The sequence below is a fragment of the Lathyrus oleraceus genome, chromosome 3 (assembly GCF_024323335.1).
Source record: "Lathyrus oleraceus cultivar Zhongwan6 chromosome 3, CAAS_Psat_ZW6_1.0, whole genome shotgun sequence".
NCBI classification, from domain to species: domain Eukaryota; kingdom Viridiplantae; phylum Streptophyta; class Magnoliopsida; order Fabales; family Fabaceae; genus Lathyrus; species Lathyrus oleraceus.
Genome location: NC_066581.1, coordinates 219,670,622 through 219,742,710, shown reverse-complemented (window position 1 = coordinate 219,742,710; position 72,089 = coordinate 219,670,622).

The window sequence follows — 72,089 nt, the reverse complement described above, 5'->3', positions numbered from 1 at the left end:
TTGATGAATATCCCATTCTTTGTTTGTTTAATTTGCAACCCAAGAAAGTAGTTCAACTTACCCATCATGGATATTTCAAATTCTCCTTGCAAGATTGATGAGAATTCTTCATAGAAAGATTCATTTGTGGATCAAAATATGATGTTATATACATAAGTTTGCACTAAGATAGTATGATGGTTAATTCTTTTGATAAAGAGAGTATCAACTTTACCTTTTTCGAAACCATGTTCGCAAAGAAAATTACTTAACATATCATACCAAGCTCTTGGTGCTTGCTTCAATCCATACAAAGCTTTTTTGAGTTTGTACACATGATTAGGATATTTGAAATCTTCAAAACCTGGAGGTTGACTTAGATAAACTTCTTCTAGTATGTATCTGTTTAGGAATGAACTTCTGATATCCATTTAGTACAACTGAAAATTCAAAGAACAAACATATGCTAACAATAATCTAATTGCTTATAGTCTAGCAACAAGAGCAAATGTTTCCTCAAAATCTATACATTCCTCTTGATTATAGCCTTGGGCTACTAATCTTGCATTGTTCTTTATAATGATACCATGTTCATCTAGATTATTTTTAAAAATTCATTTAGTGCCAATAATATGTTTACCTTTTGGTCTAGGAACTAAATCCCAAATTTGATTTCTTTCAAATCGATTTAGTTCCTATTCGTGGATAGAATCCATTGTTCATCATCTAAGGCATCTTTGACTTTATAAGGTTCAATTTGAGAAATAAAAGCCATATTAAGACAAGAATATTTAAGATTTAAGAGATTAGATACTCCTTAATTTATATCTCCAATAACTTTGTCAATAGGATGATCTCTATGTGTTCTCCATTCTTGAGGATGATCCTTTTGATTTGACTCCTATTGGATTGATTCCTCTTTGCATTCCATATGATCATCTTTGTTAATTTTGGTAGTATCTTACATAGGAACTTCTAAAATATCATCATCATCATCATCACAAACGACTATATCTTCCTTAGATGTGTTAGATTCATCAAAGAAAATATGCATTAATTCGTCTATAGTTAAAGTTCTTTTGTTATAAATCATATATGCTTTACTAGTAAGAGAATAGCCAAGAAAATTACCTTCTTTGGAATTCTCGTCAAACTTACCGAGATTGTCTTTGTCATTTTTTAGGACAAAGCACTTGCATCCAAATATATGAAAGTGAGCAATGTTTGACTTTCTTCCCTTGAAGAGTTCATATGGAGTATTTTTTAAAATTGGTCTTATAATAACTTGATTAATTATATAGCATGTCGTGCTTACCGCGTCCACCCAAAAATATTTTGGTAGCTTTGAATCACTAAGCATCGTCCTTGCAAGTTCTACTAGAGACCGATTCTTTCTCTCCAACACTCCATTTTGTTTTGGACTCCTTGGTGCTAAAAAAATGTGAAAGATCTCATGTTCTTCACAAAACTCTTCAAAATGTGCATTTTGGAACTCTCCACCATGATCGCTTCTTATGGAGGCAATTTTTAGTGATTTCTCATTTTGAACTTGTTTTGCATACCTCTTGAACGCTTTTAATGCATCATTTTTCTGCACTAAAAAGAATGTCCAAGAACATCTAGAGAAATCATCAACAATAACTAAACCATATACATTACCTTTGAGGCTTCTCGTTCTTGATGAATCAAACAAGTCCATATGCATCAATTATAGTGGCCTTGATGTAGGTACGACATTCTTGGGTTTGAAAGTTAATTTGGTTTGTTTTCCATTTTAACAAGGATCACAAAATTTATCTTTGACAAACTTTATCTTAGGTAAACCAATGACAAGACCATCCTTGACTAGTTTGTTTAAATGTTCCATATGAATGTGAGCAACTCTTTTATGCCATAGCCATAAGATTTTTGTTGTTTACCATGAGACATTTTACTTTCAAAGATAAATCATCTAAGAAAATCATAAAAATATTATTAAATCCTTTATCTTTGAGTTTTACCTCATGAGTGGCTTCATCTTCAATCAAGCATTCATCCGGGGTATACTTGATCTTGAAGCCTTTGTCACAAAGTTGGCTTATACTTAGAAGATAATGTTTTAGTCCTCCAATATAAAGAACATCTTCAATGGATATGAAAGGTGGTACTCCCACTTTGCCTATGCTAAGAGTTTTTCATTTATTATTGTCTCCATAAGTGACATATCCCTTAGTCTTAAGCACTAGATTTGAATATTTGTTGATATCTCCCGTCATATGCTTAGAACAACCACTATCAAAATACCATAGATTTGTAGTGGTTTTCAAGCATACCTAAAAAACAAATTAGGTTTTGTTAGGTACCCAAATTTCCTCTGGTCCTTCATAATTAGTTCCTTTCTTGACCCACACATACTACCCACTTGCCACAATAAAGTTCCTTACATAGAAATCATTATGTGTGTGACCCCTTATACCACAATAGAAATAAGCAGGAAAAAAAAACATCTATATCTAGAAACATAATACTTTTTCTTAACAAATCTTTTTCTTTTAGGATAATGATGAACATATTTATTTTGTTCACTTTTTCTTTATTGGATTGATCACTAGCCTTTACAAAGATGGTTTTACTAGAACTTGGCTTATTAAATTTAGAATAATCAAGTCCATTTTTATCATTTGAATATCTTTGTTGACTAAGGACACCATCCAATCCAATTTTTCCTTTTTCATATCTTTCAAAAACTCTTTTTAGAATGACAATTTGGAAAGAAAGTGATTCACACTCTTTGCATACAAAGTTTTGTTTTTGTTCTTTAACAAAGTTTTGTTTTTTGATTTCAAAATATTTTTCCATGGTGTCAATCTTTTCTTCAAGAGATAAAATTTATTAGACACCGTTTTATACAAAATTTTGCATTGATTGAGAAGTTCATTTGTGGCACATTGTGCATCATTAACATAAATGGAAAAATTATTAATAACCTCTTCATCTTCATAATCAGAATGGTGTGAAGCCATCAAATCAAGATTTTCACATCGTCACTTTCCGAGATGGATGATGAACTTATTTCATCATTTTCCCATGTAATGTAGGCTCTTTTAGATTTTGACTCTTTTCTACTTTTGAAGTCGTTTTTCATGGTGAATTTTGGAAAATCCATCTTTATGTATCCTTACTTTCTATATTCATAACAAGTGACATTTGTTGTTGAAGTAGAAGCATCCTTTTTCCTATAAAACTTTTTTCTATTTGCATAATTCAAGGATTTTTCATTTTTACCAAATAACTTACCAAGTCTTTTTACAAGGAGCATGAAGTTTTCATCTTTTTCTAGAGCGTCATCTTCTTGTTCTTCTTTTGAGCCAACTTTCATAGCAATGCCTTTGGACTTCTTCTCTTGATTCTCATGCTTTTCAAGTCTTCCAAGTTAAATTCCATGCTATTGAAGTTTTCCGAACAAGGATGCGGATTTTATGGAAGAAAGATTTTTCTTTTCTGGTATTGATGTCACCTTTGGTTTCCATTCTCTAGTTAAAGACCTAAGAACTTTAAGATTAATATCATCATTAGTAAAAATCTTACAGAGAGCAATCAAGTGATTTGTCAAGTGTAGAAATCTATTTTTCAACACGATGATAGATTCTTTGGGCTATATTCTGAACATCCCGTAGTCTTGACTTAAAGTATTCAATCTAGATCTCTTTAATTCAGCGGTTCCTTCATGAGTTTCTACCAATGTATCCCATATTTTATTTGTTGTTGTACATTGAGAGACACGAAAGAATTCATCCATGCTAACTGCACTTTGAAGTATGTTAATTGTTTTCTTATTGTAAATGACTTTTTTTCTTATCATCATCATCCCATGAACTCTTAATCTTTGTTGTCCCAACCCCGTTGACAACACTTGTAGGTGAAAACATACCATTCTCCACATCATCCCGAATTTCTTCTCCTTGTGCTTTCAAATGAGCCTTCATGCAAATTTTCTAAAAATCGAAACATTCACCAGAAAATATGGGAGGTTTATTGCTACTGCCACTATCTTAGAAAACAGGGTTTGCACTTGCGGAAGCCATTATGGATCTTTAGGAACATGTCACCTATAACCTACTCTGATGCCAATTGTAAGTGTGTAAGTACACCTAAGAGGGGGGATGAATTAGGTATTTAAAAACTTATCTGGTTTTTGTATGGTGATCTTTCTTTTCTTGCTTGATGAGAAGTGACAAAAGCAGTAAATGCGAAAAATAAAGAACACTGAGAATTATCCGGGTTACCCTTGCAACCTGAGAGTACTCATGTCCCCTTACGCAATAAGAAATTTAAATAATGTCAAAAAAATTGTACAAGCCTAAGCTAGACTTCTATTGGGTTCTAACCTAATCACCAAGAACAATCTTCTTGTGATTCACAACTTAAGAAAAGAAAACAATTATTCATTTTCTTACACCCTTATTTCCAATAGTCCTGGATAACAAGTACCACAATCACACTATCTTATATCCAAAATCCTGGAAAAATAAGATACTGATACAATAATAATTTTAAGTAGAATAAGTCTGATATAGTAAATCCTGTAAGTAGGACTTCTTCTCTTTCAAATATGAAAGTTCAAGATCATAATCTCTCTAAGTGCTCAATGATGCTTTTAGAATGATATAAATTTTTTTCAAAAAACATCTAAGTCTGGAACACATGAATTGAAAATATGTAGAGAGTTTTTCTAAATATGATTGAAAGAGGTAACAGTAAAAATGAAATTTGAATCATATTTATAGAGTGAAAACAACTCTTGATAAATCATGGCAATGGTTGAAAAATATTTCTGAAGTATAATGGGTTTATAATTAGGAGATTCCATGAAAAGGAGTGACTCAAGTAGTGAACACGATTCAATATTTTTCAAAACTTGCTCAGGTGCAATCGATTGTGCAAGCCTGTCAATCGAATGCAATGGCTAAAATTTTGAAAAAGTGCACTGCTACAATTGATTGCAGGATCATGTTAATCGATTGCAAAAGCCTAAGTTTTGTTTTACATGATTTCAATCAATTGCACCACCATTTCAATCGATTGCTTGTTGAATTATTTTGAAAAAATTTCTATGTCCAAATACTTTATGCATGCACCAAAAATTTATTTTCAACTAATGTTACTAAAACATTACAAAATACTTTTAGCAAAGTATGGAATAAATATTTTCAGATGTATGATCAAATAAATTGAGTTTGTCTATGATAAGAATTTCCATATACCTTGATTGATCATAAGAAATTTTTCCTTCTTCTTTGATAATAATACTTGAGCTTTAAAACATTGTCTTCATCAAAATTGTTGAAAGCTTGTCTTCACATTATTTCTTATATTTAATATTTATTAACATATTTAAAAAGAAAAAAAATCACGAAAACACAAAATACAGTCACTAATACTTTCTTAACGCTGAAGGAAAAACATTGTTATATGCAAGCCAGAACCTAAATCGACCTCCACCTTCATCACCGTGGCACAAATGCTCTAACTTCCACTCCCTCATGCAAACTCTGACTTCCTCCTCCTCCTTCCCTATGAATTTTATTTCTTGCCTCTAACTCTTGATTTTGTCCGACAAACACTACAAGAAAACTAAGATTTTGTTGGTTCACCATTCGCTTACCGTTTGACCTCATTTTCGATCACTGTCCCAATTTCTATCTTTTCACCGTTTTGCCTTCAATTTGCTCACCTAAGAAGACGTATGAAATCATCATTCTACCCAACATTCATTTCTCTTTTATATTGAACGTGTAATTTTTTTTATTTCTCTTTTAATTCTATAATTTCTACTTTTTTATCTCATGCTTTCCGGTCTCTTTAAAGTTTGTCATTTCTTCTCTTTCATTTTTTGGATTTTATGTTTCTTTTCTGTAAAGGTTCAATTTTTTTATTATTAGAAAAATATGAAATCATAAAAGTATAATATGCATAATAAATCTATTTTAGACATTTAACATTTCGTTTGTTTATATATAGGTTTTAGATGCATGTTTTATAACAAATGTTTAATGTTCTACTTCAATAAGAAAAGTTCATTATACTTGTGGTTCATATTTAGTATTTTAGATGCACTTGTAATGGTCATGTGCCCTTCTCCTCATCTAACACAAGTTGAAGTTTAGTATTTTCAAGTTCACTTATATTTTAAAACCAAGTTCATTAAGCTTACAAAATTTGGTCTTTTGAAAGATTGTCTTGTGTTGTTATACATAAAAGTTGAAGAAAATTGCGTTAGAACCCATTAGAAACCATTGTGTAGTCAAACATTCAACAAATCACGAGGGGAAAGTATTCCCTTCCTTCTTGCAAATTCTAATTTCTAACTCAATATATATATATATATATATATATATATATATATATATATATATATATATATATATATATATATATATATATATATATATATATATATATATATATATAAGGGTGGCAAAACGGGCTCGGACCGTGGGGAATGTCCGTCTTGCCTGCACCTTTGTGCGGGGCGGGCCAAGGATTTAGGCCCTCACCCTCAAATGTGTCCGTCCCGTCCTGCCCCGTTTTTTTCGCGAACTTTTGCCTGCACGGGTAATTACATATATTTTTGCATTTTTAGGATTAAAGAGTACAGTGCCCGCGGGCTTTCCCCGCCCCGCCCTCACTTTTTTGCAGGGCGGGCCTAAACGAGACGGGCATACCCGTTTGCCACCCCTATATATATATATATATATATATATATATATATATATATATATATATATATATATATAAACCCTGCAGAAAGGCCGAAGGAGAAATTTCAAAAGATTCAATATGGTTTATAACAAATAAAAAATTGACTGTTTTGCATTCGTAACAACGTTTATGTGACTAATTCTTATCATGTTTTAGACTAAAAAATAAACATGCTTTTGTGGCCAAGAACTTTTTCTCCAACCCTTTTTTTCCGCAGTTCCTTCGGTTTCACATATATATATATATATATATATATATATATATATATATATATATATATATATATATATATATATATATATATATATATATATATATATATATATATATATATATATATAAACCCTGCAGAAAGGCCGAAGGAGAAATTTCAAAAGACTCAATATGGTTTATAACAAATAAAAAATTGACTGTTTTGCATTCGTAACAACGTTTATGTGACTAATTCTTATCATGTTTTAGACTAAAAAATAAACATGCTTTTGTGGCCAAGAACTTTTTCTCCAACCCTTTTTTTCCGCAGTTCCTTCGGTTTCACCACTTTCTGGATTAGAGCAAGCCATTAGCATTTTACCATTAGAACATACTTTCTCCTTTTGTTTGGATTTTGGATGTTAAAGATGAACCCTAACAAAATTGGAGAAAATTAAGAAAGAGAATTAAAGCTAATTAATAAAATAGAGATATTTTCATTGATTTAATAATCTTTCATTTCTTAGTGAGAGTATATATATAATATTACTAATGGATAGTAGAATAAAGGTTCAATAGCTAAAAAAGCCCAACTAAACCACAAAAATCCAATTTAGTTAAATTATACTTTTAACTTTAATAATTTCATGATCCTATCATTACTCACCCCTTCAAAAACAACATTGTCCTCAAAGTTGTAATAAAATAAACTTAAAAAAAAATAAAGCAATGTCATCTATCAAAATGAATTTCAATTGTTTCATCGTTCATAGGATAAAACATTTTTTCTTGGCTTTCTTCAATGTAGACATTACCTCAAAAATATTCCAATATCCAAGCTATCATCTATTCCATCTCTTCATGGCTAGTATAATCTGAAGTTAGCTGTAAATATACCCGAATGCGTCGCACGATTGAACATATAATAGAGTTGTCATCGAACTTTATTTATCCTAAAAGAGGAAAGGGAAAATATCGATAAAATCCAAGGGAAAAAGAAAAATGGATAAGGAAGTTGGTTATACAATGGGAAGGTATTAACACCCCTCACATCCATGGTACTCCATGGGAACCGTTTTTATTGTTCTTGCTTGGATGAGTGTTGTTATCTTCATGTACCTGTAAAATAAAAAATGGAGGGAAAAGAAAGAAAAGTGTTCGCCAAGGATTCACATCCTCTTGCCTACGTATCCTCATAGTAAAATGAGGAAGTCAGAGCTCCGTAGTTCGGATGACTAAGAATGAAAGAAAGATAGATGAGTGGTGTAACACCCTTCTAAAATACCCCAAATATTTAATTAAAATAATAAACATATATCAGAGTAATTATGCAGTTAAGGGTGTCACACAACCATTCACACCATGTTCCAAAATAACTGTCATGCCCTTTATTTAATCAATTAAATATTTGCATAAATCGCAGCGGATATAAATCAATTTAATCAAAACATGTAACATACTACATGTAAACTGGTTCAACAATCTTTAACAATATAATTAAAAAGGTTCCCTCCCGATGTTACATCTATCAGAGCATGACCCACTAAGGAGACTACACTAGACTCCAAGCATTCGCTTCTACTCAACTCATTTCTCGTTACCTGAAAAATAGTTGTAAGGGTGAGTTCCTCAATCGATATAATAAGCATTATAGAATATAATGTCATGTTAAGTAATTTAACACATTAATCACCCTAATCACAACATAAAATCAGTAACAGCACATCAGCTCAACATCATACTCACACCAACATAATTCACAAGTATAATCTCAAATCATACTCCATAACCACGCAAACACACGTATAATATTGGAATACATCCATTCATATTATACGCCAGACACACATTATGCAATGAGACTCCACACATGCAGTACCGACTATTCTTGAACATATAGTTCAAGCTCACCGATCAAATCCAGATACGGCTACTAAGCTCACTAGTCCCACTCATATGAGATCTAATGACTCACTCACTAATTCCTCACCATGGGAATTAGCTACAGCCCCGAAGGCTATGCTATGCACACTAACCATCTAGCATGCAAACATCAACAACAAATCCACAATGATTCACTCACTAATTCCTCACCATGGGAATTAGCTACAGCCCCAAAGGCTATGCTATGCACGCTAATCATCTAGCAATGCAACATCAACAACAAAATCTACAATGGACATATGCTCACACTCTAAGCCATACAACAGTCCATTTACAATTGCATACATAACATGTACATTCACAACATTATGCATACCATCAAACATCACCAACACATGTATCAAAACATCATATCATGTCAAATAATTGAACACAGTATTAGCACACTCTACTAATACCTATACTGCTCAAACAGCGGGAATTAATCCCTGTTACATCATAGGCCAACATAGGCCAACCCTCAAATAGGCACACAATATTTAAAACACCAATTTTCCACTCTGCAACAGTGTTAACCGGTTAACGCCCTGGGTTAACCGGTTAACGCAGCACAACACGCCTCCTGTCCCAAAACTTAACAGTGTTAACCGGTTAACGCCCTGGGTTAACCGGTTAACGCAGCACAAACAGCAATATTTCAGCAATCACAACAGTGTTAACCGGTTAACACCCTGGGTTAACCGGTTAACGCAGACAAAACAGCAAATTTTCACAATTCAAAACAGTGTTAACCGGTTAACGCCCTGGGTTAACCGGTTAACGCAAGACAGAAGTTGTTCCTGCGCTAACTCAAGGCAGAGTGCAGAATTCTCCGCATTTTCCGCCGTTGGAGGACTTCCGGACCTCCGATTCCAATTCCGTAAAAAGCTATACGTTCGGGAAAACACGACTCACACAATCACGGATTCAATTTCAGTTTTTAACATAGTTTAACCAACGTAATTCCAGCATTCACCAATCCCAATTAGGGTCAAATAACGGCTTATCACTACCCATTACATATTATCCCATAATACCCATTAATCGACGATAAACCCCCCTTACCTGAGTTAATCCGGCGATCTCTGAGCTCCAAGCTTTCTCTTCTCCAATCTTCTTCCTCTTGCTCTGCCTCTTTGCCCTTTCTCCACTTCCTCAATCGCTTCTCTGTTTCACGTGAAAATCTTATTTTCCAAATGAAACTCTTTTTCCTTATTCCAACTTATATATTTTCCAAATTATATTATTATTCCAATAATAATAATAATTCAATAATAATAATCCAATTATTTAATTAAATTAATAATATACTATTAACTCAATTTAAATAATTATTTTATTTTATTGGGGTGTTACAACTCTCCCCCACTAAAAGAGTTTTCGTCCTCGAAAACATACCTCAAGCGAATAACTCCGGATAAGACTCCTTCATCCGACTCTCCAGTTCCCACGTCACATTGCCACCTGTTGGTCCTCCCCAAGCTACCTTCACCAAGGCAATCTCTTTACCCCGCAACTGCTTCAACTCTCGATCCTCGATCCTCATAGGCGATGTTTCAACAGTCAGGTTATCTCGCACATGTACATCATCTATTTGGACTACATGCGACGGATCATGAATGTACCTCCTCAACTGAGACACATGAAAAACCTCATGCAAATTCGCAAGCGACGGCGGTAAAGCGATACGATAGGCTACTTCCCCTATCCTCTCCAAAATCTGATAAGGACCAATAAATCGAGGTGTCAACTTCTTCGACTTCAAAGCTCGACCAACCCCAGTTATCGAAGTAACACGAAGAAACACATGATCTCCCTCTTGGAACTCAAGTGACTTCCTCCTCTTATCATGATAACTCTTCTGACGACTCTGAGCAATTCTCATATTCTCCTGAATCATCTTAATCTTTTCCGTAGTTTGTTGAACAATCTTCGGTCCAACCACAACACTCTCACCGGACTCATACCAACATAAAGGTGTCCGACATCTCCTACCATACAAAGCTTCAAACGGTGCCATACCAATGCTCGAATGAAAACTATTGTTGTAGGTAAACTCAATCAAAGGCAAATAACAATCCCAAGCACCTCCCTTTTCCAAAACACAAGCTCTCAAAAGATCCTCTAATGACTGAATCGTCCTCTCAGTCTGACCATCAGTCTGCGGATGATATGCAGAACTCAATCTCAGCTTAGTTCCCAAAGCCCTCTGCAAACCTTCCCAGAACTTCGATGTAAATCTAGGATCTCTGTCCGAAACAATACTCGATGGAATACCATGCAAACTTACTATCTTCTCAATATACAACTCGGTTAATCTCTCTAACGGATAATCCATTCTGATCGGAATGAAATGAGCCGATTTTGTCAATCTGTCCACAATCACCCAAATAGCTTCAAAATTCTTACTTGTCCTCGGCAAACCAGAAACAAAATCCATACTGATACTATCCCACTTCCACTCTGGAATAGCCAACGGTTGCATTAGCCCAGACGGCTTCTGATGCTCAATCTTTGACTTCTGACAAGTCAAACAGGAATAAACAAAACTCGCAATTTCTTTCTTCATTCCCGGCCACCAAAATAACTTTTTCAAATCATGATACATCTTCGTAGCTCCAGGATGAATACTCAAGCCACTACGATGTCCTTCTTCAAGAATACTCTTCTTAAGTTCGGTAACATCCGGAATACACACCCGATTACCAATTTTCAAAACACCATTCTCATCAACTCTGAATTCACCACCTTGACCTTGATTCACTAAAGTCAACTTATCAACCAAAAGCATATCGGATTTCTGACCCTCTCTAATCTCATCCAGAATACCACTCGTTAACCTCAACATTCCCAATTTAACACTATTGTGAGTACTCTCACACACCAAACTCAAGTCTCTAAACTGCTCAATTAAATCCAATTCCTTAACCATTAACATAGACATATGCAATGATTTCCGACTCAATGCATCAGCCACTACGTTTGCTTTACCCGGATGGAAATTCAAACCAAAGTCATAATCCTTCAGAAATTCTAACCATCTCCTCTGTCTCATATTCAGCTCTTTCTGATCAAACAAATACTTTAAACTTTTATGGTCACTGAAAACCTCAAATCTCGACCCATACAAGTAATGCCTCCATAATTTCAGAACAAATACCACAGCTGCCAACTCTAAATCATGTGTCGGATAGTTCCTCTCATGAATCCTCAGTTGTCTCGAAGCATAAGCTATAACCTGCTTATTCTGCATCAACACACCACCCAAACCCAACAATGAAGCATCACAGTAAACCTCAAATGGTTCCGACGGACTCGGTAATATCAGAATAGGAGCAGTAGTCAACCTTCTCTTTAACTCTTGGAAACCTTCTTCACATTTTGAGTCCCAAACAAACGCTTGCCCCTTTCTAGTCAACATCGTCAACGGTAACGCCAACTTAGAAAATCCCTCAATGAACTTCCTATAATAACCAGCCAATCCCAGGAAACTGCGAATCTCAGCAACAGACTTCAGAGCTTCCCACTTAGACACCGCTTCTATCTTAGAAGGATCAACAGCAACACCACCTCTTGAAATCACATGACCAAGAAAACTAACCTCTTCTAACCAAAATTCACATTTAGAGAGTTTAGCAAATAACTTCTTTTCTCGCAGAACTTCTAAAACCACTCTCAAATGCTCAGCATGCTCTTCTTCAGATTTCGAATACACCAAAATGTCATCAATAAACACCACAACAAACTTATCTAGGAACGGATGGAAAATCCTATTCATATACTCCATGAATACTCCAGGCACATTAGTCACACCAAAAGGCATTACAGAATACTCATAATGTCCATACCTCGTTCTGAAAGCAGTCTTCTGAATATCCTCAGTTTTCACACGTATCTGATGATACCCAGATCTCAAATCTATCTTGCTGAACACACTCGCACCAACCAACTGATCCATCAGATCGTCAATCCTCGGCAAAGGATACCGATTCTTGATCGTCACTTTATTCAGTTTCCTGTAGTCCACACACAACCTCATAGTACCTTCATTCTTCTTAACCAACAACACTGGTGCACCCCACGGGGACACACTCGGACGAATAAATTTCTTATCCAACAGATCTTCCAACTGACCCTTCAATTCAGTTAGCTCAACAGCAGACATACGGTACGGAGCCATCGATATCGGTCTAGTACCAGGTACCAAATCAATCGAGAACTCAACTTCACGCTCTGGCGGCAATTCATTCACCTCTTCCGGAAACACATCAGGAAAATCACACACCACGGCTAGATCGCCAATCACCAGTTTATCTTTAGCCTCCAAAGTTGCTAACAGCATAAACAACTCTGCCCCATCAGCTACTTCCTCATTCACCTGCCTGGCTGATAGAAACAAACTCTTTCCTTCTTCAATCTCAGGAAATGTCACAGTCTTCTCAAAACAATTGATAGAAACTCGGTTAAACACCAACCAGTTCATACCCAAGATAACATCAATCTGCACTAATGGAAGACACACAAGGTCTATCCCAAAGTCTCTACCAAAAATACTCAAAGGACAATTCAAACAAACCGAAGTAGTAGTCACTGAACCCTTCGCAGGAGTATCAATCACCATACTTCCAAGCATCTCAGATATCTCTAACTTAAGTTTCACAGCACAATCCAAAGATATAAAGGAATGAGTAGCACCGGTGTCAATAATAGCTACAAGAGGAAAGCCATTAATATAACACGTACCTCGGATCAAACGATCATCTGCAGAAGTCTCAGAACCCGATAAAGCAAAGACCTTGCCTCCTGACTGATTCTCTTTCTTCGGCTTAGGACACTGTGGACTGATATGACCCAACTCTCCACAGTTGAAACAAGTTACAGTCTTCAACCGACACTCTGCAGCCAAATGACCACCTTTGCCACACTTGAAACACTTCATTTCAGCACTGGTACACTCATGGACACGATGTCCAGCCCGACCACATCTATAACACTTAGCAGGGGCACTGGAGTCTCCCCCACTAGGCCTCTTCATCCCACTCTGTCTCTGAAAACCTTTGTCAGCTGCATACGGTTTTCCACGATCATTCTGATTCTTGCCTTTCCTATCAACCCTTTGCTGATAGCTCTCTGCTCTGGCTTTGGAATCCTGTTCAAAAATCCTGCAACAGTCAACCAAGTCAGAAAACACTCTGATCCGTTGGTATCCAATAGCCTGTTTGATCTCGGGACGCAACCCGTTCTCAAACTTCACACATTTTGAAAATTCTCCAGCAGCCTCATTATAGGGAGTATAATACTTCGACAGCTCTGTGAACTTAGCAGCATACTCAGTAACAGACTTGTTACCCTGCTTCAACTCTAAGAACTCTATCTCTTTCTTTCCTCTAACATCCTCTGGAAAATACTTCCTCAGAAATCTCTCTCTGAACACAGCCCAAGTGATTTCAGCATTCCCAACAGTTTCCAACTCAGTGCGGGTAGCAACCCACCAATCATCAGCTTCTTCTGACAGCATATGCGTACCGAACCTGACCTTCTGGTTATCGGCACACTCAGTCACTCGGAAGATTCTCTCTATCTCCTTCAACCACTTCTGAGCGCCATCTGGATCGTATGCTCCCTTGAACATTGGAGGATTGTTCTTCTGGAACTCACTCAGTTGACGAGCAGCTCCCATTCCCACAACATTCGGATTTCCTCCAAGTACTCCAGCTAGCATACCCAGAGCCTCAGCAATCGCAGCATCATCTCTACCTCTTCCAGCCATCTCTATTCTGAAAACCCAAACAAACTAAAACAATAAGTACTGATAGGGTTACACAACACCTATCCCGTACAGGGGAAACAGAATAATTACGACTCGACTCGACCGACTATGCTCTGATACAACTAATGTAACACCCTTCTAAAATACCCCAAATATTTAATTAAAATAATAAACATATATCAGAGTAATTATGCAGTTAAGGGTGTCACACAACCATTCACACCATGTTCCAAAATAACTGTCATGCCCTTTATTTAATCAATTAAATATTTGCATAAATCGCAGCGGATATAAATCAATTTAATCAAAACATGTAACATACTACATGTAAACTGGTTCAACAATCTTTAACAATATAATTAAAAAGGTTCCCTCCCGATGTTACATCTATCAGAGCATGACCCACTAAGGAGACTACACTAGACTCCAAGCATTCGCTTCTACTCAACTCATTTCTCGTTACCTGAAAAATAGTTGTAAGGGTGAGTTCCTCAATCGATATAATAAGCATTATAGAATATAATGTCATGTTAAGTAATTTAACACATTAATCACCCTAATCACAACATAAAATCAGTAACAGCACATCAGCTCAACATCATACTCACACCAACATAATTCACAAGTATAATCTCAAATCATACTCCATAACCACGCAAACACACGTATAATATTGGAATACATCCATTCATATTATACGCCAGACACATATTATGCAATGAGACTCCACACATGCAGTACCGACTATTCTTGAACATATAGTTCAAGCTCACCGATCAAATTCAGATACGGCTACTAAGCTCACTAGTCCCACTCATTTGAGATCTAATGACTCACTCACTAATTCCTCACCATGGGAATTAGCTACAGCCCCGAAGGCTATGCTATGCACACTAACCATCTAGCATGCAAACATCAACAACAAATCCACAATGATTCACTCACTAATTCCTCACCATGGGAATTAGCTACAGCCCCAAAGGCTATGCTATGCACGCTAATCATCTAGCAATGCAACATCAACAACAAAATCTACAATGGACATATGCTCACACTCTAAGCCATACAACAGTCCATTTACAATTGCATACATAACATGTACATTCACAACATTATGCATACCATCAAACATCACCAACACATGTATCAAAACATCATATCATGTCAAATAATTGAACACAGTATTAGCACACTCTACTAATACCTATACTGCTCAAACAGCGGGAATTAATCCCTGTTACATCATAGGCCAACATAGGCCAACCCTCAAATAGGCACACAATATTTAAAACACCAATTTTCCACTCTGCAACAGTGTTAACCGGTTAACGCCCTGGGTTAACCGGTTAACGCAGCACAACACGCCTCCTGTCCCAAAACTTAACAGTGTTAACCGGTTAACGCCCTGGGTTAACCGGTTAACGCAGCACAAACAGCAATATTTCAGCAATCACAACAGTGTTAACCGGTTAACACCCTGGGTTAACCGGTTAACGCAGACAAAACAGCAAATTTTCACAATTCAAAACAGTGTTAACCGGTTAACGCCCTGGGTTAACCGGTTAACGCAAGACAGAAGCTGTTCCTGCACTAACTTAAGGCAGAGTGCAGAATTCTCCGCATTTTCCGCCGTTGGAGGACTTCCGGACCTCCGATTCCAATTCCGTAAAAAGCTATACGTTCAGGAAAACACGACTCACACAATCACGGATTCAATTTCAGTTTTTAACACAGTTTAACCAACGTAATTCCAACATTCACCAATCCCAATTAGGGTCAAATAACGGCTTATCACTACCCATTACATATTATCCCATAATACCCATTAATCGACGATAAACCCCCCTTACCTGAGTTAATCCGGCGATCTCTAAGCTCCAAGCTTTCTCTTCTCCAATCTTCTTCCTCTTGCTCTGCCTCTTTGCCCTTTCTCCACTTCCTCAATCGCTTCTCTGTTTCACGTGAAAATCTTATTTTCCAAATGAAACTCTTTTTCCTTATTCCAACTTATATATTTTTCAAATTATATTATTATTCCAATAATAATAATAATTCAATAATAATAATCCAATTATTTAATTAAATTAATAATATACTATTAACTCAATTTAAATAATTATTTTATTTTATTGGGGTGTTACAAGTGGGGGTGGTGTTTAAACCGGAAAAGACTAGAAACTGACTAAAGTGGTGTTTAAACAAAAGTAAAAATATGTAGAGAAACGGTCTCAAAACCAAGAAAGGAAAGATAAAAAGTGGTATCAAAATCAAGAAAGCGGTGTATAACCATGAATGTGTCAACCCAAATTGCGGTGTTATAACTAAAAGAGGGGCTTACCTAAGAAGCTGGGACTAACAAGGCAAGGGAAAGAAAGTAGGAACTTGTCAAAGCACTGTGACTAACATAACAATGATCTTACCAAAGTATTAGGAGTGACATAGTAAGGGAAAAAGCAGGAACTTGTAAAACCACTAGGACTAACATGACAAGGATCTTACCAAAGCACGGAGATTGACATTGTAAGGGAAAAATCACGAACTTGTCAAAGCATTGTGACTGACATGACAAGGATCTTACCAAAGCAATGAGACTGACATGGTAAGGGAAACAACAAGAACTTGTCAAAGCATTGAGACTGACATGACAAGGATCTTACCAAAACATTTAGACTGACATGGTAAAGGAAAAGGCAGGAACTTGTCAAAGCACTAAGATTAACATGACAAGGATCTTACCAAAGTATGGGGACTGACATGGTAATGGAAAAAGCATGAACTTGTCGAAGCACTGAGACTGGCATGACAAGGATCTTGCCAAATCACTGGGATTGATATGGTAAGGGAAAAACAGGAATTTATCAAAGCACTAGGACTGACATGACAAGGATCTTACCAAAGCACTGGGATGGATATGGTAAGCGAAAAAGCAGGAATGATGTTAAAACCAAGTGAGGGGTGTATAACCACTGAAGATATCAACCCAAAAAAGTAAGACAAAAGGTATATAACCATGAAGGTGTTAACCTAAATTGTGTTGTGATAACCAAGAAAGGAAAATTGTGTTAAAATCAAGAAAAGGGTATATAACCATGAATATGTCAACCCAAAAATAATTGGTCTTTTAAATAAGAATCAATGATTAACCAAGGAAAATGTGTATTAACCATAATGGTGATTAACCCAAATTGTGGTGTTTAAACCAAAGAAAAAAAGAAAGTGGTGTCAAAACCAAGAAAGATGTGTATAACCATGAAGGTGTCAATCCAAAAACAAATGGTTTATTAACTAAGAATCAGTGATTAACCAAGAAAAGTGTGTACTAACCATGAAGGTGATTAACCCTAAACAGATGAATGTGATTGACAGAGGCATAAGATAATGAACCATAAGCCAGATGACAAGATCATAAAATAAAAGTTCAAAAGTTCAATAGGTGAACAAGGTGCAAGTGATCAAGAAGTCAATGATTCCCGTGATTAAGCAAAGGTCTAGGGCCATAACTATAAAGTCACAAAGTGTGCATCGTCACTCCAAGTCAAGCATACATATTAAGGATCAAGTCTATCAAGTTTATCAACTTTATCTTATTTTGATTCATTGAGGTTGTTAAGCAAACTAAACACAAGAGAAGAAGCATAAGATGAACAAGATAAGATGAATAATGTATGAAAGGTGATGATGAATGAGACATAAAGCTAAATTACATTAAGTAAATGGCATAAGGTAAGTTCCAAGGATGCAAAGTGTTAGAGGTTTATCAGTTAGATGTCAGGCGTTAGATGCTAGAAATAAAATGAAATCATAACATTGGGATCATCTATCAATAATTCAAAGAACTCAAACATATGTTACACCAATGGATGATCTACCACTAACTCAAAGTGTTCAAAATATGGTCAAATGGCCATCTATCAACGTATTGAATTATAGAAGATTGAATCAACCAAGGGACCATCTATAAATGATTTCAAATGTTCAAGATCTCATCAACCAAGTAACCAAAGTCAAACAAATTCAAAAGAAAGATAAAAGTTGAATTAAAAATGAAATGAAAAGGTTTTACAATGGGAAATTAAATAGAAAATTCCAAACCATAAGCAAGTCAATGAATAAATGGCCAAGAAAATTACAAAAAATCCTAAATTTTGCACATAAATAGATCTCAAAAGTTGGATGCAAAAAGGTTTTAAAATAATTGAAAAATAAATTGTAAAATGGAATTAAAAAGAAAATGAAGGAAAATATTAATAAATGCACAAATGATTTAAAAAATGGGAGAAAAATGTATGTGATGCAAAATATTTTTAGAGACTTTGTGTAAAAAATTTGGACCAAATTGAATTAAAAACAAGGGAGAAATTAATTTGGAAATAAAAGAAAATAAAATAAAATAAGAATAGGGCGCTAACGGCTACTAAAATTTGAAAATATGCAGTGGCTAGCTGTGACTAACTGGACTTGAAATTTGGTACCAAAACACGTGCAGAACCAAATTTATCTTCATCCTTGGATTCAATTTCTACAAATCATGAACTCGTGTTTTCAGTAAAACCCAAGCATGGAGTTAGCTTTGCAACATGTCATCGTTCATGTCTCCTTGCATCAGAGCCATTGATTGGCTTTGAGTAGGGAGAATTTTGCTTAAGAACACAAAGAATCCTAAGTGTTCTAGGTAAAATTAAATGACTAATATGAGAGAAAATAAATGGTAGGAGAGGGCGTTTGATCAGTGGAACAATGCGAATAGAATGTACCTTGTTTGCTCAAGGATTTAAGTCGTAGCTACCTTTCCAATTGAAGTTTCAAAGGTCAACAATGGCAGAAATGGGGATCAAGATGCAAGAGGTTTTAAGGAAAAGTGATGATGCGGTTAGCTTCAGATGATTTCGATGAAGCTTTATGGGCAAAGATTTGAGGTTGAAAGAGCTTGAATCAAAGGAACCACAAACTGGTTTTTGAGAAACATCAGGTTCAAGTGAGGCAGGGTTTTCTTGTTATTCAAGCTTGAAAATTAAGGAAAAATGATCCTCTATTTATAGGAAATGAAAAGGGAAGCTCACACATGCCAAACAAATCTGAATTCATGTGAGTTAGGGTTGACATTTTGACATATGGTGCTTGTGTGAGATGAAGCATGGAATGTGTGAATGGATGATGAAACCTGGTCGTTTTATGTTGGGTTTCATGTTTTATAGCATCAGATACAAGTTGGACATGTGCAAATGGTCCCAAGATGATAAATGACCTATAACTTCAAATTTCGGGCAACGGGCAAAACAGAGTTCTACATGCCATGTTTGAAGCTAGTCTTGGCACATTTTGGGCATCTTAAGGCCCCAAGTTCTTGACATCATAACTTTTTATTCCCTCGTATATTTTGATCCAAATTTGGGTGAAATGAACTTTTCTATGAGCTTGACAAAGTGCAAAAGGAATGAGACCAAAAGGGTACTTGAGCTGAAAATGGCATGGCTGCCAAATAGGGGTCATGACAAGGTTTTGGCCCATTTTGACAACTTAGACCCTTCCAAAATAGAGTTCCTTAGGGGTTAAATTGATGCTTGAGCCTTGAAGAAAAGTTGTATAAGAACTCATTAGGAATATTTGGCTCAAAGAATCTTGTTAATTGGTTGAAAATTGAAGAAGTTATGTGGTTTGGACCAAAAGTAAGCCGTACTTGTAAATTAGGTCAACCAAACTTATGTCATCTTGTGAAAACTTGAAGTTCCCTTGCATCCCAAGCTAAAATGAGGATGGAATGAGCATCTCTTGAAGAAAACTTGATTAAATCTTGAATGATCTTGAGGATAACTTGATAATTGAATGAAATGGCATGGAAATAAACACATGAATCACCCTTGAATCAAAGAATCATACTTTCATCTTTCTTGACCAAAGTGACCATTTATTTTGTCTTGAATTGAGGCATGATTACCTACATGAACAAGGGAAAAACAAGTACCATTTCTTATGATGCTTTGGTTAGTTTAAAAGTGAAACAAAATAAAAAACCCTAATCTTAAGATCAAACCAAATAATATGGCCAGACTTGTGAATCCATGACCAAATGAAATGGTCATGCTAATGACATGATGATGCATGATATGATTCCATGTATGCAAATGAAATAAAGAAAAATGTAGGAAAAGGGTTGGTAAATTTTGGGGTATAACATAATAAATATGTATCTTCAAAAACCAAACATGTGGAACAACATGCTTTAGAGTATTCTTATGTTTTGCTAAATAACCATATGTTCTTGCATCTACTTCAAAAGTTATTACTCTAACATGGGCATTTATGGGACTTGAAAATTTGGTAAAGCCCTAATCCATGTCATATATATATATATATATATATATATATATATATATATATATATATATATATATATATATATATATATATATATATATATATATATATATATATATATATATATATATATATATATATATATATATATATATATATATATATATATATATATATATATATATATTGTGTGAGTGTGTGTGCGCGCGCGCTGAAAGAAGGGAGAAACCAATATTGGGCGACACTGCCCATATGTTCAATGCTTTCTTCCAGTTTTCAAATGGGCAAAAGAATAGAAACTAAAATAGCTCATTTATTCAGTTAAGATAGATCTACTTTGATTGTTGTGATAGCTCATGTCGACCACAGTTACTTCTATTACGTGGAAAGAAAATGAGCTCAACCTGATGGATACCCCTGGATATGCTGATTTTGGTGGTGAGGTAAACTTAGGCTTTCAAACTATAGCTTGTTTTTGTTTTGTTAATCATAAAAATTGTATCCTTGGATTGAAATTCTAACTGTATATCGCCACACTAACTGTATTGATTTCTAACAAATGACTTTGTCATTAAATAAAGTTTGCCATAAGTGTTTATTAAATGCTTATTAACATAGAAAATTTATTACATACTTATGCTTATAGCATTAGTGCATTTATGTAATAAAAATAAAATATAGTTGAATTGTTTTGATAACCTATTCTAAAGAGTCCATGAAAATAAACTGAGATCAACTTATGAACATATCACAAGTTGCTTCCATGACTATTATAAGTAGTTTCAAACGTGTTTATGCCAATATAGAATACATATAGATTTTCTTTTTAGATACACATACACATGTTTTGCCTTTTGGTTTTAAAATAGATATAGATTTTGTTTTCGTTTTCATATAGATTTATTTTAGTTTACGAATAAATATATATACTATTTTTTTTCAAGATTTAAATATATATTCTTTTGTTTGTAGGTTTTAAATATATATATATATATATATATATATATATATATATATATATATATATATATATATATATATATATTACCTTTAATTTTTATGTATATGCTATCGGTAAAGAAATATATACGTATATACTTCTTGTTACTTATATATTTTTTTGTTTTATTTTATATACATATCTATTTCTTGTGAGTTATATATGATCATTTAGTATGTTAATATCATTTTTTTATTTTATTTTATTTTTTTATTGTGATTTTGTAGCAATACGGATTTATTGTGGGTAGCACATGTGTATATTGTGTTTAGATTTTTTTTTTTCCGATTACGTTGAGTTGAAATAAAAAAAATTGTAATATTGATGTAATAATAATATGTTTGGTTTATTATTTCATTGCTATCTCGGAGTTAAAATTCAATTTAACTTTCAAAAATTGTTTGGGCTCGTAGATTCAGTTGGCTCAACTTCTTATAGAGTGGTTCTTACGTGAATCCACTCTAAGTTAGCTTAGAGCTAAATTCAGTTTGCTCTTGATTTCAGTTGACTTTCAGTCCCATGGCTTACTCCTAGGCCTTATTACAATGAGCTCTTTTCTTTTTGTATGCTCGTATTTACTGGTCTGCATTTCAATTATCCTCAAATCACTTCAAACCATTTTCATAACTAAATTGGAAGAAAAAGACTACCAGGTGAAAGGTCCAGATGTAGTCCCGAACGCTAGGCCCAAGTTGTAAAAGCATGTAAGCCATAAGCGTTCGTCTTTTCCCTATAAAACACTTGTAAATATTCAAACATCTTTTCTCAATAAATTGGAAGGAAAAGACTACCTGGATGAAAGGTCTAGATGTAGTCCCGAACGCTAGGCCCTAGTTGTAAGAGCTTGTAAGCCATAAGTGTTCGTTTTCTCTTCAAAACACTTGTAAATTTTCAAACTTATTTTCTCAATAAAATTGAAAGAAAAAGATTACCTAGGTGAAAGGTCCAGACGTAATCCCGAGTATTAGACCCAAGTTGTAAGAGCTTGCGAGTCATAAATACTCGTCTTTCAAACCCAACAATACATTCAACCAATCAAAATCTTTTTTTGCCGCTGTGTGATCGATCAGAAAAACCTTTTCATAAACGAAAGACATATTGTCTTAAGATGACGTAAAGCAATGCTTCATCCATAATTGTTGAGTTGAGATAAGTGATGTTTTTCCAAATGTTGATTTGTAAATCCATTCGATGTGTGGTATACGTCTGCTCCTTATTTGTTTTGGATAAAACAATGTTCTTCGTCGATTACTACATTATAGCTTTTGCTAAAATCGACCAACAAACCATTATTTTTTACCCAAAATTACGTATGCCTTGAGTTCTCTATTGAGATACGTATGAGCAGGATTGCGAAATCTTGTCAGACCCATTAATATAAAAACTTAGGCTTTGTCTCCTTTATTGCAAAGAAATTCCAAAATCATCTCTTTTCTTTTGATCATATTATTCTTTCCCTCATAATAACTTGAGAAGCCTAACATTTCTAAGCTAAAACTAGCACACACAACTAACCTAGCGGTTCCTATTGAGTACAACAGATGTGTGGGGTGATAATACCTTCCCCTTGCGTAACCGACTCCCGAATCCTGATTTGGTTGCGATGACCAATAATCATTGTCGTTCTTTCTTGGGTTTTATCGATATTTTTTACTTTCCCTCTTTGGGAAAAATAAAGTTTGGTGGCGACTCTATTTAATCCATCATTGTGAGCGTGCGATTGTGCTCGCTAGGCCGTGTTCCCATTTTTCGAGGTGCGACAAATACTTTCAAGAATTTTTGAAGAATGCACCTTTAACAAGCAATTGAGACAAAAAAAAGAAAAAACATGGAATGAAATCCTTGGAACTTTATGTTTTTCATCTATTTGAGAAGTCTAAGTGTCATACCCCAAGATTTATCCTCCCTTTTTCTTTTCGCATAAGTTCATTTGCATACATCAAATCATATCATGCATGACCATTGCATTTGGTCATGGAAGCACAAGCGTGGACTCATTCTTAGTTTGTACCATAACATTAGGGTTTCTTCTTGTTTTGTTTGTCAACTAAACTTAAATTCATTAAGAGATGGTACTTGTTTCTTTTTGTTACTCATGTAGGTGATCATGCTTCAAAGCAAGGCAAGACCAAGGTCTTTTGGTCAAGTGAAATGCAAGTTTGTTCATGTTGATTCAAATGTTGTTTATGTGTTTATTTCCATGTCACACCACTCAATATTCAAGCCATTTTTCCGTATCACTCAAGCCCTAATCAAGTTTTCATCAGGGTGTGCTCATCCCATCATCATTATGGTTTAAAATGTAAGAAAACATCAAGTTGGCACAAAGGGGAACAAGTTGGTTTGACCTAATTTGTAAGTATGCCATGCCTTTGGTCCAAACTCCATAACTCCTCCAATGTTTACCCAATTTCCAAGATTCTTTGAACCAAATGTGCCTTTTGGGACCTTATACAACTTTGATTCAAGGTTTAAACATCAATTCATTCATTAAGGACCTCATTTGTGCAAAGGAACAAGTTGCCAAAACCTTGCCATGACCTCTACTTTCCACCTTTTCCATTTTCAGCCCAAGCACTCTTTTGATCCCATTGTTTTTTAATATTGTTAAGCTTATGGAAAAGATAATTTGGCCCAAGCTTGACTCAAAATGCCAGAGGGAATCAAAAGTTATAGTAACATCAATTTAGGACCTAAAATGACCAAACATGTTGCAAAGTGCTTGACCAATTGCCCAACCTAGAAACCAGGTCACAACCTCAAATTCACAAGCATGTATCTTTCACCTCAAAATTATTTTGGACTTGATTATTTTTTCATCATGTTCTACTACATGAGGTGATCATTTGGCTCAAAGAAAATTTGAAAACGCACAAGTGAATTGGATTTGGACTAAGCATAAACATGGTGACCTACACTCTATTTTGATTGTAACTTATAATGTGAAAAACATTCCAAATTCAACTTGGGACCACCTATCATGCATGGAAAATTGTTTCCCATAACCAAACACATCGGACCATGACATGAAACGACTTATAATGCTCTAAAATCACGAGTTTGACACCAAATTTTCACACGGGTCTGAAATAAGCCAAGTTGATTTACACGAATTTAGATCTATTTCACACATATTTGAAAACCAACACATTCCCTATATATAGAGGAAACTTTTGCCTTCATTTTCAAGCTTTGAAATCCAAAGAAACTCTGAAACCATTGATGCCCGATACCTCAAATAACCAGTCATTCTCTATTTCGATTTAAGCCGTTTTGCTTCTGTTTCTTTGCCCATAATCCTTCATCGACACCCTCTGAAGCTAACTGAAGAACTACTTTGGCTTGAAGCTTTGTGGAACCATGCATCCATATCCGCCGTTGTTGACTTTTGATGCTCCAATCGAAAAGGTAGATACGAGTTTTACTTTGAAGAACTAGGGTTCTTCGAGTTCCTGAGCAAATTCTCTCTACTCAAAGCAAATCAATTATTCTGATGCAGGGAGACATGAACGATGAGATATTTTACAACTGAATCCATGCTTGATTCGTGTTAAAAACAAGAGTTCATGAAGTTACAAAATCAAAATCTAGAGGTTGAAGATGAAGTTGCTTCGCGCGCTTTCGTGCAAAATTCAAATCTCCTGGCCAATCAGGACGTGCCACATAACTAGCCGTTGCATTTGAATAATTTTATTTTTCTTTTTATTCATTTAATTTCCTTTTCTTCCAAAATTAATATTAAATAGCTCCTTTATTATTTTTTAGTCCAACTTTTTTCCATAATTTCATAAAAATATTTTCTATCACAAACCATTTTTGCATAATTTTGAAAATCATTTTTTCATTTAATTAATATTTTCTCTTATCTTTCATTTCATTTTATTTCCACATTTTTATTGTATTCACTTTAAAACATTTTTCACCCTAAATTTTGAGGTCGAGTCACCCTATATTTTGTTGAACTTCTCCATTTTTCTTGAATTTTATTTTATGATTTGCTACCTATTTTACATTTTCTCTTTCATTTTATTTTATTAATCATTACTAATTCATGCTTAATCTTTTTTGTTTTCTTTTTTATGATCACTTGAGGTTAATTCAGTCGTCTTTGATCCAAAACTGTTGATAGATGATCATGAATCATCTTCAATACTTTGCTTTAATGATAGGTTAAACCTCGATTTTTGATATTTTGAGTCATTTGGTTTGTGGATAGAATGATCCCTCTGTGATTAGCTTGATTCTTCTTTTCACTCTTTCTATCTTCATCTCCTCTCTTATTTTTAATCATTGTGTTACATGTGTTAGGAGATTAAATTTGTGTTAATTCTCTAGTATGTATGACCCATACATTATTATTGACTGACCTGAAATAGATATAACTTCTACATAAGCATACTTACGATTTCTTAACATAACGCTAAATTGACCCGACACAATTAATTGACCATTAACTCCTAACATTACTTCTCTGTCTTTACATTATTTCCATTTAATTCTTGTCATTTAATTCAAGTCATTTAGTTTATGTGATTTAATTTTATGTCATATACTTAATGCACTTTAATTCAGGTCCCATTAATCATCATTTCATTTCATACTCTACTAATCTCGCCTTATTCATTTGTTGCTACGTATCTTGTTTGACTGCTCTACTTGTTAATCTTAATGAATCAAAACATCATAAAGTAACTTAGACCTAATCTTAACCCTATGCTTGACTTGGAGTCTTGAAGACCTCTTTTGGACTTTAGACTTTAACTTAGGATTTAGGCCCTTTTCTTAACTCATAGTAACCTTAGGCCCATGGACCTTGTATACATTTTAACTCGGTTTTGTTTCTGTTAAGACTCTAAGCTTGTGTTTTGGGACCACTTATCATGCACGGAAAATTGTTTCCCATAACCCAACACATCGGACCATGACATGAAACGACTTATAAAGCTCTAAAATCACGAGTTTCACACCAAATTTTCACACGGATCTGAAATTAGCCAAGTTGATTTACACGAATTTAGATCTATTTCACACGTATTTGAAAACCAACGAATTCTCTATATATAGAGGAAACTTTTTGCCTTCATTTTCAAGCTTTGAAATCCAAAGAAACTCTGAAACCATTGATGCCTGATACCTCAAATAACCAGTCATTCTCTTTTTTGATTTAAGTTGTTTTGCTTCTGTTTCTTTGCCCATAATCCTTCATCGACACCCTCTGAAGCTAACTGAAGAACTACTTTGGCTTGAAGCTTTATGGAACCTTGCATCCAGATTCGCCGTTGTTGACTTTTGATGCTCCAATCGAAAAGGTAGATACGAGTTACAACTTCAAGCAAACAAGTTACGACACTCTTCGCCTTGCTCCACTGATCAAAAGCCCTCACTTACTTAGAATTTATTTCCAGTATTCATCATTTAATTTTACTTTGAAGAACTAGGGTTCTTCGAGTTTCTGAGCAAATTCTCTCTACTCAAAGCAAACCAATTATTCTGATGCAGGGAGACATGAACGATGAGATATTTTACAACTGAATCCATGCTTGATTCGTGTTAAAAACAAGAGTTCATGAAGTTACAAAATCAAAATCTGGAGGTTGAAGATGAAGTTGCTTCGCGCGCTTTCGTACAAAATTCAAATCTCCTGGCCAATCAGGACGTGCCACATAACTAGCCGTTGCATTTGAATAATTTTATTTTTCTTTTTATTCATTTAATTTCCTTTTCTTCCAAAATTAATATTAAATAGCTCCTTTATTTTTGTTTAGTCCAACTTTTTTCCATAATTTCATAAAAATATTTTCTATCACAAACCATTTTTGCATAATTTTGAAAATCATTTTTTCATTTAATTAATATTTTCTCTTATTTTTCATTTCATTTTATTTCCACATTTTTATTGTATTCACTTTAAAACATTTTTCGCCCTAAATTTTGAGGTCAAGTCACCCTATATTTTGTTGAACTTCTCCATTTTTCTTGAATTTTATTTTATGATTTGCTACCTATTTTACATTTTCTCTTTCATTTTATTTTATTAATCATTACTAATTCATGCTTAATCTTTTTTGTTTTCTTTTTTATGATCACTTGAGGTTAATTCAACCGTCTTTGATCCAAAACTGTTGATAGATGATCATGAATCATCTTCAATACTTTGCTTCAGTGATAGGTTAAACCTCGATTTTTGATATTTTGAGTCATTTGGTTTGTGGATAGAATGATCCCTCTGTGATTGGCTTGATTCTTCTTTTCACTCTTTCTATCTTCATCTCCTCTCTTATTTTTAATCATTGTGTTACATGTGTTAGGAGATTAAATTTGTGATAATTCTCTAGTATGTCTGACCCATACATTATTATTGACTGACCTGAAATAGATATAACTTCTACATAAGCATACTTACGATTTCTTAACATAACGCTAAATTGACCCGACACAATTAATTGACCATTAACTCCTAACATTACTTCTCTGTCTTTACATTATTTCCATTTAATTCTTGTCATTTAATTCAAGTCATTTAGTTTATGTGATTTAATTTTATGTCATATACTTAATGCACTTTAATTCCAGGTCCCATTAATCATCATTTCATTTCATACTCTACTAATCTCGCCTTATTCATTTGTTGCTACGTATCTTGTTTGACTGCTCTACTTGTTAATCTTAATGAATCAAAACATCATAAAGTAACTTAGACCTAATCTTAACCCTATGCTTGACTTGGAGTGTTGAAGACCTCTTTTGGACTTTAGACTTTAACTTAGGATTTAGGCCCTTTTCTTAACTCATAGTAACCTTCGGCCCATGGACCTTGTATACATTTTAACTCGGTTTTGTTTCTGTTAAGACTCTAAGCTTGTGTTTTGGGACCACTTATCATGCACGGAAAATTGTTTCCCATAACCCAACACATCGGACCATGACATGAAACGACTTATAAAGCTCTAAAATCACGAGTTTCACACCAAATTTTCACACGGATCTGAAATTAGCCAAGTTGATTTACACGAATTTAGATCTATTTCACACGTATTTGAAAACCAACGAATTCCCTATATATAGAGGAAACTTTTTGCCTTCATTTTCAAGCTTTGAAATCCAAAGAAACTCTGAAACCATTGATGCCTGATACCTCAAATAACCAGTCATTCTCTTTTTTGATTTAAGTTGTTTTGCTTCTGTTTCTTTGCCCATAATCCTTCATCGACACCCTCTGAAGCTAACTGAAGAACTACTTTGGCTTGAAGCTTTGTGGAACCTTGCATCCAGATCCGCCGTTGTTGACTTTTGATGCTCCAATCGAAAAGGTAGATACGAGTTACAACTTCAAGCAAACAAGTTACGACACTCTTCGCCTTGCTCCACTGATCAAAAGCCCTCACTTACTTAGAATTTATTTCCAGTATTCATCATTTAATTTTACTTTGAAGAACTAGGGTTCTTCGAGTTCTGAGCAAATTCTCTCTACTCAAAGCAAATCAATTATTCTGATGCAGGGAGACATGAACGATGAGATATTTTACAACTGAATCCATGCTTGATTCGTGTTAAAAACAAGAGTTCATGAAGTTACAAAATCAAAATCTGGAGGTTGAAGATGAAGTTGCTTCGCGCGCTTTCGTGCAAAATTCAAATCTCCTGGCCAATCAGGACGTGCCACATAACTAGCCGTTGCATTTGAATAATTTTATTTTTCTTTTTATTCATTTAATTTCCTTTTCTTCCAAAATTAATATTAAATAGCTCCTTTATTATTTTTTAGTCCAACTTTTTTCCATAATTTCATAAAAATATTTTCTATCACAAACCATTTTTGCATAATTTTGAAAATCATTTTTTCATTTAATTAATATTTTCTCTTATTTTTCATTTCATTTTATTTCCACATTTTTATTGTATTCACTTTAAAACATTTTTCACCCTAAATTTTGAGGTCAAGTCACCCTATATTTTGTTGAACTTCTCCATTTTTCTTGAATTTTATTTTATGATTTGCTACCTATTTTACATTTTCTCTTTCATTTTATTTTATTAATCATTACTAATTCATGCTTAATCTTTTTTGTTTTCTTTTTTATGATCACTTGAGGTTAATTCAACCGTCTTTGATCCAAAACTGTTGATAGATGATCATGAATCATCTTCAATACTTTGCTTCAGTGATAGGTTAAACCTCGATTTTTGATATTTTGAGTCATTTGGTTTGTGGATAGAATGATCCCTCTGTGATTGGCTTGATTCTTCTTTTCACTCTTTCTATCTTCATCTCCTCTCTTATTTTTAATCATTGTGTTACATGTGTTAGGAGATTAAATTTGTGTTAATTCTCTAGTATGTCTGACCCATACATTATTATTGACTGACCTCAAATAGATATAACTTCTACATAAGCATACTTACGATTTCTTAACATAATGCTAAATTGACCCGACACAATTAATTGACCATTAACTCCTAACATTACTTCTCTGTCTTTACATTATTTCCATTTAATTCTTGTCATTTAATTCAAGTCATTTAGTTTATGTGATTTAATTTTATGTCATATACTTAATGCACTTTAATTCCAGGTCTCATTAATCATCATTTCATTTCATACTCTACTAATCTCGCCTTATTCATTTGTTGCTACATATCTTGTTTGACTGCTCTACTTGTTAATCTTAATGAATCAAAACATCATAAAGTAACTTAGACCTAATCTTAACCCTATGCTTGACTTGGAGTGTTGAAGACCTCTTTTGGACTTTAGACTTTGACTTAGGATTTAGGCCCTTTTCTTAACTCATAGTAACCTTCGGCCCATGGACCTTGTATACATTTTAACTCGGTTTTGTTTCTGTTAAGACTCTAAGCTTGTGTTTTGGGACCACTTATCATGCACGGAAAATTGTTTCCCATAACCCAACACATCGGACCATGACATGAAACGACTTATAAAGCTCTAAAATCACGAGTTTCACACCAAATTTTCACACGGATCTGAAATTAGCCAAGTTGATTTACACGAATTTAGATCTATTTCACACGTATTTGAAAACCAACGAATTCCCTATATATAGAGGAAACTTTTTGCCTTCATTTTCAAGCTTTGAAATTCAAAGAAACTCTGAAACCATTGATGCCCGATACCTCAAATAACCAGTCATTCTCTTTTTTGATTTAAGTTGTTTTGCTTCTGTTTCTTTGCCCATAATCCTTCATCGACACCCTCTGAAGCTAACTGAAGAACTACTTTGGCTTGAAGCTTTGTGGAACCTTGCATCCAGATCCGCCGTTGTTGACTTTTGATGCTCCAATCGAAAAGGTAGATACGAGTTACAACTTCAAGCAAACAAGTTACGACACTCTTCGCCTTGCTCCACTGATCAAAAGCCCTCACTTACTTAGAATTTATTTCCAGTATTCATCATTTAATTTTACTTTGAAGAACTAGGGTTCTTCGAGTTCCTGAGCAAATTCTCTCTACTCAAAGCAAATCAATTATTCTGATGCAGGGAGACATGAACGATGAGATATTTTACAACTGAATCCATGCTTGATTCGTGTTAAAAACAAGAGTTCATGAAGTTACAAAATCAAAATCTGGAGGTTGAAGATGAAGTTGCTTCGCGCGCTTTCGTGCAAAATTCAAATCTCCTGGCCAATCAGGACGTGCCACATAACTAGCCGTTGCATTTGAATAATTTTATTTTTCTTTTTATTCATTTAATTTCCTTTTCTTCCAAAATTAATATTAAATAGCTCCTTTATTATTTTTTAGTCCAACTTTTTTCCATAATTTCATAAAAATATTTTCTATCACAAACCATTTTTGCATAATTTTGAAAATCATTTTTTCATTTAATTAATATTTTCTCTTATTTTTCATTTCATTTTATTTCCACATTTTTATTGTATTCACTTTAAAACATTTTTCGCCCTAAATTTTGAGGTCAAGTCACCCTATATTTTGTTGAACTTCTCCATTTTTCTTGAATTTTATTTTATGATTTGCTACCTATTTTACATTTTCTCTTTCATTTTATTTTATTAATCATTACTAATTCATGCTTAATCTTTTTTGTTTTCTTTTTTATGATCACTTGAGGTTAATTCAACCGTCTTTGATCCAAAACTGTTGATAGATGATCATGAATCATCTTCAATACTTTGCTTCAGTGATAGGTTAAACCTCGATTTTTGATATTTTGAGTCATTTGGTTTGTGGATAGAATGATCCCTCTGTGATTGGCTTGATTCTTCTTTTCACTCTTTCTATCTTCATCTCCTCTCTTATTTTTAATCATTGTGTTACATGTGTTAGGAGATTAAATTTGTGATAATTCTCTAGTATGTCTGACCCATACATTATTATTGACTGACCTGAAATAGATATAACTTCTACATAAGCATACTTACGATTTCTTAACATAACGCTAAATTGACCCGACACAATTAATTGACCATTAACTCCTAACATTACTTCTCTGTCTTTACATTATTTCCATTTAATTCTTGTCATTTAATTCAAGTCATTTAGTTTATGTGATTTAATTTTATGTCATATACTTAATGCACTTTAATTCCAGGTCCCATTAATCATCATTTCATTTCATACTCTACTAATCTCGCCTTATTCATTTGTTGCTACATATCTTGTTTGACTGCTCTACTTGTTAATCTTAATGAATCAAAACATCATAAAGTAACTTAGACCTAATCTTAACCCTATGCTTGACTTGGAGTGTTGAAAACCTCTTTTGGACTTTAGACTTTAACTTAGGATTTAGGCCCTTTTCTTAACTCATAGTAACCTTCGGCCCATGGACCTTGTATACATTTTAACTCGGTTTTGTTTCTGTTAAGACTCTAAGCTTGTGTTTTGGGACCACTTATCATGCACGGAAAATTGTTTCCCATAACCCAACACATCGGACCATGACATGAAACGACTTATAAAGCTCTAAAATCACGAGTTTCACACCAAATTTTCACACGGATCTGAAATTAGCCAAGTTGATTTACACGAATTTAGATCTATTTCACACGTATTTGAAAACCAACGAATTCCCTATATATAGAGGAAACTTTTTGCCTTCATTTTCAAGCTTTGAAATTCAAAGAAACTCTGAAACCATTGATGCCCGATACCTCAAATAACCAGTCATTCTCTTTTTTGATTTAAGTTGTTTTGCTTCTGTTTCTTTGCCCATAATCCTTCATCGACACCCTCTGAAGCTAACTGAAGAACTACTTTGGCTTGAAGCTTTGTGGAACCTTGCATCCAGATCCGCCGTTGTTGACTTTTGATGCTCCAATCGAAAAGGTAGATACGAGTTACAACTTCAAGCAAACAAGTTACGACACTCTTCGCCTTGCTCCACTGATCAAAAGCCCTCACTTACTTAGAATTTATTTCCAGTATTCATCATTTAATTTTACTTTGAAGAACTAGGGTTCTTCGAGTTCCTGAGCAAATTCTCTCTACTCAAAGCAAATCAATTATTCTGATGCAGGGAGACATGAACGATGAGATATTTTACAACTGAATCCATGCTTGATTCGTGTTAAAAACAAGAGTTCATGAAGTTACAAAATCAAAATCTGGAGGTTGAAGATGAAGTTGCTTCGCGCGCTTTCGTACAAAATTCAAATCTCCTGGCCAATCAGGACGTGCCACATAACTAGCCGTTGCATTTGAATAATTTTATTTTTCTTTTTATTCATTTAATTTCCTTTTCTTCCAAAATTAATATTAAATAGCTCCTTTATTTTTGTTTAGTCCAACTTTTTTCCATAATTTCATAAAAATATTTTCTATCACAAACCATTTTTGCATAATTTTGAAAATCATTTTTTCATTTAATTAATATTTTCTCTTATTTTTCATTTCATTTTATTTCCACATTTTTATTGTATTCACTTTAAAACATTTTTCGCCCTAAATTTTGAGGTCAAGTCACCCTATATTTTGTTGAACTTCTCCATTTTTCTTGAATTTTATTTTATGATTTGCTACCTATTTTACATTTTCTCTTTCATTTTATTTTATTAATCATTACTAATTCATGCTTAATCTTTTTTGTTTTCTTTTTTATGATCACTTGAGGTTAATTCAACCGTCTTTGATCCAAAACTGTTGATAGATGATCATGAATCATCTTCAATACTTTGCTTCAGTGATAGGTTAAACCTCGATTTTTGATATTTTGAGTCATTTGGTTTGTGGATAGAATGATCCCTCTGTGATTGGCTTGATTCTTCTTTTCACTCTTTCTATCTTCATCTCCTCTCTTATTTTTAATCATTGTGTTACATGTGTTAGGAGATTAAATTTGTGATAATTCTCTAGTATGTCTGACCCATACATTATTATTGACTGACCTGAAATAGATATAACTTCTACATAAGCATACTTACGATTTCTTAACATAACGCTAAATTGACCCGACACAATTAATTGACCATTAACTCCTAACATTACTTCTCTGTCTTTACATTATTTCCATTTAATTCTTGTCATTTAATTCAAGTCATTTAGTTTATGTGATTTAATTTTATGTCATATACTTAATGCACTTTAATTCCAGGTCCCATTAATCATCATTTCATTTCATACTCTACTAATCTCGCCTTATTCATTTGTTGCTACATATCTTGTTTGACTGCTCTACTTGTTAATCTTAATGAATCAAAACATCATAAAGTAACTTAGACCTAATCTTAACCCTATGCTTGACTTGGAGTGTTGAAAACCTCTTTTGGACTTTAGACTTTAACTTAGGATTTAGGCCCTTTTCTTAACTCATAGTAACCTTCGGCCCATGGACCTTGTATACATTTTAACTCGGTTTTGTTTCTGTTAAGACTCTAAGCTTGTGTTTTGGGACCACTTATCATGCACGGAAAATTGTTTCCCATAACCCAACACATCGGACCATGACATGAAACGACTTATAAAGCTCTAAAATCACGAGTTTCACACCAAATTTTCACACGGATCTGAAATTAGCCAAGTTGATTTACACGAATTTAGATCTATTTCACACGTATTTGAAAACCAACGAATTCCCTATATATAGAGGAAACTTTTTGCCTTCATTTTCAAGCTTTGAAATTCAAAGAAACTCTGAAACCATTGATGCCCGATACCTCAAATAACCAGTCATTCTCTTTTTTGATTTAAGTTGTTTTGCTTCTGTTTCTTTGCCCATAATCCTTCATCGACACCCTCTGAAGCTAACTGAAGAACTACTTTGGCTTGAAGCTTTGTGGAACCTTGCATCCAGATCCGCCGTTGTTGACTTTTGATGCTCCAATCGAAAAGGTAGATACGAGTTACAACTTCAAGCAAACAAGTTACGACACTCTTCGCCTTGCTCCACTGATCAAAAGCCCTCACTTACTTAGAATTTATTTCCAGTATTCATCATTTAATTTTACTTTGAAGAACTAGGGTTCTTCGAGTTCCTGAGCAAATTCTCTCTACTCAAAGCAAATCAATTATTCTGATGCAGGGAGACATGAACGATGAGATATTTTACAACTGAATCCATGCTTGATTCGTGTTAAAAACAAGAGTTCATGAAGTTACAAAATCAAAATCTGGAGGTTGAAGATGAAGTTGCTTCGCGCGCTTTCGTGCAAAATTCAAATCTCCTGGCCAATCAGGACGTGCCACATAACTAGCCGTTGCATTTGAATAATTTTATTTTTCTTTTTATTCATTTAATTTCCTTTTCTTCCAAAATTAATATTAAATAGCTCCTTTATTATTTTTTAGTCCAACTTTTTTCCATAATTTCATAAAAATATTTTCTATCACAAACCATTTTTGCATAATTTTGAAAATCATTTTTTCATTTAATTAATATTTTCTCTTATTTTTCATTTCATTTTATTTCCACATTTTTATTGTATTCACTTTAAAACATTTTTCGCCCTAAATTTTGAGGTCAAGTCACCCTATATTTTGTTGAACTTCTCCATTTTTCTTGAATTTTATTTTATGATTTGCTACCTATTTTACATTTTCTCTTTCATTTTATTTTATTAATCATTACTAATTCATGCTTAATCTTTTTTGTTTTCTTTTTTATGATCACTTGAGGTTAATTCAACCGTCTTTGATCCAAAACTGTTGATAGATGATCATGAATCATCTTCAATACTTTGCTTCAGTGATAGGTTAAACCTCGATTTTTGATATTTTGAGTCATTTGGTTTGTGGATAGAATGATCCCTCTGTGATTGGCTTGATTCTTCTTTTCACTCTTTCTATCTTCATCTCCTCTCTTATTTTTAATCATTGTGTTACATGTGTTAGGAGATTAAATTTGTGATAATTCTCTAGTATGTCTGACCCATACATTATTATTGACTGACCTGAAATAGATATAACTTCTACATAAGCATACTTACGATTTCTTAACATAACGCTAAATTGACCCGACACAATTAATTGACCATTAACTCCTAACATTACTTCTCTGTCTTTACATTATTTCCATTTAATTCTTGTCATTTAATTCAAGTCATTTAGTTTATGTGATTTAATTTTATGTCATATACTTAATGCACTTTAATTCCAGGTCCCATTAATCATCATTTCATTTCATACTCTACTAATCTCGCCTTATTCATTTGTTGCTACATATCTTGTTTGACTGCTCTACTTGTTAATCTTAATGAATCAAAACATCATAAAGTAACTTAGACCTAATCTTAACCCTATGCTTGACTTGGAGTGTTGAAAACCTCTTTTGGACTTTAGACTTTAACTTAGGATTTAGGCCCTTTTCTTAACTCATAGTAACCTTCGGCCCATGGACCTTGTATACATTTTAACTCGGTTTTGTTTCTGTTAAGACTCTAAGCTTGTGTTTTGGGACCACTTATCATGCACGGAAAATTGTTTCCCATAACCCAACACATCGGACCATGACATGAAACGACTTATAAAGCTCTAAAATCACGAGTTTCACACCAAATTTTCACACGGATCTGAAATTAGCCAAGTTGATTTACACGAATTTAGATCTATTTCACACGTATTTGAAAACCAACGAATTCCCTATATATAGAGGAAACTTTTTGCCTTCATTTTCAAGCTTTGAAATTCAAAGAAACTCTGAAACCATTGATGCCCGATACCTCAAATAACCAGTCATTCTCTTTTTTGATTTAAGTTGTTTTGCTTCTGTTTCTTTGCCCATAATCCTTCATCGACACCCTCTGAAGCTAACTGAAGAACTACTTTGGCTTGAAGCTTTGTGGAACCTTGCATCCAGATCCGCCGTTGTTGACTTTTGATGCTCCAATCGAAAAGGTAGATACGAGTTACAACTTCAAGCAAACAAGTTACGACACTCTTCGCCTTGCTCCACTGATCAAAAGCCCTCACTTACTTAGAATTTATTTCCAGTATTCATCATTTAATTTTACTTTGAAGAACTAGGGTTCTTCGAGTTCCTGAGCAAATTCTCTCTACTCAAAGCAAATCAATTATTCTGATGCAGGGAGACATGAACGATGAGATATTTTACAACTGAATCCATGCTTGATTCGTGTTAAAAACAAGAGTTCATGAAGTTACAAAATCAAAATCTGGAGGTTGAAGATGAAGTTGCTTCGCGCGCTTTCGTGCAAAATTCAAATCTCCTGGCCAATCAGGACGTGCCACATAACTAGCCGTTGCATTTGAATAATTTTATTTTTCTTTTTATTCATTTAATTTCCTTTTCTTCCAAAATTAATATTAAATAGCTCCTTTATTATTTTTTAGTCCAACTTTTTTCCATAATTTCATAAAAATATTTTCTATCACAAACCATTTTTGCATAATTTTGAAAATCATTTTTCATTTAATTAATATTTTCTCTTATTTTTCATTTCATTTTATTTCCACATTTTTATTGTATTCACTTTAAAACATTTTTCGCCCTAAATTTTGAGGTCAAGTCACCCTATATTTTGTTGAACTTCTCCATTTTTCTTGAATTTTATTTTATGATTTGCTACCTATTTTACATTTTCTCTTTCATTTTATTTTATTAATCATTACTAATTCATGCTTAATCTTTTTTGTTTTCTTTTTTATGATCACTTGAGGTTAATTCAACCGTCTTTGATCCAAAACTGTTGATAGATGATCATGAATCATCTTCAATACTTTGCTTCAGTGATAGGTTAAACCTCGATTTTTGATATTTTGAGTCATTTGGTTTGTGGATAGAATGATCCCTCTGTGATTGGCTTGATTCTTCTTTTCACTCTTTCTATCTTCATCTCCTCTCTTATTTTTAATCATTGTGTTACATGTGTTAGGAGATTAAATTTGTGATAATTCTCTAGTATGTCTGACCCATACATTATTATTGACTGACCTGAAATAGATATAACTTCTACATAAGCATACTTACGATTTCTTAACATAACGCTAAATTGACCCGACACAATTAATTGACCATTAACTCCTAACATTACTTCTCTGTCTTTACATTATTTCCATTTAATTCTTGTCATTTAATTCAAGTCATTTAGTTTATGTGATTTAATTTTATGTCATATACTTAATGCACTTTAATTCCAGGTCCCATTAATCATCATTTCATTTCATACTCTACTAATCTCGCCTTATTCATTTGTTGCTACATATCTTGTTTGACTGCTCTACTTGTTAATCTTAATGAATCAAAACATCATAAAGTAACTTAGACCTAATCTTAACCCTATGCTTGACTTGGAGTGTTGAAAACCTCTTTTGGACTTTAGACTTTAACTTAGGATTTAGGCCCTTTTCTTAACTCATAGTAACCTTCGGCCCATGGACCTTGTATACATTTTAACTCGGTTTTGTTTCTGTTAAGACTCTAAGCTTGTGTTTTGGGACCACTTATCATGCACGGAAAATTGTTTCCCATAACCCAACACATCGGACCATGACATGAAACGACTTATAAAGCTCTAAAATCACGAGTTTCACACCAAATTTTCACACGGATCTGAAATTAGCCAAGTTGATTTACACGAATTTAGATCTATTTCACACGTATTTGAAAACCAACGAATTCCCTATATATAGAGGAAACTTTTTGCCTTCATTTTCAAGCTTTGAAATTCAAAGAAACTCTGAAACCATTGATGCCCGATACCTCAAATAACCAGTCATTCTCTTTTTTGATTTAAGTTGTTTTGCTTCTGTTTCTTTGCCCATAATCCTTCATCGACACCCTCTGAAGCTAACTGAAGAACTACTTTGGCTTGAAGCTTTGTGGAACCTTGCATCCAGATCCGCCGTTGTTGACTTTTGATGCTCCAATCGAAAAGGTAGATACGAGTTACAACTTCAAGCAAACAAGTTACGACACTCTTCGCCTTGCTCCACTGATCAAAAGCCCTCACTTACTTAGAATTTATTTCCAGTATTCATCATTTAATTTTACTTTGAAGAACTAGGGTTCTTCGAGTTCCTGAGCAAATTCTCTCTACTCAAAGCAAATCAATTATTCTGATGCAGGGAGACATGAACGATGAGATATTTTACAACTGAATCCATGCTTGATTCGTGTTAAAAACAAGAGTTCATGAAGTTACAAAATCAAAATCTGGAGGTTGAAGATGAAGTTGCTTCGCGCGCTTTCGTGCAAAATTCAAATCTCCTGGCCAATCAGGACGTGCCACATAACTAGCCGTTGCATTTGAATAATTTTATTTTTCTTTTTATTCATTTAATTTCCTTTTCTTCCAAAATTAATATTAAATAGCTCCTTTATTATTTTTTAGTCCAACTTTTTTCCATAATTTCATAAAAATATTTTCTATCACAAACCATTTTTGCATAATTTTGAAAATCATTTTTCATTTAATTAATATTTTCTCTTATTTTTCATTTCATTTTATTTCCACATTTTTATTGTATTCACTTTAAAACATTTTTCGCCCTAAATTTTGAGGTCAAGTCACCCTATATTTTGTTGAACTTCTCCATTTTTCTTGAATTTTATTTTATGATTTGCTACCTATTTTACATTTTCTCTTTCATTTTATTTTATTAATCATTACTAATTCATGCTTAATCTTTTTTGTTTTCTTTTTTATGATCACTTGAGGTTAATTCAACCGTCTTTGATCCAAAACTGTTGATAGATGATCATGAATCATCTTCAATACTTTGCTTCAGTGATAGGTTAAACCTCGATTTTTGATATTTTGAGTCATTTGGTTTGTGGATAGAATGATCCCTCTGTGATTGGCTTGATTCTTCTTTTCACTCTTTCTATCTTCATCTCCTCTCTTATTTTTAATCATTGTGTTACATGTGTTAGGAGATTAAATTTGTGATAATTCTCTAGTATGTCTGACCCATACATTATTATTGACTGACCTGAAATAGATATAACTTCTACATAAGCATACTTACGATTTCTTAACATAACGCTAAATTGACCCGACACAATTAATTGACCATTAACTCCTAACATTACTTCTCTGTCTTTACATTATTTCCATTTAATTCTTGTCATTTAATTCAAGTCATTTAGTTTATGTGATTTAATTTTATGTCATATACTTAATGCACTTTAATTCCAGGTCCCATTAATCATCATTTCATTTCATACTCTACTAATCTCGCCTTATTCATTTGTTGCTACATATCTTGTTTGACTGCTCTACTTGTTAATCTTAATGAATCAAAACATCATAAAGTAACTTAGACCTAATCTTAACCCTATGCTTGACTTGGAGTGTTGAAAACCTCTTTTGGACTTTAGACTTTAACTTAGGATTTAGGCCCTTTTCTTAACTCATAGTAACCTTCGGCCCATGGACCTTGTATACATTTTAACTCGGTTTTGTTTCTGTTAAGACTCTAAGCTTGTGTTTTGGGACCACTTATCATGCACGGAAAATTGTTTCCCATAACCCAACACATCGGACCATGACATGAAACGACTTATAAAGCTCTAAAATCACGAGTTTCACACCAAATTTTCACACGGATCTGAAATTAGCCAAGTTGATTTACACGAATTTAGATCTATTTCACACGTATTTGAAAACCAACGAATTCCCTATATATAGAGGAAACTTTTTGCCTTCATTTTCAAGCTTTGAAATTCAAAGAAACTCTGAAACCATTGATGCCCGATACCTCAAATAACCAGTCATTCTCTTTTTTGATTTAAGTTGTTTTGCTTCTGTTTCTTTGCCCATAATCCTTCATCGACACCCTCTGAAGCTAACTGAAGAACTACTTTGGCTTGAAGCTTTGTGGAACCTTGCATCCAGATCCGCCGTTGTTGACTTTTGATGCTCCAATCGAAAAGGTAGATACGAGTTACAACTTCAAGCAAACAAGTTACGACACTCTTCGCCTTGCTCCACTGATCAAAAGCCCTCACTTACTTAGAATTTATTTCCAGTATTCATCATTTAATTTTACTTTGAAGAACTAGGGTTCTTCGAGTTCCTGAGCAAATTCTCTCTACTCAAAGCAAATCAATTATTCTGATGCAGGGAGACATGAACGATGAGATATTTTACAACTGAATCCATGCTTGATTCGTGTTAAAAACAAGAGTTCATGAAGTTACAAAATCAAAATCTGGAGGTTGAAGATGAAGTTGCTTCGCGCGCTTTCGTACAAAATTCAAATCTCCTGGCCAATCAGGACGTGCCACATAACTAGCCGTTGCATTTGAATAATTTTATTTTTCTTTTTATTCATTTAATTTCCTTTTCTTCCAAAATTAATATTAAATAGCTCCTTTATTTTTGTTTAGTCCAACTTTTTTCCATAATTTCATAAAAATATTTTCTATCACAAACCATTTTTGCATAATTTTGAAAATCATTTTTCATTTAATTAATATTTTCTCTTATTTTTCATTTCATTTTATTTCCACATTTTTATTGTATTCACTTTAAAACATTTTTCGCCCTAAATTTTGAGGTCAAGTCACCCTATATTTTGTTGAACTTCTCCATTTTTCTTGAATTTTATTTTATGATTTGCTACCTATTTTACATTTTCTCTTTCATTTTATTTTATTAATCATTACTAATTCATGCTTAATCTTTTTTGTTTTCTTTTTTATGATCACTTGAGGTTAATTCAACCGTCTTTGATCCAAAACTGTTGATAGATGATCATGAATCATCTTCAATACTTTGCTTCAGTGATAGGTTAAACCTCGATTTTTGATATTTTGAGTCATTTGGTTTGTGGATAGAATGATCCCTCTGTGATTGGCTTGATTCTTCTTTTCACTCTTTCTATCTTCATCTCCTCTCTTATTTTTAATCATTGTGTTACATGTGTTAGGAGATTAAATTTGTGATAATTCTCTAGTATGTCTGACCCATACATTATTATTGACTGACCTGAAATAGATATAACTTCTACATAAGCATACTTACGATTTCTTAACATAACGCTAAATTGACCCGACACAATTAATTGACCATTAACTCCTAACATTACTTCTCTGTCTTTACATTATTTCCATTTAATTCTTGTCATTTAATTCAAGTCATTTAGTTTATGTGATTTAATTTTATGTCATATACTTAATGCACTTTAATTCCAGGTCCCATTAATCATCATTTCATTTCATACTCTACTAATCTCGCCTTATTCATTTGTTGCTACATATCTTGTTTGACTGCTCTACTTGTTAATCTTAATGAATCAAAACATCATAAAGTAACTTAGACCTAATCTTAACCCTATGCTTGACTTGGAGTGTTGAAAACCTCTTTTGGACTTTAGACTTTAACTTAGGATTTAGGCCCTTTTCTTAACTCATAGTAACCTTCGGCCCATGGACCTTGTATACATTTTAACTCGGTTTTGTTTCTGTTAAGACTCTAAGCTTGTGTTTTGGGACCACTTATCATGCACGGAAAATTGTTTCCCATAACCCAACACATCGGACCATGACATGAAACGACTTATAAAGCTCTAAAATCACGAGTTTCACACCAAATTTTCACACGGATCTGAAATTAGCCAAGTTGATTTACACGAATTTAGATCTATTTCACACGTATTTGAAAACCAACGAATTCCCTATATATAGAGGAAACTTTTTGCCTTCATTTTCAAGCTTTGAAATTCAAAGAAACTCTGAAACCATTGATGCCCGATACCTCAAATAACCAGTCATTCTCTTTTTTGATTTAAGTTGTTTTGCTTCTGTTTCTTTGCCCATAATCCTTCATCGACACCCTCTGAAGCTAACTGAAGAACTACTTTGGCTTGAAGCTTTGTGGAACCTTGCATCCAGATCCGCCGTTGTTGACTTTTGATGCTCCAATCGAAAAGGTAGATACGAGTTACAACTTCAAGCAAACAAGTTACGACACTCTTCGCCTTGCTCCACTGATCAAAAGCCCTCACTTACTTAGAATTTATTTCCAGTATTCATCATTTAATTTTACTTTGAAGAACTAGGGTTCTTCGAGTTCCTGAGCAAATTCTCTCTACTCAAAGCAAATCAATTATTCTGATGCAGGGAGACATGAACGATGAGATATTTTACAACTGAATCCATGCTTGATTCGTGTTAAAAACAAGAGTTCATGAAGTTACAAAATCAAAATCTGGAGGTTGAAGATGAAGTTGCTTCGCGCGCTTTCGTGCAAAATTCAAATCTCCTGGCCAATCAGGACGTGCCACATAACTAGCCGTTGCATTTGAATAATTTTATTTTTCTTTTTATTCATTTAATTTCCTTTTCTTCCAAAATTAATATTAAATAGCTCCTTTATTTTTGTTTAGTCCAACTTTTTTCCATAATTTCATAAAAATATTTTCTATCACAAACCATTTTTGCATAATTTTGAAAATCATTTTTCATTTAATTAATATTTTCTCTTATTTTTCATTTCATTTTATTTCCACATTTTTATTGTATTCACTTTAAAACATTTTTCGCCCTAAATTTTGAGGTCAAGTCACCCTATATTTTGTTGAACTTCTCCATTTTTCTTGAATTTTATTTTATGATTTGCTACCTATTTTACATTTTCTCTTTCATTTTATTTTATTAATCATTACTAATTCATGCTTAATCTTTTTTGTTTTCTTTTTTATGATCACTTGAGGTTAATTCAACCGTCTTTGATCCAAAACTGTTGATAGATGATCATGAATCATCTTCAATACTTTGCTTCAGTGATAGGTTAAACCTCGATTTTTGATATTTTGAGTCATTTGGTTTGTGGATAGAATGATCCCTCTGTGATTGGCTTGATTCTTCTTTTCACTCTTTCTATCTTCATCTCCTCTCTTATTTTTAATCATTGTGTTACATGTGTTAGGAGATTAAATTTGTGATAATTCTCTAGTATGTCTGACCCATACATTATTATTGACTGACCTGAAATAGATATAACTTCTACATAAGCATACTTACGATTTCTTAACATAACGCTAAATTGACCCGACACAATTAATTGACCATTAACTCCTAACATTACTTCTCTGTCTTTACATTATTTCCATTTAATTCTTGTCATTTAATTCAAGTCATTTAGTTTATGTGATTTAATTTTATGTCATATACTTAATGCACTTTAATTCCAGGTCCCATTAATCATCATTTCATTTCATACTCTACTAATCTCGCCTTATTCATTTGTTGCTACATATCTTGTTTGACTGCTCTACTTGTTAATCTTAATGAATCAAAACATCATAAAGTAACTTAGACCTAATCTTAACCCTATGCTTGACTTGGAGTGTTGAAAACCTCTTTTGGACTTTAGACTTTAACTTAGGATTTAGGCCCTTTTCTTAACTCATAGTAACCTTCGGCCCATGGACCTTGTATACATTTTAACTCGGTTTTGTTTCTGTTAAGACTCTAAGCTTGTGTTTTGGGACCACTTATCATGCACGGAAAATTGTTTCCCATAACCCAACACATCGGACCATGACATGAAACGACTTATAAAGCTCTAAAATCACGAGTTTCACACCAAATTTTCACACGGATCTGAAATTAGCCAAGTTGATTTACACGAATTTAGATCTATTTCACACGTATTTGAAAACCAACGAATTCCCTATATATAGAGGAAACTTTTTGCCTTCATTTTCAAGCTTTGAAATTCAAAGAAACTCTGAAACCATTGATGCCCGATACCTCAAATAACCAGTCATTCTCTTTTTTGATTTAAGTTGTTTTGCTTCTGTTTCTTTGCCCATAATCCTTCATCGACACCCTCTGAAGCTAACTGAAGAACTACTTTGGCTTGAAGCTTTGTGGAACCTTGCATCCAGATCCGCCGTTGTTGACTTTTGATGCTCCAATCGAAAAGGTAGATACGAGTTACAACTTCAAGCAAACAAGTTACGACACTCTTCGCCTTGCTCCACTGATCAAAAGCCCTCACTTACTTAGAATTTATTTCCAGTATTCATCATTTAATTTTACTTTGAAGAACTAGGGTTCTTCGAGTTCCTGAGCAAATTCTCTCTACTCAAAGCAAATCAATTATTCTGATGCAGGGAGACATGAACGATGAGATATTTTACAACTGAATCCATGCTTGATTCGTGTTAAAAACAAGAGTTCATGAAGTTACAAAATCAAAATCTGGAGGTTGAAGATGAAGTTGCTTCGCGCGCTTTCGTGCAAAATTCAAATCTCCTGGCCAATCAGGACGTGCCACATAACTAGCCGTTGCATTTGAATAATTTTATTTTTCTTTTTATTCATTTAATTTCCTTTTCTTCCAAAATTAATATTAAATAGCTCCTTTATTATTTTTTAGTCCAACTTTTTTCCATAATTTCATAAAAATATTTTCTATCACAAACCATTTTTGCATAATTTTGAAAATCATTTTTCATTTAATTAATATTTTCTCTTATTTTTCATTTCATTTTATTTCCACATTTTTATTTTATTCACTTTAAAACATTTTTCACCCTAAATTTTGAGGTCAAGTCACCCTATATTTTGTTGAACTTCTCCATTTTTCTTGAATTTTATTTTATGATTTGCTACCTATTTTACATTTTCTCTTTCATTTTATTTTATTAATCATTACTAATTCATGCTTAATCTTTTTTGTTTTCTTTTTTATGATCACTTGAGGTTAATTCAACCGTCTTTGATCCAAAACTGTTGATAGATGATCATGAATCATCTTCAATACTTTGCTTCAGTGATAGGTTAAACCTCGATTTTTGATATTTTGAGTCATTTGGTTTGTGGATAGAATGATCCCTCTGTGATTGGCTTGATTCTTCTTTTCACTCTTTCTATCTTCATCTCCTCTCTTATTTTTAATCATTGTGTTACATGTGTTAGGAGATTAAATTTGTGATAATTCTCTAGTATGTCTGACCCATACATTATTATTGACTGACCTGAAATAGATATAACTTCTACATAAGCATACTTACGATTTCTTAACATAACGCTAAATTGACCCGACACAATTAATTGACCATTAACTCCTAACATTACTTCTCTGTCTTTACATTATTTCCATTTAATTCTTGTCATTTAATTCAAGTCATTTAGTTTATGTGATTTAATTTTATGTCATATACTTAATGCACTTTAATTCCAGGTCCCATTAATCATCATTTCATTTCATACTCTACTAATCTCGCCTTATTCATTTGTTGCTACGTATCTTGTTTGACTGCTCTACTTGTTAATCTTAATGAATCAAAACATCATAAAGTAACTTAGACCTAATCTTAACCCTATGCTTGACTTGGAGTGTTGAAAACCTCTTTTGGACTTTAGACTTTAACTTAGGATTTAGGCCCTTTTCTTAACTCATAGTAACCTTCGGCCCATGGACCTTGTATACATTTTAACTCGGTTTTGTTTCTGTTAAGACTCTAAGCTTGTGTTTTGGGACCACTTATCATGCACGGAAAATTGTTTCCCATAACCCAACACATCGGACCATGACATGAAACGACTTATAAAGCTCTAAAATCACGAGTTTCACACCAAATTTTCACACGGATCTGAAATTAGCCAAGTTGATTTACACGAATTTAGATCTATTTCACACGTATTTGAAAACCAACGAATTCCCTATATATAGAGGAAACTTTTTGCCTTCATTTTCAAGCTTTGAAATTCAAAGAAACTCTGAAACCATTGATGCCCGATACCTCAAATAACCAGTCATTCTCTTTTTTGATTTAAGTTGTTTTGCTTCTGTTTCTTTGCCCATAATCCTTCATCGACACCCTCTGAAGCTAACTGAAGAACTACTTTGGCTTGAAGCTTTGTGGAACCTTGCATCCAGATCCGCCGTTGTTGACTTTTGATGCTCCAATCGAAAAGGTAGATACGAGTTACAACTTCAAGCAAACAAGTTACGACACTCTTCGCCTTGCTCCACTGATCAAAAGCCCTCACTTACTTAGAATTTATTTCCAGTATTCATCATTTAATTTTACTTTGAAGAACTAGGGTTCTTCGAGTTCCTGAGCAAATTCTCTCTACTCAAAGCAAATCAATTATTCTGATGCAGGGAGACATGAACGATGAGATATTTTACAACTGAATCCATGCTTGATTCGTGTTAAAAACAAGAGTTCATGAAGTTACAAAATCAAAATCTGGAGGTTGAAGATGAAGTTGCTTCGCGCGCTTTCGTGCAAAATTCAAATCTCCTGGCCAATCAGGACGTGCCACAAACTAGCCGTTGCATTTGAATATTTTATTTTTCTTTTTATTCATTTAATTTCCTTTTCTTCCAAAATTAATATTAAATAGCTCCTTTATTATTTTTTAGTCCAACTTTTTTCCATAATTTCATAAAAATATTTTCTATCACAAACCATTTTTGCATAATTTTGAAAATCATTTTTCATTTAATTAATATTTTCTCTTATTTTTCATTTCATTTTATTTCCACATTTTTATTTTATTCACTTTAAAACATTTTTCACCCTAAATTTTGAGGTCAAGCCACCCTATGTTTTGTTGAACTTCTCCATTTCTCTTGAATTTTATTTTATGATTTGATACCTATTTTACATTTTCTCTTTCATTTTATTTTATTAATCATTACTAATTCATGCTTAATCTTTTTTGTTTTCTTTTTTATGATCACTTGAGGTTAATTCAACCGTCTTTGATCCAAAACTGTTGATAGATAATCTTGAATCATCTTCAATACTTTGCATCAGTGATAGGTTAAACCTCGATTTTTGATATTTTGAGTCATTCGATTTGTGGATAGAATGATCCCTCTGTGATTGGCTTGATTCTTCTTTTCACTCTTTCTATCTTCATCTCCTCTCTTATTTTTAATCATTGTGTTACATGTGTTAGGAGATTAAATTTGTATTAATTCTCTAGTATGTCTGACCCATACATTATTATTGACTGACCTCAGATAGATATAACTTCTACATAAGCATACTTACGATTTCTTAACATAATGCTAAATTGACCCGACACAATTAATTGACCATTAACTCCTAACATTACTTCTCTGTCTTTACATTATTTCCATTTAATTCTTGTCATTTAATTCAAGTCATTTAGTTTATGTGATTTAATTTTATGTCATATACTTAATGCACTTTAATTCCAGGTCCCATTAATCATCATTTCATTTCATACTCTACTAATCTCGCCTTATTCATTTGTTGCTACGTATCTTGTTTGACTGCTCTACTTGTTAATCTTAATGAATCAAAACATCATAAAGTAACTTAGACCTAATCTTAACCCTATGCTTGACTTGGAGTGTTGAAGACCTCTTTTGGACTTTAGACTTTAACTTAGGATTTAGGCCCTTTTCTTAACTCATAGTAACCTTCGGCCCATGGACCTTGTATACATTTTAACTCGGTTTTGTTTCTGTTAAGACTCTGAGCTTGTGTTTTGGGACCACTTATCATGCACGGAAAATTGTTTCCCATAACCCAACACATCAGACCATGATATGAAACGACTTATAAAGCTCTAAAATCACGAGTTTGACACCAAATTTTCACACGGATTTGAAATTAGCCAAGTTGATTTACACGAATTTAGATCTATTTCACACATATTTGAAAACCAACACATTCCCTATATAGAGAGGAAACTTTTGCCTTCATTTTCAAGCTTTGAAATCCAAAGAAACTCTGAAACCATTGATGCCCGATACGTCAAATAACCAGTCATTCTCTTTTTTGATTTAAGCTGTTTTGCTTCTGTTTCTTTGCCCATAATCCTTCATCGACACCCTCTGAAGCTAACTGAAGAACTACTTTGGCTTGAAGCTTTGTGGAACCTTGCATCCAGATCCGCCGTTGTTGACTTTTGATGCTCCAATCGAAAAGGTAGATACGAGTTACAACTTCAAGCAAACAAGTTACGACACTCTTCGCCTTGCTCCACTGATCAAAAGCCCTCACTTACTTAGAATTTATTTCCAGTATTCATCATTTAATTTTACTTTGAAGAACTAGGGTTCTTCGAGTTCCTGAGCAAATTCTCTCTACTCAAAGCAAATCAATTATTCTGATGCAGGGAGACATGAACGATGAGATATTTTACAACTGAATCCATGCTTGATTCGTGTTAAAAACAAGAGTTCATGAAGTTACAAAATCAAAATCTGGAGGTTGAAGATGAAGTTGTTTCGCGCACTTCCATGCAAAATACAAATCTCCTGGCCAATCAGGACGCGCCACACAGCTAGCCGTTGCATTTGAATAATTTTATTTTTCTTTTTATTCATTTAATTTCCTTTTCTTCCAAAATTAATATTAAATAGCTCCTTTATTATTTTTTAGTCCAACTTTTTTCCATAATTTCATAAAAATATTTTCTATCACAAACCATTTTTGCATAATTTTGAAAATCATTTTTCATTTAATTAATATTTTCTCTTATTTTTCATTTCATTTTATTTCCACATTTTTATTTTATTCACTTTAAAACATTTTTCACCCTAAATTTTGAGGTCAAGCCACCCTATATTTTGTTGAACTTCTCCATTTTTCTTGAATTTTATTTTATGATTTGATACCTATTTTACATTTTCTCTTTCATTTTATTTTATTAATCATTACTAATTCATGCTTAATCTTTTTTGTTTTCTTTTTTATGATCACTTGAGGTTAATTCAACCGTCTTTGATCCAAAACTGTTGATAGATGATCATGAATCATCTTCAATACTTTGCATCAGTGATAGGTTAAACCACTATTTTTGATATTTTGAGTCATTTGGTTTGTGGATAGAATGATCCCTCTCTGATTGGCTTGATTCTTCTTTTCACTCTTTCTATCTTCATCTCCTCTCTTATTTTTAATCATTGTGTTACATGTGTTAGGAGATTAAATTTGTATTAATTCTCTAGTATGTCTGACCCATACATTATTATTGACTGAACTCAGATAGATATAACTTCTACATAAGCATACTTACGATTTCTTAACATAACGCTAAATTGACCCGACACAATTAATTCACCATTAACTCCTAACATTACTTCTCTGTCTTTACATTATTTCCATTTAATTCTTGTCATTTAATTCAAGTCATTTAGTTTATGTGATTTAATTTTATGTCATATACTTAATGCACTTTAATTCCAGGTCCCATTAATCATCATTTCATTTCATACTCTACTAATCTCGCCTTATTCATTTGTTGCTACGTATCTTATTTGACTGCTCTACTTGTTAAACTTAGTGAATCAAAACATCATAAAGTAACTTAGACCTAATCTTAACCCTATGCTTGACTTGGAGTGTTGAAGACCTCTTTTGGACTTTAGACTTTAACTTAGGATTTAGGCCCTTTTCTTAACTCATAGTAACCTTCGGCCCATGGACCTTGTATACATTTTAACTCGGTTTTGTTTCTGTTAAGACTCTAAGCTTGTGTTTTGGGACCACTTATCATGCACGGAAAATTGTTTCCCATAACCCAACACATCGGACCATGACATGAAACGACTTATAAAGCTCTAAAATCACGAGTTTGACACCAAATTTTCACACGGATTGAAATTAGCCAAGTTGATTTACACGAATTTAGATCTATTTCACACGTATTTGAAAACCAACACATTCCCTATATATAGAGGAAACTTTTTGCCTTCATTTTCAAGCTTTGAAATCCAAAGAAACTCTGAAACCATTGATGCCCGATACCTCAAATAACCAGTCATTCTCTTTTTTATTTAAGTTGTTTTGCTTCTGTTTCTTTGCCCATAATCCTTCATCGACACCCTCTGAAGCTAACTGAAGAACTACTTTGGCTTGAAGCTTTGTGGAACCTTGCATCCAGATCCGCCGTTGTTGACTTTTGATGCTCCAATCGAAAAGGTAGATACGAGTTACAACTTCAAGCAAACAAGTTACGACACTCTTCGCCTTGCTCCACTGATCAAAAGCCCTCACTTACTTAGAATTTATTTCCAGTATTCATCATTTAATTTTACTTTGAAGAACTAGGGTTCTTCGAGTTCCTGAGCAAATTCTCTCTACTCAAAGCAAATCAATTATTCTGATGCAGGGAGACATGAACGATGAGATATTTTACAACTGAATCCATGCTTGATTCGTGTTAAAAACAAGAGTTCATGAAGTTACAAAATCAAAATCTGGAGGTTGAAGATGAAGTTGTTTCGCGCACTTCCATGCAAAATACAAATCTCCTGGCCAATCAGGACGCGCCACAAAGCTAGCCGTTGCATTTGAATTATTCTATTTTTCTTTTTATTCATTTAATTTCCTTTTCTTCCAAAATTAATATTAAATAGCTCCTTTATTATTTTTTAGTCCAACTTTTTTCCATAATTTCATAAAAATATTTTCTATCACAAACAATTTTTTCATAATTTTGAAAATCATTTTTCATTTAATTAATATTTTCTCTTATTTTTCATTTCATTTTATTTCCACATTTTTATTTTATTCACTTTAAAACATTTTTCACCCTAAATTTTCAGGTCAAGCCACCCTATATTTTGTTGAACTTCTCCATTTTTCTTGAATTTTATTTTATGATTTGATACCTATTTTACATTTTCTCTTTCATTTTATTTTATTAATCATTACTAATTCATGCTTAATCTTTTTTGTTTTCTTTTTTATGATCACTTGAGGTTAATTCAACCGTCTTTGATCCAAAACTGTTGATAGATGATCATGAATCATCTTCAATACTTTGCATCAGTGATAGGTTAAACCACTATTTTCGATATTTTGAGTCATTTGGTTTGTGGATAGAATGATCCCTCTCTGATTGGCTTGATTCTTCTTTTCACTCTTTCTATCTTCATCTCCTCTCTTATTTTTAATCATTGTGTTACATGTGTTAGGAGATTAAATTTGTATTAATTCTCTAGTATGTCTGACCCATACATTATTATTGACTGAACTCAGATAGATATAACTTCTACATAAGCATACTTACGATTTCTTAACATAACGCTAAATTGACCCGACACAATTAATTAACCATTAACTCCTAACATTACTTCTCTGTCTTTACATTATTTCCATTTAATTCTTGTCATTTAATTCAAGTCATTTAGTTTATGTGATTTAATTTTATGTCATATACTTAATGCACTTTAATTCCAGGTCCCATTAATCATCATTTCATTTCATACTCTACTAATCTCGCCTTATTCATTTGTTGCTACGTATCTTGTTTGACTGCTCTACTTGTTAAACTTAATGAATCAAAACATCATAAAGTAACTTAGACCTAATCTTAACCCTATCCTTGACTTGGAGTGTTGAAGACCTCTTTTGGACTTTAGACTTTAACTTAGGATTTAGGCCCTTTTCTTAACTCATAGTAACCTTCGGCCCATGGACCTTGTATACATTTTAACTCGGTTTTGTTTCTGTTAAGACTCTAAGCTTGTGTTTTGGGACCACTTATCATGCACGGAAAATTGTTTCCCATAACCCAACACATCGGACCATAACATGAAACGACTTATAAAGCTCTAAAATCACGAGTTTCACACCAAATTTTCACACGGATTTGAAATTAGCCAAGTTGATTTACAAGAATTTAGATCTATTTCACACGTATTTGAAAACCAACACATTCCCTATATATAGAGGAAACTTTTTGCCTTCATTTTCAAGCTTTGAAATCCAAAGAAACTCTGAAACCATTGATGCCCGATACCTCATATAACCAGTCATTCTCTTTTTTTATTTAAGTTGTTTTGCTTCTGTTTCTTTGCCTATAATCCTTCATCGACACCCTCTGAAGCTAACTTAAGAACTACTTTGGCTTGAAGCTTTGTGGAACCTTGCATCCAGATCCGCCGTTGTTGACTTTTGATGCTCCAATCGAAAAGGTAGATACGAGTTACAACTTCAAGCAAACAAGTTACGACACTCTTCGCCTTGCTCCACTGATCAAAAGCCCTCACTTACTTAGAATTTATTTCCAGTATTCATCATTTAATTTTACTTTGAAGAACTAGGGTTCTTCGAGTTCCTGAGCAAATTCTCTCTACTCAAAGCAAATCAATTATTCTGATGCAGGGAGACATGAACGATGAGATATTTTACAACTGAATCCATGCTTGATTCGTGTTAAAAACAAGAGTTCATGAAGTTACAAAATCAAAATCTGGAGGTTGAAGATGAAGTTGTTTCGCGCACTTCCATGCAAAATACAAATCTCCTGGCCAATCAGGACGCGCCACAAAGCTAGCCGTTGCATTTGAATTATTCTATTTTTCTTTTTATTCATTTAATTTCCTTTTCTTCCAAAATTAATATTAAATAGCTCCTTTATTATTTTTTAGTCCAACTTTTTTCCATAATTTCATAAAAATATTTTCTATCACAAACAATTTTTTCATAATTTTGAAAATCATTTTTCATTTAATTAATATTTTCTCTTATTTTTCATTTCATTTTATTTCCACATTTTTATTTTATTCACTTTAAAACATTTTTCACCCTAAATTTTCAGGTCAAGCCACCCTATATTTTGTTGAACTTCTCCATTTTTCTTGAATTTTATTTTATGATTTGATACCTATTTTACATTTTCTCTTTCATTTTATTTTATTAATCATTACTAATTCATGCTTAATCTTTTTTGTTTTCTTTTTTATGATCACTTGAGGTTAATTCAACCGTCTTTGATCCAAAACTATTGATAGATGATCATGAATCATCTTCAATACTTTGCATCAGTGATAGGTTAAACCACTATTTTCGATATTTTGAGTCATTTGGTTTGTGGATAGAATGATCCCTCTCTGATTGGCTTGATTCTTCTTTTCACTCTTTCTATCTTCATCTCCTCTCTTATTTTTAATCATTGTGTTACATGTGTTAGGAGATTAAATTTGTGTTAATTCTCTAGTATGTCTGACCCCTACATTGTTATTGACTGACCTCAGATAGGTATAACTTCTACATAAGCATACTTACGATTTCTTAACATAACGCTAATTTGACCCGACACAATTAATTAACCATTAACTCCTAACATTACTTCTCTGTCTTTACATTATTTCCATTTAATTCTTGTCATTTAATTCAAGTCATTTAGTTTATGTGATTTAATTTTATGTCATATACTTAATGCACTTTAATTCCAGGTCCCATTAATCATCATTTCATTTCATACTCTACTCATCTCGCCTTATTCATTTGTTGCTACGTATCTTGTTTGACTGCTCTACTTGTTAATCTTAATGAGTCAAAACATCATAAAGTAACTTAGACCTAATCTTAACCCTATGCTTGACTTGGAGTGTTGAAGACCTCTTTTGGACTTTAGACTTTGACTTAGGATTTAGGCCCTTTTCTTAACTCATAGTAACCTTCGGTCCATGGACCTTGTATACATTTTAACTCGGTTTTGTTTCTGTTAAGACTCTGAGCTTGTGTTTTGGGACCACTTATCATGCACGGAAAATTGTTTCCCATAACCCAACACATCGGACCATAACATGAAACGACTTATAAAGCTCTAAAATCACGAGTTTCACACCAAATTTTCACACGGATTTGAAATTAGCCAAGTTGATTTACAAGAATTTAGATCTATTTCACACGTATTTGAAAACCAACACATTCCCTATATATAGAGGAAACTTTTTGCCTTCATTTTCAAGCTTTGAAATCCAAAGAAACTCTGAAACCATTGATGCCCGATACCTCATATAACCAGTCATTCTCTTTTTTTATTTAAGTTGTTTTGCTTCTGTTTCTTTGCCTATAATCCTTCATCGACACCCTCTGAAGCTAACTTAAGAACTACTTTGGCTTGAAGCTTTGTGGAACCTTGCATCCAGATCCGCCGTTGTTGACTTTTGATGCTCCAATCGAAAAGGTAGATACGAGTTACAACTTCAAGCAAACAAGTTACGACACTCTTCGCCTTGCTCCACTGATCAAAAGCCCTCACTTACTTAGAATTTATTTCTAGTATTCATCATTTAATTTTACTTTGAAGAACTAGGGTTCTTCGAGTGCCTGAGCAAATTCTCTCTGCTCAAAGCAAATCAATTATTCTGATGCAGGGAGACATGAACGATGAGATGTTTTACAACTGAATCCATGCTTGATTCGTGTTAAAAACAAGAGTTCATGAAGTTACAAAATCAAAATCTGGAGGTTGAAGATGAAGTTGTTTCGCGCACTTCCGTGCAAAATACAAATCTCCTGGCCAATCAGGACGCGCCACAAAGCTAGCCGTTGCATTTGAATTATTCTATTTTTCTTTTTATTCATTTAATTTCCTTTTCTTCCAAAATTAATATTAAATAGCTCCTTTATTATTTTTTAGTCCAACTTTTTCCATAATTTCATAAAAATATTTTCTATCACAAACAATTTTTCATAATTTTAAAATCATTTTTCATTTAATTAATATTTTCTCTTATTTTTCATTTCATTTTATTTCCACATTTTTATTTTATTCACTTTAAAACATTTTTCACCCTAAATTTTCAGGTCAAGCCACCCTATATTTTGTTGAACTTCTCCATTTTTCTTGAATTTTATTTTATGATTTGATACCTATTTTACATTTTCTCTTTCATTTTATTTTATTAATCATTACTAATTCATGCTTAATCTTTTTTGTTTTCTTTTTATGATCACTTGAGGTTAATTCAACCGTCTTTGATCCAAAACTATTGATAGATGATCATGAATCATCTTCAATACTTTGCATCAGTGATAGGTTAAACCACTATTTTCGATATTTTGAGTCATTTGGTTTGTGGATAGAATGATCCCTCTCTGATTGGCTTGATTCTTCTTTTCACTCTTTCTATCTTCATCTCCTCTCTTATTTTTAATCATTGTGTTACATGTGTTAGGAGATTAAATTTGTGTTAATTCTCTAGTATGTCTGACCCCTACATTGTTATTGACTGACCTCAGATAGGTATAACTTCTACATAAGCATACTTACGATTTCTTAACATAACGCTAATTTTACCCGACACAATTAATTAACCATTAACTCCTAACATTACTTCTCTGTCTTTACATTATTTCCATTTAATTCTTGTCATTTAATTCAAGTCATTTAGTTTATGTGATGTAATTTTATGTCATATACTTAATGCACTTTAATTCCAGGTCCCATTAATCATCATTTCATTTCATACTCTACTCATCTCGCCTTATTCATTTGTTGCTACGTATCTTGTTTGATTGCTCTACTTGTTAATCTTAATGAGTCAAAACATGATAAAGTAACTTAGACCTAATCTTAACCTTATGCTTGACTTGGAGTGTTGAAGACCTCTTTTGGACTTTAGACTTTGACTTAGGATTTAGGCCCTTTTCTTAACTCATAGTAACCTTCGGTCCATGGACCTTGTATACATTTTAACTCGGTTTTGTTTCTGTTAAGACTCTGAGCTTGTGTTTTGGGACCACTTATCATGCACGGAAAATTGTTTCCCATAACCCAACACATCAGGCCATGACATGAAACGACTTATAAAGCTCTAAAATCACGAGTTTGACACCAAATTTTCACGTATCTGAAATTAGCCAAGTTGAATTACACGAATTTAGATCTATTTCACACGTATTTGAAAACCAACACATTCCCTATATATAGAGGAAACTTTTGCCTTCATTTTCAAGCTTTGAAATCCAAAGAAACTCTGAAACCATTGATGCCCGATACCTCAAATAACTAGTCATTCTCTTTTTTGATTTAAGCTGTTTTGCTTCTGTTTCTTTGCCCATAATCCTTCATCGACACCCTCTGAAGCTAACTGAAGAACTACTTTGGCTTGAAGCTTTGTGGAACCTTGCATCCAGATCCGCCGTTGTTGAATTTTTATGCTCCAATTGAAAAGGTAGATACAAGTTACAACTTCAAGCAAACAAGTTACGACACTCTTCACCTTGCTCCATTAATCAAAAGCCCTCACTTACTTAGAATTTATTTCCAGTATTCATCATTTAATTTTACTTTGAAGAACTAGGGTTCTTTGAGTTCTTGAGCAAATTCTCTCTGCTCAAAGCAAATCAATTATTCTGATGTAGGGAGACATGAACGATGAGATGTTTTACAACTGAATCCATGCTTGATTTGTGTTAAAAACAAGAGTTCATGAAGTTACAAAATCAAAATCTGGAGGTTGAAGATGAAGTTGCTTCGCGCCTTCCGTGCAAAATTCAAATCTCCTGGCCAATCAGGACGTGCCACACAGCTAGCCGTTGCATTTGAATTATTTTATTTTTCTTTTTATTCATTTAATTACGTTTTCTTCCAAATTCATTTAAATAGCTCCTTTATTGTTTTTTAGTCCAACTTTTTCCATAATTTCATAAAAATATTTTCTATCATATACCATTTTTACATAATTTTGAAAATCATTTTTTCATTTAATTAATATTTTCTCTTATTTTTCATTTCATTTTATTTCCACATTTTTATTTTATTACTTTAAAACATTTTTCACCCCAAATTTTGAGGTCAAGTCACCCTAAATTTTATTGAACTTCTCTATTTTTTTGAATTTTATTTATGATTTGATACCTATTTTACATTTTCTCTTTCATTTTATTTTATTAATCATTACTAATTCATGCTTAATCGTTTTTGTTTTCTTTTTTATGATCACTTGAGGTTAATTCAACCATCTTTGATCCAAAACTTTTGATAGATGATCATGAATCATCTTCAATACTTTGCATCAATGATAGGTTAAACCTCGATTTTCGATATCTTGAGTCATTTGATTTGTGGATAGAATGATCCCTCTGTGATTGGCTTGATTCTTCTTTTCACTCTTTCTAACTTCATCTCCTCTCTTATTTTTAATCATTGTGTTACATGTGTTAGGAGATTAAATTTGTGTTAATTCTCTAGTATGTCTGACCCATACATTGTTATTGACTGACCTCAGATAGGTATAACTTCTACATAAGCATACTTACGATTTCTTAACATAACGCTAATTTGACCCGACACAATTAATTGACCATTAACTCCTAACATTACTTCTCTGTCTTTACATTATTTCCATTTAATTCTTGTCATTTAATTCAAGTCATTTAGTTTATGTGATGTAATTTTATGTCATATACTTAATGCACTTTAATTCCAGGTCCCATTAATCATCATTTCATTTCATACTCTACTCATCTCGCCTTATTCATTTGTTGCTACGTATCTTGTTTGATTGCTCTACTTGTTAATCTTAATGAGTCAAAACATGATAAAGTAACTTAGACCTAATCTTAACCCTATGCTTGACTTGGAGTGTTGAAGACCTCTTTTGGACTTTAGACTTTGACTTAGGATTTAGGCCCTTTTCTTAACTCATAGTAACCTTCGGTCCATGGACCTTGTATACATTTTAACTCGGTTTTGTTTCTGTTAAGACTCTGAGCTTGTGTTTTGGGACCACTTATCATGCATGGAAAATTGTTTCCCATAACCCAACACATCAGGCCATGACATGAAACGACTTATAAAGCTCTAAAATCACGAGTTTGACACCAAATTTTCTAACGTATCTGAAATTAGCCAAGTTGAATTACACGAATTTAGATCTATTTCACACGTATTTGAAAACCAACACATTCCCTATATATAGAGGAAACTTTTGCCTTCATTTTCAAGCTTTGAAATCCAAAGAAACTCTGAAACCATTGATGCCCGATACCTCAAATAACTAGTCATTCTCTTTTTGATTTAAGCTGTTTTGCTTCTGTTTCTTTGCCCATAATCCTTCATCGACACCCTCTGAAGCTAACTGAAGAACTACTTTGGCTTGAAGCTTTGTGGAACCTTGCATCCAGATCCGCCGTTGTTAAATTTTTATGCTCCAATTGAAAAGGTAGATACAAGTTACAACTTCAAGCAAACAAGTTACAACACTCTTCGCCTTGCTCCATTAATCAAAAGCCCTCACTTACTTAGAATTTATTTCCAGTATTCATCATTTAATTTTACTTTGAAGAACTAGGGTTCTTTGAGTTCTTGAGCAAATTCTCTCTGCTCAAAGCAAATCAATTATTCTGATGTAGGGAGACATGAACGATGAGATGTTTTACAACTGAATCCATGCTTGATTTGTGTTAAAAACAAGAGTTCATGAAGTTACAAAATCAAAATCTGGAGGTTGAAGATGAAGTTGCTTCGCGCCCTTCCGTGCAAAATTCAAATCTCCTGGCCAATCAGGACGTGCCACACAGCTAGCCGTTGCATTTGAATTATTTTATTTTTCTTTTTATTCATTTAATTACGTTTTCTTCCAAAATTCAATTTAAATAGCTCCTTTATTGTTTTTTAGTCCAACTTTTTCCATAATTTCATAAAAATATTTTCTATCATATACCATTTTTACATAATTTTGAAAGTCATTTTTTCATTTAATTAATATTTTCTCTTATTTTTCATTTCATTTTATTTCCACATTTTTATTTTATTAATTTTAAAACATTTTTCACCCCAAATTTTGAGGTCAAGTCACCCTAACTTTTATTGAACTTCTCCATTTTTGTTGAATTTTATTTAATGATTTGATACATATTTTACATTTTCTCTTTCATTTTATTTTATTAATCATTACTAATTCATGCTTAATCGTTTTTGTTTTCTTTTTTATGATCACTTGAGGTTAATTCAACCGTCTTTGATCCAAAACTGTTGATAGATGATCATGAATCATCTTCAATACTTTGCATCAATGATAGGTTAAACCTCGATTTTCGATATCTTGAGTCATTTGATTTGTGGATAGAATGATCCCTTGTGATTGGCTTGATTCTTCTTTTCACTCTTTCTAACTTCATCTCCTCTCTTATTTTTAATCATTGTGTTACATGTGTTAGGAGATTAAATTTGTGTTAATTCTCTAGTATGTCTGACCCATACATTGTTATTGACTGACCTCAGATAGGTATAACTTCTACATAAGCATACTTACGATTTCTTAACATAACGCTAATTTGACCCGACACAATTAATTGACCATTAACTCCTAACATTACTTCTCTGTCTTTGCATTATTTCCATTTAATTCTTGTCATTTAATTCAAGTCATTTAGTTTATGCGATTTAATTTTATGTCATATACTTAATGCACTTTAATTCCAGGTCCCATTAATCATCATTTCATTTCATACTCTACTCACCTCGCCTTATTCATTTGTTGCTACGTATCTTGTTTGATTGCTCTACTTGTTAATCTTAATGAGTCAAAACATGATAAAGTAACTTAGACCTAATCTTAACCATATGCTTGACTTGGAGTGTTGAAGACCTCTTTTGGACTTTAGACTTTGACTTAGGATTTAAGCCCTTTTCTTAACTCAAAGTAACCTTCGGCCCATGGACCTTGTATACATTTTAACTCGGTTTTGTTTCTGTTAAGACTCTGAGCTTGTGTTTTGGGACCACTTATCATGCATGGAAAATTGTTTCCCATAACCCAACACATCAGGCCATGACATGAAACGACTTATAAAGCTCTAAAATCACGAGTTTGACACCAAATTTTCTAACGTATCTGAAATTAGCCAAGTTGAATTACACGAATTTAGATCTATTTCACACGTATTTGAAAACCAACACATTCCCTATATATAGAGGAAACTTTTGCCTTCATTTTCAAGCTTTGAAATCCAAAGAAACTCTGAAACCATTGATGCCCGATACCTCAAATAACTAGTCATTCTCTTTTTTGATTTAAGCTGTTTTGCTTCTGTTTCTTTGCCCATAATCCTTCATCGACACCCTCTGAAGCTAACTGAAGAACTACTTTGGCTTGAAGCTTTGTGGAACCTTGCATCCAGATCCGCCGTTGTTAAATTTTTATGCTCCAATTGAAAAGGTAGATACAAGTTACAACTTCAAGCAAACAATTTACAACACTCTTCGCCTTGCTCCATTAATCAAAAGCCCTCACTTACTTAGAATTTATTTCCAGTATTCATCATTTAATTTTACTTTGAAGAACTAGGGTTCTTTGAGTTCTTGAGCAAATTCTCTCTACTCAAAGCAAATCAATTATTCTGATGTAGGGAGACATGAACGATGAGATGTTTTACAACTGAATCCATGCTTGATTTGTGTTAAAAACAAGAGTTCATGAAGTTACAAAATCAAAATCTGGAGGTTGAAGATGAAGTTGCTTCGCGCCCTTCCGTGCAAAATTCAAATCTCCTGGCCAATCAGGGCGTGCCACACAGCTAGCCGTTGCATTTGAATTATTTTATTTTTCTTTTTATTCATTTAATTACGTTTTCTTCCAAAATTCAATTTAAATAGCTCCTTTATTGTTTTTTAGTCCAACTTTTTCCATAATTTCATAAAAATATTTTCTATCATATACCATTTTTACATAATTTTGAAAGTCATTTTTTCATTTAATTCATATTTTCTCTTATTTTTCATTTCATTTTATTTCCACATTTTATTTTATTAATTTTAAAACATTTTTCACCCAAATTTTGAGGTCAAGTCACCCTAACTTTTATTGAACTTCTCCATTTTGTTGAATTTTATTTAATGATTTGATACATATTTTACATTTTCTCTTTCATTTTATTTTATTAATCATTACTAATTCATGTTTAATCGTTTTTGTTTTCTTTTTTATGATCACTTGAGGTTAATTCAACCGTCTTTGATCCAAAACTGTTGATAGATGATCATGAATCATCTTCAATACTTTGCATCAATGATAGGTTAAACCTCGATTTTCGATATCTTGAGTCATTTGATTTGTGGATAGAATGATCCCTTTGTGATTGGCTTGATTCTTCTTTTCACTCTTTCTAACTTCATCTCCTCTCTTATTTTTAATCATTGTGTTACATGTGTTAGGAGATTAAATTTGTGTTAATTCTCTAGTATGTCTGACCCATACATTGTTATTGGCTGACCTCAGATAGGTATAACTTCTACATAAGCATACTTACGATTTCTTAACATAACGCTAATTTGACCCGACACAATTAATTGACCATTAACTCCTAACATTACTTCTCTGTCTTTACATTATTTCCATTTAATTCTTGTCATTTAATTCAAGTCATTTAGTTTATGCGATTTAATTTTATGTCATATACTTAATGCACTTTAATTCCAGGTCCCATTAATCATCATTTCATTTCATACTCTACTCACCTCGCCTTATTCATTTGTTGCTACGTATCTTGTTTGATTGCTCTACTTGTTAATCTTAATGAGTCAAAACATGATAAAGTAACTTAGACCTAATCTTAACCATATGCTTGACTTGGAGTGTTGAAGACCTCTTTTGGACTTTAGACTTTGACTTAGGATTTAGGCCCTTTTCTTAACTCAAAGTAACCTTTGGCCCATGGACCTTGTATACATTTTAACTCGGTTTTGTTTCTGTTAAGACTCTGAGCTTGTGTTTTGGGACCACTTATCATGCATGGAAAATTGTTTCCCATAACCCAACACATCAGGCCATGACATGAAACGACTTATAAAGCTCTAAAATCACGAGTTTGACACCAAATTTTCTAACGTATCTGAAATTAGCCAAGTTGAATTACACGAATTTAGATCTATTTCACACGTATTTGAAAACCAACACATTCCCTATATATAGAGGAAACTTTTGCCTTCATTTTCAAGCTTTGAAATCCAAAGAAACTCTGAAACCATTGATGCCCGATACCTTAAATAACTAGTCATTCTCTTTTTTGATTTAAGCTGTTTTGCTTCTGTTTCTTTGCCCATAATCCTTCATCGACACCCTCTGAAGCTAACTGAAGAACTACTTTGGCTTGAAGCTTTGTGGAACCTTGCATCCAGATCCGCCGTTGTTAAATTTTTATGCTCCAATTGAAAAGGTAGATACAAGTTACAACTTCAAGCAAACAAGTTACAACACTCTTCGCCTTGCTCCATTAATCAAAAGCCCTCACTTACTTAGAATTTATTTCCAGTATTCATCATTTAATTTTACTTTGAAGAACTAGGGTTCTTTGAGTTCTTGAGCAAATTCTCTCTGCTCAAAGCAAATCAATTATTCTGATGTAGGGAGACATGAACGATGAGATGTTTTACAACTGAATCCATGCTTGATTTGTGTTAAAAACAAGAGTTCATGAGGTTACAAAATCAAAATCTGGAGGTTGAAGATGAAGTTGCTTCGCGCCCTTCCGTGCAAAATTCAAATCTCCTGGCCAATCAGGACGTGCCACACAGCTAGCCGTTGCATTTGAATTATTTTATTTTTCTTTTTATTCATTTAATTACGTTTTCTTCCAAAATTCAATTTAAATAGCTCCTTTATTGTTTTTTAGTCCAACTTTTTCCATAATTTCATAAAAATATTTTCTATCATATACCATTTTTACATAATTTTGAAAGTCATTTTTTCATTTAATTAATATTTTCTCTTATTTTTCATTTCATTTTATTTCCACATTTTTATTTTATTAATTTTAAAACATTTTTCACCCCAAATTTTGAGGTCAAGTCACCCTAACTTTTATTGAACTTCTCCATTTTTGTTGAATTTTATTTAATGATTTGATACATATTTTACATTTTCTCTTTCATTTTATTTTATTAATCATTACTAATTCATGCTTAATCGTTTTTGTTTTCTTTTTTATGATCACTTGAGGTTAATTCAACCGTCTTTGATCCAAAACTGTTGATAGATGATCATGAATCATCTTCAATACTTTGCATCAATGATAGGTTAAACCTCGATTTTCGATATCTTGAGTCATTTGATTTGTGGATAGAATGATCCCTTTGTGATTGGCTTGATTCTTCTTTTCACTCTTTCTAACTTCATCTCCTCTCTTATTTTTAATCATTGTGTTACATGTGTTAGGAGATTAAATTTGTGTTAATTCTCTAGTATGTCTGACCCATACATTGTTATTGACTGACCTCAGATAGGTATAACTTCTACATAAGCATACTTACGATTTCTTAACATAACGCTAATTTGACCCGACACAATTAATTGACCATTAACTCCTAACATTACTTCTCTGTCTTTACATTATTTCCATTTAATTCTTGTCATTTAATTCAAGTCATTTAGTTTATGCGATTTAATTTTATGTCATATACTTAATGCACTTTAATTCCAGGTCCCATTAATCATCATTTCATTTCATACTCTACTCACCTCGCCTTATTCATTTGTTGCTACGTATCTTGTTTGATTGCTCTACTTGTTAATCTTAATGAGTCAAAACATGATAAAGTAACTTAGACCTAATCTTAACCATATGCTTGACTTGGAGTGTTGAAGACCTCTTTTGGACTTTAGACTTTGACTTAGGATTTAGGCCCTTTTCTTAACTCAAAGTAACCTTCGGCCCATGGACCTTGTATACATTTTAACTCGGTTTTGTTTCTGTTAAGACTCTGAGCTTGTGTTTTGGGACCACTTATCATGCATGGAAAATTGTTTCCCATAACCCAACACATCAGGCCATGACATGAAACGACTTATAAAGCTCTAAAATCACGAGTTTGACACCAAATTTTCTAACGTATCTGAAATTAGCCAAGTTGAATTACACGAATTTAGATCTATTTCACACGTATTTGAAAACCAACACATTCCCTATATATAGAGGAAACTTTTGCCTTCATTTTCAAGCTTTGAAATCCAAAGAAACTCTGAAACCATTGATGCCCGATACCTCAAATAACTAGTCATTCTCTTTTTTGATTTAAGCTGTTTTGCTTCTGTTTCTTTGCCCATAATCCTTCATCGACACCCTCTGAAGCTAACTGAAGAACTACTTTGGCTTGAAGCTTTGTGGAACCTTGCATCCAGATCCGCCGTTGTTGAATTTTTATGCTCCAATTGAAAAGGTAGATACAAGTTACAACTTCAAGCAAACAAGTTACGACACTCTTCGCCTTGCTCCATTAATCAAAAGCCCTCACTTACTTAGAATTTATTTCCAGTATTCATCATTTAATTTTACTTTGAAGAACTAGGGTTCTTTTAGTTCTTGAGCAAATTCTCTCCGCTCAAAGCAAATCAATTATTCTGATGTAGGGAGACATGAACGATGAGATGTTTTACAACTGAATCCATGCTTGATTTGTGTTAAAAACAAGAGTTCATGAAGTTACAAAATCAAAATCTGGAGGTTGAAGATGAGATTGCTTCACGCCCTTCCGTGCAAAATTCAAATCTCCTGGCCAATCAGGACGTGCCACACAGCTAGCCGTTGCATTTGAATTATTTTATTTTTCTTTTTATTCATTTAATTACGTTTTCTTCCAAAATTCATTTTAAATAGCTCCTCTATTGTTTTTTAGTCCAACTTTTTCCATAATTTCATAAAAATATTTTCTATCATATACCATTTTTACATAATTTTGAAAGTCATTTTTTCATTTAATTAATATTTTCTCTTATTTTTCATTTCATTTTATTTCCACATTTTTATTTTATTAATTTTAAAACATTTTTCACCCCAAATTTTGAGGTCAAGTCACCCTAAATTTTATTGAACTTCTCTATTTTTTTTGAATTTTATTTTATGATTTGATACCTATTTTACATTTTCTCTTTCATTTTATTTTATTAATCATTACTAATTCATGCTTAATCGTTTTTGTTTTCTTTTTTATGATCACTTGAGGTTAATTCAACCATCTTTGATCCAAAACTGTTGATAGATGATCATGAATCATCTTCAATACTTTGCATCAATGATAGGTTAAACCTCGATTTTCGATATCTTGAGTCATTTGATTTGTGGATAGAATGATCCCTCTGTGATTGGCTTGATTCTTCTTTTCACTCTTTCTAACTTCATCTCCTCTCTTATTTTTAATCATTGTGTTACACGTGTTAGGAGATTAAATTTGTGTTAATTCTCTAGTATGTCTGACCCATACATTGTTATTGACTGACCTGAAATAGATATAACTTCTACATAAGCATACTTACGATTTCTTAACATAACGCTAAATTGACCCGACACAATTAATTGACCATTAACTCCTAACATTACTTCTCTGTCTTTACATTATTTCGATTTAATTCTTGTCATTTAATTCAAGTCATTTAGTTTATGTGATGTAATTTTATGTCATATACTTAATGCACTTTAATTCCAGGTCCCATTAATCATCATTTCATTTCATACTCTACTCATCTCGCCTTATTCATTTGTTGCTACGTATCTTGTTTGATTGCTCTACTTGTTAATCTTAATGAGTCAAAACATGATAAAGTAACTTAGACCTAATCTTAACCCTATGCTTGACTTGGAGTGTTGAAGACCTCTTTTGGACTTTAGACTTTGACTTAGGATTTAGGCCCTTTTCTTAACTCATAGTAACCTTCGGTCCATGGACCTTGTATACATTTTAACTCGGTTTTGTTTCTGTTAAGACTCTGAGCTTGTGTTTTGGGACCACTTATCATGCATGGAAAATTGTTTCCCATAACCCAACACATCAGGCCATGACATGAAACGACTTATAAAGCTCTAAAATCACGAGTTTGGCACCAAATTTTCTAACGTATCTGAAATTAGCCAAGTTGAATTACACGAATTTAGATCTATTTCACACGTATTTGAAAACCAACACATTCCCTATATATAGAGGAAACTTTTGCCTTCATTTTCAAGCTTTGAAATCCAAAGAAACTCTGAAACCATTGATGCCCGATACCTCAAATAACTAGTCATTCTCTTTTTTGATTTAAGCTGTTTTGCTTCTGTTTCTTTGCCCATAATCCTTCATCGACACCCTCTGAAGCTAACTGAAGAACTACTTTGGCTTGAGGCTTTGTGGAACCTTGCATCTAGATCCGCCGTTGTTAAATTTTTATGCTCCAATTGAAAAGGTAGATACAAGTTACAACTTCAAGCAAACAAGTTACAACACTCTTCGCCTTGCTCCATTAATCAAAAGCCCTCACTTACTTAGAATTTATTTCCAGTATTCATCATTTAATTTTACTTTGAAGAACTAGGGTTCTTTGAGTTCTTGAGCAAATTCTCTCTGCTCAAAGCAAATCAATTATTCTGATGTAGGGAGACATGAACGATGAGATGTTTTACAACTGAATCCATGCTTGATTTGTGTTAAAAACAAGAGTTCATGAAGTTACAAAATCAAAATCTGGAGGTTGAAGATGAAGTTGCTTCGCGCCCTTCCGTGCAAAATTCAAATCTCCTGGCCAATCAGGACGTGCCACACAACTAGCCGTTGCATTTGAATTATTTTATTTTTCTTTTTATTCATTTAATTACGTTTTCTTCCAAAATTCATTTTAAATAGCTCCTTTATTGTTTTTTAGTCCAACTTTTTCCATAATTTCATAAAAATATTTTCTATCATATACCATTTTTACATAATTTTGAAAGTCATTTTTTCATTTAATTAATACTTTCTCTTATTTTTCATTTCATTTTATTTCCACATTTTTATTTTATTAATTTTAAAACATTTTTCACCCTAAATTTTAAGGTCAAGTCACCCTAAATTTTATTGAACTTCTCCATTTTTGTTGAATTTTATTTAATGATTTGATACATATTTTACATTTTCTCTTTCATTTTATTTTATTAATCATTACTAATTCATGCTTAATCGTTTTTGTTTTCTTTTTTATGATCACTTGAGGTTAATTCAACCGTCTTTGATCCAAAACTGTTGATAGATGATCATGAATCATCTTCAATACTTTGCATCAATGATAGGTTAAACCTCGATTTTCGATATCTTGAGTCATTTGATTTGTGGATAGAATGATCTTCATCTCCTCTCTTATTTTTAATCATTGTGTTACATGTGTTAGGAGATTAAATTTGTGTTAATTCTCTAGTATGTCTGACCCATACATTGTTATTGACTGACCTCAGATAGGTATAACTTCTACATAAGCATACTTACGATTTCTTAACATAACGCTAATTTGACCCGACACAATTAATTGACCATTAACTCCTAACATTACTTCTCAGTCTTTACATTATTTCCATTTAATTCTTTTCATTTAATTCAAGTCATTTAGTTTATGTGATTTAATTTTATGTCGTATACTTAATGCACTTTAATTCCAGGTCCCATTAATCATCATTTCATTTCATACTCTACTCATCTCGCCTTATTCATTTGTTGCTACGTATCTTGTTTGATTGCTCTACTTGTTAATCTTAATGAGCCAAAACATGATAAAGTAACTTAGACCTAATCTTAACCCTATGCTTGACTTGGAGTGTTGAAGACCTCTTTTGGACTTTAGACTTTGACTTAGGATTTAGGCCCTTTTCTTAACTCATAATAACCTTTGGCCCATGGACCTTGTGGACATTTTAACTTGCTTTTGTTTCTGTTAAGACTTTGAGCTTGTGTTTTGGTTCATCTTCTTTATGCTTCTTGCTTATTGCAATTATCTGCTTATGCTTAGCACACTTCCGCACACACATGGCTTTCTCATGGGCTACCTAACAATGAGGCATATGATAGTACATTTTGCACCCACATGGCTTTCTCTTGGGCTACCTAACAATGATACCTTAGGCTAGTTTTTCCTCTATTAATTTAGAGCTTCATCCTCCCAACAAGTTCAAGACCCTCGGTGGACTACAACTTTCCTCAGCAGTCAGTCATCTTACTCATCCCCACAAGCATCTTTAGGAATTTACTTCAACAAGTTGCCAATTATTGACTAGGCTTGCATGCCATGAGCCTTAATCAATAGAGAATGATGAGATGGAATCTTTCCTACCCTTTTCTAGAATATCTCTGAGTACATGACGAATGACCCATTTGCTCAGAGTATTTGTCTTTATTCATAGACTTTAGTAAAATTCTAACCAATTCCCTATCATGTATGCAACTTGCCATGTGACTCTCTCATCTTTTTTTTTTGGTTTAGACACCATTGCAATCATTTTCCTTCAGGGTTGACACCTTCATGGTTATTCCCCTTTTCCCCTGGGTTGAAACCTTCATGATTATTCAAATTTTCCTTTAGGTTTGACACCTTCATGGTTATTCCTATTTTCCTTTAGGGATGACACCTTCATGGTTATTCCATGGGTTGATGTAACACCCTTCTAAAATACCCCACTTATTTAATAACAACAATAATATTTATATCAGAGTAATCATGCACCAAGGGTGTCACACAACATTTCACACCATAATAACTGTCATGCTCTTTATTTAATCAAAACAACATTTTTGCAAAATTCGCAGCGGATAGAATCAACCAACCATTCAAAACATATAACATTTTACAGGTAAAAAGGTTCAACAATCAACAATAAACAATTAAAACATCCCGTCCCGATGTTACATCTATCAGAGCACGACCCACTACGTAGACTACACTAGACTCCAGGCACTAGCTTCTACTCACTCACTGCTCGTTACCTGAAAAATAGTTGTAAGGGTGAGTTCCTCAATCGATATAATAAGCATTATAAATCATCATGTGATGCTAAGTAAATTTACACGTTAATCACCCTAATCATATCCTGCATTCAGTAACGGCACATCAACTCAAATATCATACTCAATAACAACGTAAAATGCAACTCAATAACAACATAAAATGCAACTCAAATGAGACTCGACTCGTCATGCATGTGGTACCATTCGAAGTAAAACACCCAACTTAAAATCATTGCCATTTTAGTGGGCATCAAGGCATAAGCCTTCAACTTTCAACTTAAAATTTGCCAATCCAGGCCAACGTGGTGTGAGCAAAGCTCCGATTTTTGCCAATCCAGGCCAACGTGGTGTGAGCAAAGCTCCGACTTAATGCATATGAATGTACATGGCATACACGACTTTAAATTCCGACAACATAATAATAACAGCAACACAGCAATGTTTTCAACATAATCAACTTATAATCAACGTTGGCTCATCAAGCCTACAACTCAGTATTTTCAACAACTTAACACAACTTATCAACATATTTATATCACCACTTCATAACATAAACTCAACAAAATTACTCATCGAAATCAACGAGAATATGCCAATCACCAATTATGTTCACAACCTTAAAATATCAAATTTTCCAATTTCCAACAGTGTTAACCTGGTTAACGCCCTGGGTTAACCGGTTAACGCAGGACAAAATACATTTTCTGGCAAAACGCAACAGTGTTAACCGGTTAACGCCCTGGGTTAACCGGTTAACGCAGGCAAAACAACACATTTTCACAAAATATAACAGTGTTAACCGGTTAACACCCTGGGTTAACCGGTTAACGCAGGCAAAACAGCAGTCCCTGCGCTAACACAAGGCAGAATGCAGAGTTCTCCACATTTTCCGCCGTTGGAGGACTTCCGGACCTCCGATTCCAATTCCGTAAAAAGCTATACGTTCGGAAATTCACAACTAACCCAAACACATATTCAATTACAGCCTAAACACAGTTTCATCCAACGTAATTTTCCAGCATTCCAAATCCCAATTAGGGTCAATTCAACGGCTATCACTACCCATGACATGTTAATCTATAATACCCATCAAACGACGATAAACCCCCCTTACCTGAGATAATCCGGCAATCTCTAAGCTTCAAGCTTTTCCGTTCTTCAACCTTTTGCTCTCTAGCTCTTCCTCTTTGCCCTTTTCTCCTCTTTCACAATCGCTTCCCTGTGTTTCACGTGAAAACTTATTTTCCAAAATGAAACTCTTTTCCTTATTCCAACTTATATATATTTTCCAAATTATATTTTTATTCCAATAATAATAATAATTCAATAATTCCAAAATAATAATAATAATAATAATAATCCAATTATCTAATTAAATTAATAAATATATTATTAACTCAATTTAAATAATTATCATATTATTATCGGGGTGTTACAACTCTCCCCCACTAAAAGAGTTTTCGTCCTCGAAAACATACCTCAAGCAAATAACTCTGGATAAGACTCTTTCATCTGACTCTCCAGTTCCCAAGTCACATTGCCACCTGCTGGTCCTCCCCAAGCTACTTTCACTAAAGCAATCTCTTTACCCCGCAACTGCTTCAACTATCGATCCTCAATCCTCATAGGCGATATTTCAACAGTCAGGTTATCTCTCACCTGTACATCATCTACTTGGATCACATGCGACGGATCATGAATGTACCTCCTCAACTGAGACACATGAAAAACCTCATGCAAATTCGCAAGTGACGGCGGTAAAGCGATACGATAGGCTACCTCTCCTATCCTCTCCAAAATCTGATAAGGACCAATAAATCGAGGTGTCAACTTCTTTGACTTCAAAGCTCGACCAACACCAGTTATCGGAGTAACACGAAGAAACACATGATCTCCCTCTTGAAACTCAAGTGACTTCCTTCTCTTGTCATGATAACTCTTCTGACGACTCTGAGCAATTCTTATCTTCTCCTGAATCATCTTAATCTTTTCCGTAGTTTGTTGAACAATCTCCGGTCCAACCACAGCACTCTCACCGGATTCATACCAACATAACGGTGTCCGACATCTCCTACCATACAAAGCTTCAAACGGTGCCATACCAATGCTCGAATGAAAACTATTGTTGTAGGTAAACTCAATCAAAGGTAAATAACAATCCCAAGCACCTCCCTTTTCCAAAACGCAAGCTCTCAAAAGATCCTCTAATGACTGAATCGTCCTCTCAGTCTGACCATCAGTCTGCGGGTGATATGCAGAGCTCAATCTCAGTTTAGTTCCCAAAGCCTTCTGCAAACCTTCCCAGAATTTCGATGTAAATCTA